This window comes from Arachis hypogaea, chromosome 15, assembly GCF_003086295.3.
Source record: "Arachis hypogaea cultivar Tifrunner chromosome 15, arahy.Tifrunner.gnm2.J5K5, whole genome shotgun sequence".
NCBI classification, from domain to species: Eukaryota; Viridiplantae; Streptophyta; class Magnoliopsida; order Fabales; family Fabaceae; genus Arachis; species Arachis hypogaea.
This window is the reverse complement of record NC_092050.1, coordinates 70,960,476-71,032,564: the sequence shown is the minus strand read 5'-3', so window position 1 is coordinate 71,032,564 and position 72,089 is coordinate 70,960,476. Positions and strand designations below refer to the sequence as shown.

The window sequence follows — 72,089 nt, the reverse complement described above, 5'->3', positions numbered from 1 at the left end:
TAGTCTTCTATAAATAGGACCTTTTGCTATTGTATTTTCATCTCTTAATCATGTTTTGATGATTGAACCCTCTTTGGGAGGCTGGCCATTTGGTCATGCCTGGACCTTTTGTTCTTATGTATTTTCAACGGTGGAGTTTCTACACACCATAGATTAAGGTGTGGAGCTCTGCTGTTCTTCATGAATTAATACAATTACCATTGTTCTTCTATTCAATTCACGCCTACTTCTTCTCTAAGATATTCATTCGTTCTTCAACTTGATGAATGTGATGATCCGTGACACTCATCATCATTCTCACCTATGAACATGTGCCTGACAACCACCTCTGTTCTACTAGCACTGGCTTGAATGCATATCTCTTGGGTTTCTAATCTAAGATTGGAACCTTCGTGGTATAGGCTAGAATTATTGGCGGTCATTCTTGAGATTTGGAAAGTCTAAACCTTGTCTGTAGTATTTTGAGTAGGTTCTGGGAAGGGATGACTATGATGAGCTTCAAACTCACGATTGTTGGGCGTGTGACAGACGCTATTCCAACATGATCGAGAACCGACAGATGATTAGCCGTGCGGTGACAGCGCATTTGGAACATTTTCACTGAGAGGACGGGAAGTAGCCATTGACAACGGTGATGCCCAACATAAAGCTTGCCATGGAAACGAGTATGAATAGTTGGAAGAAGGCAATAGGAAAGCAGATGTTCAGAAGGAACAAAGCATCTTCATACGCTTATCTGAAATTCCTACCAATGAATTACATAAGTATCTCTATCTTTATTATATATTTTATTTATCTTTTAATTATCAATTCTCCATAACCATTTGAATCCGCCTGACTGAGATTTACAAGATGACCATAGCTTGCTTCAAGCCGACAATCTCCATGGGATCGACCCTTACTCGCGTAAGGTTTATTACTTGGACGACCCAGTGCACTTGCTGGTTAGTTGTGCAGAGTTGTGATAAAGAGTTGAGTTTACAATTGTGCATACCAAGTTGTTGGCGCCATTGATGATCACAATTTCGTGCACCAGGGTACAACTACAAATCTTCTATGAAGGGCTGTTATATGAGTCACAGCAAGCAGTAGATCATTCTTCAGGAGGCTCACTCAACAAGAAGAAAACCATTGAAGAAGCCATAGATATCATAGAGACTGTGGCTGAGAATGAGTATTTCTATGCTTCAGATAAAACTCAAAAGAGAGGAGTAATGGAGCTCAATTCCATGGATGCCTTGTTAGCCCAAAACAAAGTAATCACTGCACAACTAGCAGCCTTGACCAAGAAGATGGAGAAGAATCAAGTCTCAGCCATTCAAGCACAAGCTCCTCAACAAGTAGGAGATTGATGACAAGTCATCTTATGCTAGTTTTGCAAGCATTTTTCATTTGTTTTATTAGGTTTTATGCACTTTCTTGCACAATAAGTAAGTAATTGGAGTGGATTTTCATGATTTTCTTGAGTCAATCAAACATCATCTATTTTACACAAAATTATAGGTTTTATGCTAGAATTATTTGATTTTATAAATGATGCAAAGATTTAGTGATTTTGGTGGGACTTTGATTAGTTGTTTGGTTGCTTGTAGGTGAAGAAATGATGAAAAGAAGAAAAGAAGGATTTTGGGGCATACTTTGAAGTTTGAGCACGCTTTGGAACCTTAGGCCATGCTTTTAAAAGCATGGCCCATGACCATGAAGCCTTGGCATATGCATCAATGCTTATGCATGCATTAATAATTAATAACCATGCTATTTCATTATCATAAATGATCATGCATTAATGCTTATGTATGCATGCATTTAATTATTTATGCAATGCATGAACGCATTGGCATTATTAACCAAGGCCAATGAAAGCATGCATGAACCCTTTATTAATAATGTCCAATCGGCAAATCAAGCTTTACGTAATTGGCATTATGAATCATTAAAGCCAATGAAGGAAATGAATGAACGCTAGCGTTCATTAAAGGGAACGCTACATTAAGCAAGGGAGCGTTCATTATGCCAAGGAGCAGCGTTCATTAAAGTGAACGTTACGCTAAAAAAATTGAGCATTTTTGTGACTTTGGCCCAGGAAAACAATTGGCGCAATACAAGGGCATCAAGGATAAACGATAAAAAAAGTGAACGCCACGTTCACTAAAGCGAAGTTTTCGTGATTTTGGCCAAGGAACCAAAGGCACACATCAAAGACACAAGGGGCAGCGTTGGGTAAGTGAACGTAGTGTTTACTAATGTAACGCTAATGAAGAAATGCCCACCAAGGAAGCACTTGAGGATGCATGCTTGGAGCGGTGAACATAGCGTTCACTTAGTGAACTGAGCGCTTCACTGGGAGCTAACCACATACACCCTGACCCATGCCACTTGAACCAAAGCCACCTGGATCCACCTTTCTTCAAACCCAAAAATTAAAAGGCCCATTCCAAGTTTTGAAGACCAAAATCAAAAGTGTATAAATAGGATCAAGTTCAATTTGTAAGGACCTTTAGCTCATTTTTAGTTTTCACTTTTAGATTTCATTTTGATTTTGGGAATTGGGATTAGATCTAGTTTTTGCTTTCTGTTTTCATTTTCTTTCTTCTACAACTTCTACTTTCTGTTTTGGGTTTCTGAATTCAGATTTAAGAACTTCATTGAATTTCTGGATCTAGGAATCATCTTTGCTTTTCTTTCATATAGTTCGGAGAATTGGAGAATTGGATCTAAATCTTCTTTGCTATTTTCATTTTCATTTCTTCTATAATCTCTTTTCTGATTGATCAAGGGAGTAATTGAGATCTAGATCTACTTTCTGATCTCATTGCTCTTCTTCGATCTTAAATTTCTTTTTTAGAATTTCATAATTGAGTTAAGTTTTCTTGCTGTTTGTTTCTTCAAGCAATTGTACAATTCTGTTTGGCTACTGAGATGAATTTTTTTCATCTCATAGCTCTCTGAATCACTTTAGTTTGCATTTTCTAGTTGAATTTAAATCCCAACACCCAAATTCCTTTACTCTTAATGCAATTTACCTTTCTCAGTAATTTAGATTCAACAATTTAAGTTTCTTACACTTTAAGCTTCAGTCATTTACCTTTCTTGATATTTAAGTTTCAGCTCTTTTACTTTCTTGCACTTTAAGTTTCTGCAATTTACCTCTTCTGCACAATTTACCTTCTGCACCTTTATTTACTTACAATTTAGCTTCTGTCAATCAAAATCACTCAAATCATCAAATATTCGCTTAACTAAATTCAACACCTAACTAAAATTGCTCAATCCATCAATCCCTGTGGGATCGACCTCACTTTTGTGAGTTGTTACTACTTGATGTGACCTGGTACACTTGCCGGTGAGTTTGTGTGGAATCATTTTTCCCTTATCAAGTTTTTGACGCCGTTGCCAGAGATTGATTTAGATTGACAATGATTAAGTAGGGTGGTAATTTAGATTAAGAAATTTTCTTTTGTTTTTCTTTTAAGCATCTTAACTGTTTGACATATTGTGTCAACTAACCCTCTAACCACATTCTAGCATGAGAATGTCCAATTTTCATTTGGATTGTTTGTGATTGTGCAAGTCATGGAGGATGAGGAAGAAGTAACCAACAATGCTCAACCTGCAAGGAGGGTATTGGCCTCTTATACCATTCCTAATCCAAGGCACTGTGGGAGTAGCATACTTACTCCAAATGTTGATACAAACAACTTTGAATTGAAGCTTCAACTCATCACCTTGGTGCAGAACAACTGTTCTTATGGAGAAGGTCCTTTGGAAGATCCAAACCAGCACCTATCCACCTTTCTGAGGATATGTGACACAGTGAAAACAATTGGTGTACATTCAGACATCTATAAGTTGCTACTATTCCCATTTTCATTAAGGGACAAAGCTGCCCAATGGTTGGAGGCATTTCCAAAAGAAAGCATCAACAATTGGGAGGATCTAGTGAGCAAGTTCTTAGCCAAGTTCTATCCTCTCCAAAGGATCATCAGACTGAAGACAGAGGTAAAAACATTTACTCAGATGGATGGAGAATCATTGTATGATGCCTGGGAGAGATACAAAGCTTTAATCAGGAAGTGCCCACCAGAAATTTTCAGTGAATGGGATAGACTCCAAAACTTCTATGAAGGATTGACACTGAGAGCTCAAGAAGCACTTGACTATTTTGCTGGAGGCTCAGTGCAACTCATGAAGACGGCTGAAGAAGCCCAACATCTCATAGACACTGTGACTAATAATTAATACTTTTTTGCTCATCAAAGGCAATGCCCACCAGCTCTCAAGAGAGGTGTCTTGGAGCTTGAAAGTGTTGACACTATCTTGGCACAAAACAAACAGATGCACCAACAACTTCAGCAACAAATGGAGATGATGGCCAAGAAGATTGATGGACTGCAAATTACTGCAGTAAATACACAAAGCCAATCTCAAACCTCACACGAGTGGAACTAATCTAAAGAAAGTTTTGGGATATTCAATTATGAGCAACAAAGCCCTGAGCAGGTGCAATACATGAACAACACCTCAAGTTCATTCCAACACAACTTCCATGGTGATGCACACAAGACACCCTGGAGGACTCATTCTAATTTGAGGTGGGGTGAGCATCAGAATCAAGGACAAAAGGACTTCTACTCTAACAGTCTCAGCAACATAAACAACCAAAGTCATTCATCCAATAATACTAACCAATTTAAAAACCCATAAAACACATATCACCAACCCCATAACAACTCACAAAACTACCAGAATAACTGTTCCACATCCACATTCTACCCACAAAATACCCCCACAAATAATTCAAATAACTTCCAGCAACAACCATCTCATTTCACACAACCACAACCAAATCCAGAATCTCAAATAATCTCTAGTCTAGAGATAATGATGGAGAAACTCATGAAAAATCAAGAAATGGCAAGATAAGATCAGGAAGCAATAAGAAAAGATCAAGCCCTAACAAGCAAAAACCAAGAAGCATCAATCAGAAATCTTGAGAGGCATATGGAGCAAATGACTAAACAAATTGCAGAGATGGGTGAGAAGCAACCAAATGCATCCCCTAGTGCCACTAAAGACCACCCAAGGGACAAAGGAAAAGCTACAAAGTGGGAGGAGTGCAAAGCGGTCATAGTGGGAAGTGAGAAGACTGAGGAGAAGGAAGCCATCAATCAGGAAGAACACAACAGAGAAGTTCTACAAGAAGAGACAGAGGAGAGAAGTGAAGAGGATAGAAAGACTAAGAATGCAAAAAGCTCAAAGAGAGATAAGAACATCCTTGAAACACAACTACAAGAAAAGAAGGAAGGGATGAAGCCATATATCCCCAAACTTCCATATCCTCAAAGATTCAAGAAAGAGAACGAGGATAAGCAATATTTAAAATTCCTAGACATATTCAAGACACTCAGCATCAATATTCCCTTCTTAGAAGCACTTGAACAGATGCCATTATATGCCAAATTTATTTAAGAAGTGCTAACAAAGAAAAGATCCTTGAAGGAAGGACAGATTGTTGAAATGACAATGGAGTGTAGTGCTATTCTCCAAAGAGGTCTACCAGAGAAGAAGGATGATCTTGGATGGTTTTATATACCTTGTACCATAGGAAACATAACTATTGAGAAATCATTCTGTGACCTTGGTGCAAGCATAAACTTGATGTCTCTATCTCTTATGAGGAAGCTTCAAATTTTTGAGCTGAAATCCACTCGAATAGCTCTCCAAATGGCTGACAAATTCATTAAGCAAGCACTGGGAATTGTGGAGAACGTGCTAATAAAAGTGAGAAAATTCTTTCTCCCTGCTGACTTTATTATCTTGGATATGAAAGAAGACCCCAACACTCCCATCATCCTGGGGAGGCCTTTTCTAGCTATGGGCAGAGCATTGATAGATGTTGAAAAAGGGGAATTGTTGCTAAGAGTGCATGATGAGCACCTAGCATTTCATGTCTTCAAGACCCTTCATGAGCCCACTCAAAAAGAAGAATGCAAGAAGGATAAGGCCAGAGATCAGAGCTTGAAGGAGGCATTCAATGAGTTAACTCTAAGACTTCTAAACCCATGTTTGAAAGAAGTAGAGATGATGAAACAGACCAAGGAAATCAAAGAGAAACTAGATCCAAAACACCCAGATAAAGAACCACCAAAGCATGATTTATCTCCTGAGAAAGAAGAGAAGAAGAAGAGGCCAAAAGGATGGAGAAACAAGAAGATCCCCACTGAAGGTTTCTCACTAGGGGATAAAGTGATGTTAAACACCCAACCAATGAAGGTGTCTCCACAATTGTCTGAGTACTATACTGTGAACCGGATACTTTCACTTGAACACCTAGAGATCATCAAAGAGGAGACCGGAAGGAAGTTCACAGTAAGAGGAGAAAAGCTAAGGCACTACGATTTTCAGCCTCCATGATCTAAAGGAAAAGATGTCAAGCTAATGACACTAAACGAGCGCTTGTTTGGGAGGCAACCCAACCAGAAGTAGTTTTCTTTTTCTTAACTATTTCAATAAAAGGGTTAAGTAGTTTTATCTGTATTGCAAGGAGCTAAGTTTGGTGTTGCACACCAAAACAATTTAAGGGTGAATGAAGGATGCTAAGTTTGGTGTTCCACCAAAAATCTCACTTAAAAACACATTTCAACCCTCTACATAACTGGTTACTAGCTCCAAGCAATCAGGAAAACCACTAAACCACTATCTGTTTTCTAGTTTTTAGCTTTATTACCTTCAGCAAAGGCACAAGGTTTCATATAACTGATGCATCATAGACTACAATAGTTCATGCATGCTAACCATTTGCTTAAGTGCTTAGAAAAACAAGCAACTTCTAATAATTATGCAGAAAAGACACTCAGCCTCTTAAAAGAATCATCACCAAAGGAAATGAAAAAGTAAAAGATGATGATGACAAAAGGAAGGCTGTAAGACACTCCTGAGAGGTTGTATTGTCACAAAATTCACTATGCTTTGAAATGATCTGAATGAGAAGTTACTGTTTACCTTGATGTTTAGTTCAAATAATGCAAATTTTGATGTCTGCACTAGTTTAAATGCTTTTCTTCATCTTCATCTGCCTTAAATTCATGTCTTGTTTCCCCTTTTGCATCAATAAAAGAAAATGTTTGAAATAGAAAGTGATTGTTCAATGTAGTAGGAATTAGAATCAAGACCTGTGGTGGTAATTGCTTGATTGGATGATAAGCTCAATAATAAAAGCTGCATAATAAAATATTCTATGTAGTGTGAACTTAGTTGCTGTCATAAAACCTTTTATTTATGAACATCCCTGGGAAACGAAGAAAAGTGAGAAAGAAAATGAAAAGAAAAGCCAAGAATTGGCAAAGAAACAAACAATAAGGCTAGACACCAATAGCTTGGACCTTAGGACATATGTCTGTGGTGCTTTTTGTACTAGGATATGCTTGGACAATTAGGTTCTGAGGAGTCTTTTAAAACTTGGTAACTTGGATTAACTAATCTGGAATTACCAACCGAAAGTCCACTATGAAGAGCAACCTAGTTACAAAGCATTTAGTGACCCAAAGAGGTGTTGGGCATCAATGTTCCTAAGAAGAATTGTGAGCCAAGTGTCTGTAGTGAAGAAGTGTTGAGCAAAATTGAGCCAAAAGGCTGCTGCAACACTTGACACTGAGTTATCAATGAGAAATAAGCTTTCTAAGCAAAAGAAAGAAGGAAAAACCAAGAAGGGATCAATCAAAAAAGCAAGGCATTATGACAACAAAGAATAAGTGAGCTGCATTTTTGTCTGCATAAAACCCCATGGTTCAAATTCTATTATCTGCTAAATAAGGACCTATATACTTCTCTGTTTCATTTCATTTCTTCTCATGTTTAGCGCTTGCTTGGGGACAAGCAAGATTTAAGTTTGGTGTTGTGATGACAAGTCATCTTATGCTAGTTTTGCAAGCATTTTTCATTTGTTTTATTAGGTTTTATGCACTTTCTTGCACAATAAGTAAGTAATTGGAGTGGATTTTCATGATTTTCTTGAATCAATCAAACATCATCTATTTTACACAAAATCATAGGTTTTATGCTAGAATTATTTGATTTTATAAATGATGCAAATATCTAGTGATTTTGGTGGGACTTTGATTAGTTGTTTGGTTACTTGTAGGTGAAGAAATGATGAAAAGAAGAAAAGAAGGATTTTGGGGCACACTTTGAAGTTTGAGCAGGCTTTTGAACCTTAGGCCACGCTTTTAAAAGCGTGGCCCATGACCATGAAGCCTTGGCATATGCATTAATGCTTATGCATGCATTAATAATTAATAACCATGCTATTTCATTATCATAAATGATCATGCATTAATGCTTATGTATGCATGCATTTAATTATTTATGCAATGCATGAACGTATTGGCATTATTAACTAAGGCCAATGAAAGCATACATGAACCCTTTATTAATATTGTCCAATTGGCAAATCAAGCTTTACGTAATTGGCATTATGAATCATTAAAGCCAATGAAGGAAATGAATGAACGCTAGCGTTCATTAAAGGGAATGCTACATTAAGCAAGGAAGCGTTCATTATGCCAAGGAGCAACGTTCATTAAAGTGAACGTTACGCTAAAAAAATTGAGCATTTTCGTGACTTTGGCCCAGGAAAACAATTGGCGCAACACAAGGGAATCAAGGATAAACGTTCAAAAAAGTGAACGCCACGTTCACTAAAGCGAAGTTTTCGTGATTTTGGCCAAGGAACCAAAGGCGCACATCAAAGACACAAGGGGCAGCATTGGGTAAGTGAACGTAGCGTTCACTAATGTAACGCTAATGAAGAAACGCCCACCAAGGAAGCACGTGAGGAAGCATGCTTGGAGCAGTGAATGTAGCGTTCACTTAGTGAACTGAGCGCTTCACTGGGAGCTAACCAAATACACCCTGACCCATGCCACTTGAACCAAAGCCACCTGGATCCACCTTTCTTCAAACCCAAAAATTAAAAGGTCCATTCCAAGTTTTGAAGACCAAAATCAAAAGTGTATAAATAGGATCAAGTTCAATTTGTAAGGACCTTTAGCTCATTTTTAGTTTTCACTTTTAGTTTTCGTTTTGATTTTTGGAATTGGGATTAGATCTAGTTTTTGCTTTCTGTTTTTATTTTCTTTCTTCTGCAACTTCTACTTTCTGTTTTGGGTTTCTGAATTCAGATTTAAGAACTTTATTGAATTTCTGGATCTGGGAATCATTTTTGCTTTTCTTTCATATAGTTCTGCGAATTGGAGAATTAGATCTAAATCTTCTTTGCTGTTTTCATTTTCATTTCTTCTGCAATCTCTTTTCTGATTGATCAAGGGGGTAATTGAGATCTAGATCTGCTTTCTGACCTCATTGCTCTTCTTCGATCTTAAATTTCTCTTTTAGAATTTCATAATTGAGTTAATTTTTCTTGCTGTTTGTTTCTTCAAGCAATTGTACAATTCTATTTGGCTACTGAGCTAAATTTTTTTCATCTTACAGCTCTCTGAATCATTTTAGTTTACATTTTCTACCTGAATTTAAATCCCAACACCCAAATCCCTTTACGCTTAATGCAATTTACCTTTCTCAGCTATTTAGATTCAGTAATTTAAGTTTCTTGCACTTTAAGCTTCAGTCATTTACCGTTCTTGCAATTTAAGATTCATCTCTTTTACTTTCTTGCACTTTAAGTTTCTGCGATTTACCTCTTCTGCACTTTACTTTAATGCACAATTTACCTTCTGCACCTTTATTTACTTGCAATTTAGCTTCTGTTAATCAAAATCACTCAAATCATCAAATATTCGCTTAACTAAATTCATCACCTAACTAAAATTGCTCAATCCATCAATCCTTATGGAATCGACCTCACTCTTGTGAGTTATTACTACTTGATGCGACCTGGTACACTTGCCGGTGAGTTTGTGTGGAATCGTTTTTCCCTCACCAGATGTAACAACTCTAATTTTCGAGTACGCGAGATCATTTCTGAATACACGGATTTCTCCGAAAGATCAGTAAAGGGAATACCTCTTCTGTATCATCAAGCATCTCAATCCTCATTGTCATTATATTATCTTTAACTCAGGACCTTAGTTGAGACAAGATCGATAATGCGGTCACGAAGAACCTAGTTTTTGAACCGTATCGGTTAGGGGTTTTGATTCGGTTTTTCGTAAATAGTCTCAGTTTGACAAACCAGACTCGATTTATGAGAGGAGAGAGATAATAGTATAATATTATCATTATATTAGTATTAGAAAATGCTTGAATGATATTATAAGGTTACCTGGTCTGTTTTAGTTAAAAACAGAAAATCAGTTTAACCGGGTTTACGGTTTACTGGTGCAGCTTAGCACCAGCACTCTCTGATGACTTTAGCAATGGTAAGGCCTCATTATACATGTTTTATTCTCATAATAAATATGTTACTAGTGTCATTTATGCTAGTAGCTCAGAAAATAATTTTTAGAGATGTTTTTACAAGTGTTCCGATACACCTAGTTTTAGTAGTTATACACCTGAGATATTTTAATATTATTTTAATCCACCTCCAAGCCAACCAATCACAACTCACCTTACACCCCCAAGACCTCCAAGGCTGTCTCATTTCATTATTTTGGCCGAAAATAACGAGAGAAAAGAGAGAAACTTTCATGAACACTTAATCTTCAAAGCTTGATTTCTTCTGAACTAAAACTCAAATCAAAACTCCGATTTCACCAAAATGATCCTCTCTTCTTCCTCTACATAACCATGTAACTTATCAAGGATGGAAATAAGGTGAGATGGCTGTCTCCCTCCCATTTCAATTCGGTTTTCAAGGAAAACCATGCAAAACATGTGTTTTCTTGATGTTCTTCCTTAGGAATCATGCTTAACTTGACTTGAGGGGCAAGAAACGTGAATTTCCAGCAAGTCTAAGGAGGAAAAATTGCTTAAGGACCACCTGAAAGTTTAACCGAATTAGGAGCAGCAAAACCAGGTAGGGATTGACGAATTTAATCTTGATTGATTGTGTTTGAGTTGTGTGATTATGATATGGTTTGGCTGTGTTTGAAATTGATTGTTTGTATGAGTAATTCTTGTTGAAATTTTGGGGAAAATTTGATGAAATTTGATAAAATTCAAGCTATGAATGTGTGTTCTTGTGGCTGCTGGAAAACGAAACCCTAGAGCTTAAATTGAGGTTCAATTTGTGTTAAAATCATATAGAAAAGATGGGGTTTTAGTGGCTGGAAATTTATTTTGAATTTTGGTAAAAATCGGTTGCTGAAAAGACTAAAAAACGGGTAAAAACAGAGAAAGAATCTGAAGAATTTACGAAGAACATGAAGAACACTTTGAGTGTGGTGAAGAACATTGAAGAACACCTTTTAGATCTTAAAAAGGGGAAGGAAGTAAAATTTTTGGTGTTTAAGGGGTTATTTTGTAATTTCCAAAAGTTAGGGTGGTAAAAGTAGAAATATTAAAAGTTATGGGTGGTAAAAAGTGAAATTTAAAGGTTAAAGGTTAAAGTAAAGTTAATTTTCGAAAACTTAATAATAAAATAATAAATAATAATAAAATATTAAATAATAATATTTAATTAAAAATAATATTTTAATAAAAATAATAAAATAATGCGGAAAAGGCAGTTTTCTGTAAAAGCTTTAGAAAGACAACTTTAAGCGCAGAATCTCATAATTACCTTCATAAAATACTTAGGGAGTGGTAAGAACATATTAGTGAGCCAAAGATAAAAGAAATATAAAAAGTTGAAGAAAAGATAAAAACTAAAGAAAAGTCTGTAAGGTTTTAATAACAGAAAAACAGACAAAAATCAGTGAACGAACTAGGGCAACATAGTTAGTCCTTGAGTTGCGACTAGGGTTAGGTATTATATGAAAAGTTTAACTATTTCAGTATAGACTTAATGAACCTATACTTGGGACAGGCGAACTATTCATTCCGAAATTTACATAAACTTTAAATACATACGTTAAGCAGAGAAATCAGAGCAGAGTAGAAAAACACAGAAAACAGAGTAACCAGAGTAAAGTAAAGAAATAAAGAGAAAAAGAGTAATATAGATACAGATGAAAAGAGTAATCAGAGAAGAGAAAAAAAGATACAGAGAACAGAGTAATTAAAACAGAGTAAAGAGATACAGAGAAAAGAGAAACCAGAACAGAGTAAAGAGATATAAAGAGAAGAGTAATATAATAAAGAGATATTTATATATATTAGTTGCTTGATGCAATCCAGAGCTATATTAATATATATCTTAGTTGCTTGATGCAACCCAGAGCTATCTACTACTTGTATAATTGCCGTGGCTCCTGAAGCCACGCGTCAGTTCCTCAATAACTTAGAATAAAAAAATTGAAACGGTGAGTAAGGTAAATACGTTACATTCTTCTCTCCCCTTATCTTTTCCCTCTTTATCTCTCTTTCGCTTCAACCTGTGCCGTCCTCTCTCTTTTTCTTTTGAAACCCTAAATCCAACCTTCCCCTTCTTTTTCTCATAGATAGCCAACTCACTTCTCCTGCTCCGGATAATCTCTGGCCATTAACGCTCTGTTTATCGCTCTCCCTGTCTCCCAAATCCTCATTTATGTAAGGCATATCTCACGCTCTCGAACGCCGTATCTTCAACATCATTTTTGTCAACCTCCATCTGAAAACCCTAATCGATTGAGCTAAGCAGAGAGATGCCGGCGATGCTGAGAGACTGAGATCTCTGTTGCGGGCTTCACACGCTCACGAAGAGCGTTAGCCCGGCGGCTTGCTTAAAGGCAATTGAGGAATCGCATCCCACTTCCTCGGCAACGGCAGTTGCAGCTACAAAGGTCCAATCATCATATTTTCAGGCGTTTTCGTTGTCGATTGGGTTTTTTGTTTTGATATAAGATGTTGCGTTCCAGTAACAGTAATTGTTTTTGGTCCTGTTTATCCATTCCCTTCTGATTTCCTTCTGAAAATTGGGTGGTTTTGTTCGTATTGCTGCTTGTGTGATAGATGAAACAAATCAACTATGCTTAGTATCAACTGATTCAGAAAAGCTCCTCTCTAATCTCACCCGCTGGAAGGAATGTTGGAAGAAAGGACTCAGAATCATCAGAATGTGGAGTTTAATTGATCATAGGGAGGAGAATGAAGAACATGCTTTTCTTCGGCTTCTGATAATGGATAAAGAAGTTAGTTATTATAGCTATTTTGATAGTTTTGTTGAATAAGTTTGTATAGCAAAATTTTAGTCACTTTAATTAGCCATTTGAATTGGATAATAACTGTTCAATGCACAGATTTAATCATGCTGGTTCAGATGCTTTTTGAACTTTTCTTTAACTAAAAATTTTATATGATGTTGACTAGAAACATAAATTGAGTTTACTACTACACATGTGTGGAGTGTGAGTGTTGATATTTCCTTATCTTACTGTGTTCTTTGGGGCTTTTATTTGTATGTGAAAATTCCAAAATATCTTCAATTTCCTAACTGATTTAAGGTGCTGGAAATGACACGCTTTAAAGTTTCTCAAATAAATTTTTACTCATAAGAAGGTCTCAAATTTTTGTATAATTTGTTCTTACTTTTGGTTAATGATTTGGACCCTTTCTTCCGGGTGTGAAAATTCTGAAATTGTGTTTGACTCTGTGTTCTCGGTTTTCCTTTGTTGTTTGTAGATTTTATTCCGGGCTAAAAATGCTAGAATAATTGCAATAACATAAATGTGTAGTATTTGTGTGTTCAAATCAGTGTAACAAAAACTTAGTGGCTTCAATTAGTCACTTGAATTGGATACTGCCTAATTAGTGAAATGACATCCTTTCAAATTTCAGTTTTTGATATTTTCTCATTTAAAGATTTCAAGGTTCTTTTTGTTCTTTGTTATAAGTTTGGGTGTATTCTTTGGATTTTTAATCTTGAGTTTGAATATGCTAAAAGCTTTTCAAAATAAGTAAACAAGTGCAGTTTTGATTTGATCAATTTATGCATTCAAGTTTGAAAAACTATTGTGTCAAAACTGTGAAAAATTCTTTAAAAATCTGTATGGTGTAATTTCAAGCACTGGGTTCCTTTATTTTATTCATGAATTCCACGATCCGATTGCTTTTTGTTTGATTTTCTCTGATTTAAACAAACCAAATGAACCAAATTCAGTTATCATTCCATTCATATTTGATGTGCACACAGAAATAAAAAGCATAGCTTGGATCTACTAAGTCATCAAGAACAGATGAAAAGATTCGGACATCACCTTAAACTATTGTTCAGTGATAAGAAACCATCACAATCTCAGACAAAACAACTCTGCAGAGGTTTCTGTCAGGTAAACACTGATAAGATTTGTTCATTCTTAATGGTTTCAATATTATATATGTTATTGGGTTTTTGTTTCAGGGGACTAAGGTTGTTTCTCGAAACCAAGATGATTTTGCTATGATTTCACCAAGAATTAAACTCAGAGATGGGAGGCACCTGGCTTATCTTGAGAGAGGGGTTTCTAAGGATGTGGAAAAGTACAAGATCATCATTGTCCATGGTTTTGGAAGCTCCAAAGAGATGAACTTTCTCGCATCCCAAGTACAATTACTCATTCCCTGTCAACTTAAACAGAATAGTAGTACTATACAATTAAGATATTCATATGCTGAATAAGGTTACTCAACGTGTATATATACATATATACAGGAACTAATAGATGAACTAGGCATATATCTGCTGCAATATGACCGAGCTGGGTATGGAGAAAGTGATCCAAATCCCAAACGCTCGCTCAAAAGTGAAGCACTTGACATTCAAGAACTTGCTGATCAGTTAGAGTTAGGGCCACAGTTCTATGTCATTGGAGTCTCAATGGGTTCATATGCTACATGGAGTTGCCTTCAGTACTTACCCCACAGGTACAGAATTACAACCTTCCATATGGATATATAGATTGCAAGACAAAATAGTCTATTTGGATTTTTTTGATAAGAGGGAAATTGATAAGAGATTAATTGAGTATCCAGCTGGATTTTGATCTGAGATTGCATCGCAGTTAGGGAAGCGATCCCTGGTTCGAACCTCTTTATTCTCCCTCTCTCTGACCCAATATCACCTTTACTTAATTTCACTGCTCATAACTATACATAATATGGATCTTGATTAATTAGTGAAATTTTAATTTCTGTGTGGAAATTACTTAATTCAGAATGCCAACGATTATGTGTTTTCATCTGTTTCACATTAAGAGTACTGTCTACATGCAGTAGTAGGAGTATATATGCTTTTACATTTCCTATTTCCTCTTATATATATGCTTTCTGTGTGTAACAAACTCTGCTTTATGCTTAATTAAATTTGATTAGCTTTCATATTCCTAATTAAGATAGTATTTTGTTGAACCAGATTGGGGTTGGGTGCTTATTAGAGAAGCTAATAAGGCTAATAATTTGAATTTCCTCATATAGAGCTGAAGCTTGCCGGACTTATTTTTTCTCTTGCTTATATTTATATAAATTATATTTAATTTTTCTTTTTTTTGTGGTTTAGTAATGTTTTTTTTTTGAGATAATGCATATTTTAGAACGAGCGAAATGAGAAGAACCGGTTGATTGTAGAAAGAGAAAAAGCTTTTAGCTTTTTTTGAAGTTATAGATTGGTTTTTGATATATATATATTTAGTGGTTCTAATATTTTATATGCTAAAGTTTTTGCTTCTTTTATGGGTTGTTATGTTAATATAATACATTAGAATGAGGAGTTGTGTTGAGACAATTTTGCTTCTTTTGGTTTTAATTTCTATTTATCTCTTACTTCTATTTAGCAGCAGAGAAAGAAGAAGAACAACTCGAGCATGGCACAAACGCTAGCGATGCCTATAGCTCCCTCTCTCGCCCTAATCTCAAACCCTAGACCTCTTTCCAGAGCCGTCTATTTCCCTGTTCTCAACCCTCCCAAGGTAACATAAAACAAACTCTACCTTACATTTTTGAAATTTGTTTGTTTACTTTCGAATTTGTGTGCTCAGGTGAGAGAGTTAAGCATAGAGTGCGCTCGAGTTGGCGGAGTGGAGATTCCGAACAAGAGAATTGAGTTCTCGCTATAGTACATCCATGGAATCGGAAGGAGCAGAGCTCGCAAGATTCTCTACGATATAAGCATGGACAACAAGATCACTAAGGATCTCAGCGAAGAGGATCTCATCACTCTTAGAGATGAAGTCCCCAAATATGTCATTGAAGGCGATTTGGTTAGTTTCCTTTCGCTTAAACCATTCAGTTAATTAAGAAGAAAGTTTAATTTATTGATGTGTTTATTGATTTTCTTAGAGGAGGTTTAATGCGCTGAATATAAGGAGATTGAAGGAGATTCAATGTTATAGAGGATAGGTAGATAGGTACGTTTGCTGAAGAAGGCAAACAAAATATCAGTGCTATGCGATGCCGAAGTCGCACTCATCATCTTCTCTACCAAAGGCAAGCTCTTCGAATATTCCAGTGATCCCTGGTTCGTACTTCTTCATTCTCCCTCTCTCTGACCCAATATCACCTTTACTTAATTTCACTGCTCATAACTATACATAATATGGATCTTGATTAATTAGTGAAATTTTAATTTCTGTGTGGAAATTACTTAATTCAGAATGCCACCGATTATGTGTTTTCATCTGTTTCACATTAAGAGTACTGTCCACATGCAGTAGTAGTAGAAGAAAAAATTGAACTATGAATGATTTCAAATTTTAAAGGTAGAAGAAAAACAGAAAAGTTATTGCTTATTAATGTGATGATTTTGTGGGTTGGAAGTGTTCAAGTAGCTGCTTCTCAAAGAGTATTTTTATGGAATACGGATTGAATCAAAATGAAGAAGCAAGAACAGAGTTGAGAGCAGTAGATGCGTGGATACTGACTGACAAGCCTTACTCTCATCAATCCATTCATTCGGTAAGCTTCAATCTCCATTCCCAGTTCTTCCCCTTCTTGGATCGGTTTTTGGCTATGATATCTTGGTGTTTCAGGTTTCTTTCTTTTCCTAACCCTTATTGATATAGCTACTTGTGCGATTAGGGTTCATGGAAAAGGATCCTGGGAACAAATTTTTTTGGTCTGATTTGTCAGATTCATTTAAAGATCGGTGGTAGTTCTCAAGAGGAAATCAGCCTAGGGTTCATGTCACTCTGCCTCTCTCTTATCTTGAGAAACAACAAGTTAGGTGGGAATTTTTACGGTGGCCCTGTCCTTTCTCTGTCCCCTTCCATCATGTGGCGTGTTTCACTGTTCAGTCTGAATTTCCTGTGATGTAGGTATGTAGTGGTTATGACTTATTTCAGATTCTTTGATATTTGTTTACTTTGATACTCAAGTTTCCTTTCAATTAACAGGATTTGTTTTTGTCCCTGTTTGGGCATTCTTTTCTGATTCTGTTTTGAAAATTGTATTTTTTGTTTTGATATAAGATATTTTGTTCCAGTAACAGTAATTATTTTTGGTTCTGTTCATCCATTCCCTTCTGATTTCCTTCTGAAAATTGGGTGGTTTTGTTTGTATTGCTGCTTGTGTGATAGATGAAACAAATGAACTATGCTTAGTGTCAACTGATTCAAAAAAGCTCCTCTCTAATCTCACCCCCTGGAAGGAATGTTGGAAGATAACACTCAGAATCATCAGAATGAGGAGTTTAATTGATCATAGGGAGGAGAATGAAGAACATGCTTTTCTTCGGCTTCTAATAATGGATAAAGAAGTTAGTTATTATAGCTATTTTGATAGTTTTGTTGAATAAGTTTGTATAGAAAAATTTTAGTCGCTTTAATTAGTCATTTGAATTGGATAATAACTGTTCAATGCACAGATTTAATCATGCTGCTTCAGATGCTTTTTGAACATTTTTTTAACTAAAAGTTTTATATGATGTTGACTAGAAACATAAATTGAGTTTACTACTACATATGTGTGGAGTGTGAGTGTTGATATTTCCTTATCTTATTCGATTTCAGTTTTATTGTGTTCTTTGGGGATTTTATTTGTATGTGAAAATTCCAAAATATCTTTAATTTCCTAACTGATTTAAGGTGCTAGAAATGACACGCTTTAAAGTTTCTCAAATAAATTTTTACTCATAAGAAGGTCTCAAATTTCTGTATAATTTGTTCTTACTTTTGGTTAATGATTTGTACCCTTTCTTCCGGTTGTGAAAATTCTGAAATTGTGTTTGACTCTGTGTTCTCGGTTTTCCTTTGTTGTTTGTAGATTTTATTTCGGGTTGAAAATTCTAGAATAATTGCAATAACATAAAAGTGTCAGTTTAACAAAAACTTAGTGGCTTTGATTAGTCACTTGAATTTGATACTGCCTAATTAGTGAAATGACATGCTTTCAAATTTCAGTTTTTGATATTTTCTCATTCAAAGATTTCAAGGTTCTTTTTGTTCTTTATTATAAGTTTGGGTGTATTCTTCGGATTTTTAATCTTGAGTTTGAATATGCTAAAAGCTTTTCAAAATAAGTGAACAAGTGCGGTTTTAATTTGACCAATTTATGCATTCAAGTTCGAAAAACTAATTGTGTTAAAACAGTGGAAAATTCTTTAAAAATCTGTATGGTGTAATTTCAACCGCTGGGTTCCTTTATTTTATTCTTTATTGTTTCTTTGATCTTTTGGTCTTTATTTTCTTGGGTACTTATTGTATCAATGCATATTTTGTTTTCCTCTTTTATGAGAGATGGGCGTGATGGATGATGATTTGCTTTTGATGGTCCGCTCTGGTGTTTGCAGTGGCGGCGGTGGCACTACTAGGTATGACTCTTCATTCATATTATTCTGTTTTTTTTTTCATTTTATTTTTCACCTTTGTGGCTTGATATGGTTCAATTTCAATTGCTGCCTTCCTCATTTTGTATGTCGAGAAGTCATTACCTGTTTTCTTACTACTGGTTATTTTCTTTTTTTTTTTTCTGATGTTTTTTGTCACAACCAAATTGAGTGTTAAATTCCCCTTTGTGCCCTTTTTTTGTCTTCGGAGTCAAAATTACCTTTGTGCCTTATTTATATACAAGTGTACACCACTCTGGTCATTGGTGTAGGTTGTATTGTGTCGCGTCTTTGCCTTGATTCTTTCCCATTATCTCAGTGGGATTCAAAGTGGGTAAGGGTTTTGTTTCTGAAATTAATTTTGTTTATCATCATTGTCTTTTCTAGATATTATTGTGTTTCACATAATTATGAATTCGCTGTATTTAATTCTAAGGTTTCTTTGAATGTCTTTCAAAATTTACAGGCTTTTGTGGGATTAAGTTTTTCTTGCAAGCTGTTAAAATTTGATGTAAATAGATTTTCGTGATTTTTGTGTTGAAGTTGTGTGTGATTATGATACTGTTATCCTTCAGTGTGGTTGACATCTGGCCAATGCTCGATTCGGATTTGTTTTTGGATTGTGCTCTCTTTTTTCTTATTGATTTGGTTGTTATATTTTCATATTAAAATCTATGCTGATAAGAATCAAACTAGGATATGAAGATTTCTGCGATTGAAATATCTTCAAAGCCTGTGGTTATTAGGAGCTCTACTACCTTTAAAAGCGAGAAATTTGAAAAAGGTATACCATTTTTTATATTCATTTCTATGAGAATTGGCACAATAGAAAAGCAAACAAGAGTTTAGATTTTGAATTTTGAAAGCAAGGAAAAATTGATTTTGAGCACAATCTTTCCGTTTTTGGATCAGATTAAACTCATATTTAAAAATCAGATCATTACTTGATTTCTTCTCTCTCTCTCTGTGTGCATGTGTGCGTGTGCGCGTGCGCGCGTGCGTGTGTGTGGTTCAAAATACCTAGATATATTTCTCATAATTGTCACAACAGCTGCAAATTGTATCATTTTATTTTAATTGCAAAATATAGTTCACTGAATTAATCTTCAATTTTTTTTTCTTATTCAAAGGAGTGAAAAAAGATAAGTTAATATGTTTACAATGTGCAATTTAGGCCGCTGATTTTTTTTTGTTTGTCTGTTTCACAGATCTTTGGGTTATTTATTTATTTATTTATTTTATGCAAAATAAAAGATCTAAGAAAGTGGCGTTTGGATTTTTGTCCGGGTGGAACTCATAATTTCGGATAACTTTGTTTATTTATTTGTTTTATTAAAATTAAATTTGTTTTGTATCATCATGTTTTCTATGCATTATTGTGTTTACCATTATTATGAATTCGCAGTTATTTATTCTTAGGATTTTTGAATGTCTTTCAAAATTTACATGCTTTTGTGAGATTAATTGTTTTGTTTTAAACTGCTATATTTTTTATGTAAATAAATTTTCATGATTTTTGTTGTTAAGTTGTATGTGATTATGTCAATGTTATCCTCTACTTATATTGATATTTGGATGCCAATTAACTTTTTTTATAATGTGATTTCTTCGTTGCTAAAGATGTATAAGAGAGCGATTGAGGTTGTTGTTGGTTTCGGTTCTCAAATTGCAATACAGTTTTACTGCATATGGAAATGAGGTCAGAAAATTTTCAAGAAAGTTAAGGTAAGAAATTTTTCCCTTTGACCTCTGTGTATAAACTGTGATAAATTGTGATCTCTGTGTATGGAGTTTATATTTCATTTCCAAATAATCCATCGAGTTTGTTGGATGTCTGAACTTCTTTGATTAATATTTTTGGATGAAATTTACTTTTATTGTCACATTGGACCTGTAAAACGTGTATTTTTAAGATGGTATCTGACAGATAAAATTTTTAACTTTAATAAAAAACCAGATATTTATTTTTTTCAGTGATGATACTAAATCATTTTTTAATCTTTGGATTACTAATCCCATATTCCTTAATTTTGACTCTATTTCTCAATCTTAAAAGATATAATTTATGCACATGAATGATAAAGTTCTTTTGTTTTAAAAAGTGGAAAAATCTATAAAAATTCGATATGGTTCAATTTCAAGGGTTGGCTTCCTCATTTGCTTCATATTGGAGCTATTTATCTCTTATATTTCTCATTTTTCCACCATTTGGTTCGCACTGAAACTCTTAACTTTTATTTTTTTAACTCTTAAATGATTAATTTTTATACATTTATATTTAAAAAACTTCTGTACTAAAAAGTAGAAAATTCTATACAAATCAATCCAATGCACTTTCTTTCTATTGAATTTGTAACCACCAAATATCTCTTGTTTGCCTTTTCATATTCTCCTTTTATATTAGTTACTTTTTTTATTATTTCATTCGTTATTATTATTACTAAATGCCGTTTAACAAGTTCTGATCTTCTTTTGCCATAGTCATTGACAAATCCTTGGCATGTTTGTGCATTTACTAAATGCCATTTTTTTAATGTTCTCTTTTTAGGGATAAAAAAAATGAAAAATAAAAAATAAGCATTATCTTATGGCATATGTAAATTTTTACTCTAATATAACTTTATTAAGATATTATTATAGTTTTGTTGCACTTTATCCACTTGGATATGTTTATAAATAGATTCAGTTTCCCTTGGTTTAATCACAGCTGTCTAAGTTCTTTCTACTTCCTTGGTGTTGTTAATTTAAAAAGTTTGTTAGTGTTTTAGAAATTGTTAGTTTACCAATTCTCTTTGTCCCTTAACTTAGACGAGAACATACATACCAAAAATGAAAACATATTATTCTTTCAAATAAAAAAATTATTACCTTGAATTTCAGTTGCCTAATAATTTTTTTTATAAGCAATGACATGATCTTTTATTATTTCATTCACTATTATCATTATAAACCTTTTTTTTGTTTGGTTTATTTTTTCGTATGTTAATTGGTAGGTGAAAAAAGTTTTTGATTATTTTTACCTCAATATATATTGCTGCTAGCTTAGGATCTATAGAAAAGATTATTGATAGGGGCGGCTGTTTACTACATATTTCTAGATTTATATCTATTGTTCTTAGTTTAGTATCTATAGAGAGGATTACTTATTGGGGGTCGTGAATATCTTTCCCTAGATATCTAGATATCTGAGGTCACTAATTATCTTTCAAATTTTCATGTTACTTACTTCATCCCCTCCCCCCCCCCCAAGTAAAGGTTCTATGTATTTTAAAATTCAAATTTCTTAATTGATATATGTCTTAATTGATTGTATGGTAATTAGCTAATTTTAGGTACTTAATTACTTTGGTTAGATAAAGATAACTCTTTATTTACTTCACTTCCTAATTGATTAATTTTTCTTTGGAGATCAAAAAAACACACCTGTGTTGTACATAGATGCATACTTCTTTTAGGTTTGTTAGTTAAAACGTGGCTAATTTTTTGGTTCTAGCAGCAATTGAAACAAAAGCATGTGAAAAAAAAAAACACGATGAAAGTGAGACACATAATAAGATCTATATACAATCCATATGAAAACACTTCAAATGCTCTCCGAATATCCTAGAAATTGTAGGCATCAGATTGGATTTAGTTTTCTAATATGTAATTCATAGTAGTTTTGAATAATTTTGATTCTTTTTCTGAACTCTGTCTTCATGAAGAGAGATTCTTTTTCGATTTTCTGTTAGGTTCTTCGTTTTCAGTATGCAGTGATTTTATTAGGGTTTGCAATTGTGCTCCTGATTTCCCACTGGGGTTTGTGTGTTTTAAATCTGAGTTTTGTAATTTTTCGTTGATTTTAGTACTCAATTTTCTATAACGTACACTGAACTATTGAGCTATTAATACTCATACACACTTGATTTAGGGTAGGTTTAGGGAGGGGGATGATTTGTGGGAGTGATTTCTGATTGGAATATGGGTCAAATTGAAAAGCTAGATTTGTGGTCATGGAGCTGTCTTTTCGCTTTCATGATGGAAATTGTGAGGTGATCCAATGGCTTCGACAGGTTAGTAGGCATTAGATTGATTTAAGTTTTCTTATGATGTATTCATTCATTGGCACCCTTGCTCTATTAGGTCTTTCTTTATTTCTTTCAATTTTTTGTTGGAAAAAGCTACAGCAATAATAGAAGTATAATGTCTAAAATTAGTTTGAGTATTTAAAATATATAACTATAAGTTCTGGAATAAATTTGGAAATAAGGAAGTTTATTACAATGCACAAAATGAGTTAAATAAACATTATTTTTAGAAAACTGTCTCATGGGATTGCTGATAATTTAGATGACCCAAAATACAAGCATTACAAATATTGGTCTAACCCCTTAGAAACAAGGTGAGATCCTATACTTAATTACTTTAGTAAACATTTTGTAGAAGTTGCACACAAGAAGACTGCCAATCTAGAATCTGACTATTGTTGGCACTTAGCTACTACGTAATTAATCATTTTATTACCTTGGTTTGGGGTATTGATAGATTCTTGCTTTTGCTATCTTCTATAATGTTGTATCCTGCTGTCTTTTAAAATCCGTTGTTTATTCATACTACTTCTCTTTATGGTTTGTGTTATATTTTTGTCCTGCTGCTGCAGATTACCACATGCTCCAAATATGGAGATTTACTCTATGTATGGGGTCGGAATTCTAATGTAAAGAGCCTATGTTTATAAGTCAACCTCTCAATCGAAATGCTACATTCCGTTTCAGATTGACACATCAGCAATTGGTGGAGATGAGGACCCTTTTTTAAAGGATGGAGTTTATAGTGCCAACGGGGATGAAACCGATCCTCTTTTAAGCGCTGGTTTCATTTGTGCAAGAGGTTGGCGGGAAAAAATCCGCTTTAATCCTTCAGGCATCTAAACGTTCATAAGGGAGTATGAAGATGCTGCTCCGGCTAATCTTCTCGAAGGAAGGGGAACCCAGAGTGGTGCTCATGTTGATATATTGGGGAAATTTACACTTATTTAAGATATTATACGAGTAACAGCAGGAGCCTCTGGTGAGGACTTAGGAGGACATAGAGTTCACTCAGATTTTCAAAGGGTCTCAATGTTAACTCTCAGTGCAATAAATGTTCCGGCTGGCAGCTGTTCCTTTGTTAAATTATTTTTTACTTTTTGGATTATAAATACTCATTGTTACCTTAGTTTAACATGAGTATTACCCATGAGGTTATAAAGAACTGTTGTTAGGAATTAAATGAAAATGTGCACTAATCTTTGATCATTTTAGCATTGGCATTGTGACACCAAACCAATCATTTTTGTGTTGTGAGTTTTCTGAAATGTTACCTATTCTATATGTTTGTGTTTTGGATTAATTTTAAGACACTTCTCAGTTGTATCATATCATTAATAATTTTCTCTTTTGGTGCATGCGTTTATCTTCTTTCGATAGTGCTCCTACTAACACATATACTTAAAATGTTGACAAGGATATGTGTACACTATAAAATCAGTCATGATTTTTTATTCCACTTATTATTTTTTTTATTGGATAAAGTAATTTTAAAAATATTTGGATCTTTTTAGCTCTCTCTCGTGTCAATTTGAGAGTCAAATACGCAATTTTCTGAATACACAATTTTGATATTAATGGCACAAAATTATAAATAAAAATTTTTCACAAGAAAAAAATTAGAACATCATGTATTATTAACGTATATTAGAATAGCATCAATTTATAGATATTTGTTTGAATCAACATAAAAATATAATTTTATTATTTTAAAACACAATGAGTTGTATTAACATTACGCATAACCAAATTATTAGTTAATAAGTTGTCTTTAAGTGGGTTAATAACTTCGTTCACTTACCATATTTTTCAGGCTCTTGTGACTCAACTCGAATAGTTTACTTATGATTAGTTGATTTACTGTATAGTAAGTTTAACTATATATTTTATAATAATAACTCTGTTCTTATTGTGTGAGGAGAATTACTTGCATTTGAGATCTTAGGTCAATAAATTTGCGACTTGCGTATGTGTGAAATTTTTTTTTAAACTTGATATTATTTGTTTAGCTCATAACTAATAACTAATATGAATTTTTTGTGTGTTATTATTATGTTTTACTGATAACATTTTTAATTTATTAGGAAACCAGATATTTCTTTTAGGTTCAAGTATCAAACTAAAGCAATTTTTACTCTTTTGATTACTGATGATTTTTCTCAATTTTGACTCTTATTTATCTCAATGTTAGAAGATTTAATTTTATGCATTTGAATAATAATATATTTTTGTTGTAATACGTGAAAAACCTATAAAATCTTATACGGTTCAATTTCAATTTCTCCCTTCCTTAAATTTTAATGCGACGAAAGAATTCTTTTTATATACATAAATTATATTGATTTTGGTTCTTATTTATGTTTATCTTTTTAATTGTATTGTTTATATTTTTAAGTTGTATTTGTTGTTGCATAATTTATGAAGTTGAACAAGATACAATGTTCTATGAGATAGGATTTCTATAGCCAATTCTAAGACGTGCTCATCAAAATTAATGTTTTGAAAAGCAACGATACTTATGCAAACTATGAAGAGTTAGGAAAAAATACTTATATATTGAGTAGTGATAGAGTAAATAAATCTGTTACATTTTGTTAAGAATTGAACAATAAAAGTACTTTTTATCAACGTAAAAAGTGACAATCCAAAAACACTGAAAAAACAAATCCAAAAGAAGGAACCGAAATTTTCAACCCGTGCGTTGCACGGGTCACCTGCTAGTATTTATATATATATTAGTTGCTTGATGCAACCCAGAGCTATATCTAATATATATTAGTTGCTTAATGCAACCCAGAGCTTCTGTAGGGAAACTAAGTTACCTACAGCTATTTTCCGCTTCCCTAGAGCAGAGCAGAGTATATATATATTTTCCTGCAGTAAGCAGAGGCTGTCTCAAATGAGCGGCTATTATTATATGCGCATTTATTTAGGAACGGAAAATCGTATTCGGGAAATCGGGATTACTCGTGACCGGATAAATGTCGGGATTGCGGGCAGCCAACCGACACATGAGCTCATGGCCTGCGCTAGGGCTAGACATGCATCATTCTTGTCTGCGCATCATTCTCTGTTGCATTCTTTCTTGTGTGTGATCTATTTCTTTATGTTTGTCTGCTTGTATGCTATTTCTGTGTTTTATTTTCTTGTATTCTTTTGTTTGTGTTCTGCTTTTTGTTGTATCTACTTTCTCTTTCTATCTTTATCTTCTGTTTACTGTTTCGCTATATTATGTTATTCGTCTACTAATCGACCCCAAATAAATGAACATAACTAATAACCCCGACCCTACTAAGAACTCCCCAGTTCTTACCCCTTCTCTCTCCCTTCCCCCTTCAGATGGAAGCATGAGTACCCTTCCGTAGTTCGCTGACGATCGTTCACAAAAAGGATTCCACTCTAAATAGTTTTCTGAGTCTAGAGTGAACTCCGTTACCTATTTATATGTATATACTATGAGGCCAGCCAACGTCTGCACCCCGCTTTTCTACAAACTTTAGCCTAAGTCCTCCGTACGATGTTGCTGTTATGTGGCCACTCGATGAAGTACTTGAGAGACGCTCTTTGATGACATATGATCGTGCAGAGGAGTAGCAGATGATGTTCTACCTTTTGGTGACGTTCCACTTGACTTGAGTTTTGAAGACCTAGAACGTACTTTCCCCCGCTTTAGTAGTTTAGAGGGACTAGGTGAGTATAGAGTCTAGGCTAGCCTAGGTGCCAGATTAGGGATCTCTTGAACAGGTCAGGACCTGGGATGTTGTATGTATATATATGTATATAGTTATTATCTAGCTATATCTAGGGGTGTTCTAACTAAAAGTCTATACTTTAATAAAGGCTGGATCACTAAATGTTGTTAGCTGCTTGTGATGTATTTATGTGTGGTTGCTTATAACTGTTTTATCTGTTATTATTAGTGAATTGATTATAAATGATTCTGTTTATTAATTCAAACATTTTCAAAAAAAAAGTACCTCACTAACTAACTACGCTTTTAACAACGAATCAGGCTCATATGATAAATAATAGATAATAATTAGGAAGACAAATTGGTAACGCTCAGTTTCCGGTATGATCTAGACATATTGAAAATTGGGTCGTTACAATTTGGTATCAGAGCAGTTCGTTCCCGGTAGAGCCTAGGGAGTGGACTGACTATGCTTCATTTCATACTCTGTTGTGTGTTGATGAGCGGATAATTTATATGCTTTTTGGCATTGTTTTTAGTATGTTTTTAGTAGGATCTAGTTACTTTTAGGGAGGTTTTCATTAGTTTTTATGTTAAATTCACATTTCTGGACTTTACTATGAGTTTGTGTGTTTTTCTGTGATTTCAGGTATTTTCTGACTGAAATTGAGGGACTTGAGCAAAAATCAGATTCAGAGGTTGAAGAAGGACTGCTGATGCTGTTGGATTCTGACCTCCCTGCACTCAAAATGGATTTTCTGGAGCTACAGAACTCAAAATGGTGCGCTTCCAATTGCGTTGGAAAGTAGACATCCAGGGATTTCAAGAAATATATAATAGTCCATACTTTGCTCAAGTTTAGACGACACAAACTGGCGTTCAACGCTAGCTCTCTGCCCAATTCTGGCGTCCAGCGCCAGAAACAAGCTGCAAAGTGGAGTTCAACGCCCAAACTGGCACAAAGGCTGGTGTTCAACTCCAAGAAGGACCTCTACACGTGCAACACTCAAGCTCAGCCCAAGCACACACCAAGTGGGCCCCGGAAGTGGATTTATACATCAATTACTTACTTCTGTAAACCCTAGTAACTAGTCTAGTATAAATAGGACCTATTACTATTGTATTAGATATCTTTGGATCTTTGGAATCTTTGGATTATCTTTTGATCTATTGATCACGTTTGGGGGCTGGCCCTTCGGCCATGCCTGGACCTTCATTACTTATGTATTTTCAACGGTAGAGTTTCTGCACTCCATAGATTAAGGTGTGGAGCTCTGCTGTTCCTCAAAGATTAATGCAAAGTACTACTGTTTTCTATTCAATTCAACTTATTCCGCTTCTAAGATATTCATTCGCACTTCAACCTGAATGTGATGAACGTGACAATCATCATCATTCCCTATGAACACGTGCCTGACAACCACCTCCGTTCTACCTTAGATTGAATGAGTGTCTCTTAGATCTCTTAATCGGAATCTTCGTGGTGTAAGCTAGAATGATGGCGGCATTTAAGAGAATTCGAAAAGTCTAAACCTTGTCTGTGGTATTTCGAGTAGGGATCAATGATTGAATGACTGTGACGAGCTTCAAACTCACGAGTGCTGGGCGTAGTGACAGACGCAAAAGGAGGGTGAATCCTATTCCAGCATGATCGGGAACCTCAGATGATTAGCCGTGCCGTGACAGGGCATCTTGGACCATTTTCACAAGAGGAGGGGATGTAGCCACTGACAACGGTGATGCCCTTGCATAAAGCCAGCCATGGAAAGGAGTAAGACTGATTGGATGAAGACAGCAGAAAAGCGGAGGTTCAGAGGAACGAATGCATCTCCATACGCTTATCTGAAATTCTCACCAATGATTTACATAAGTATTTCTATCCTTCTTTTAGTATTAATTTCGAAAACTCCATAACTATTTTATATCCGCCTGACTGAGATTTACAAGGTGACCATAGCTTGCTTCATACCAACAATCTCCGTGGGATCGACCCTTACTCACGTAAGGTTTATTACTTGGACGACCCAGTGCACATGCTGGTTAGTTATGCGAAGTTGTGAAGATATGTTTAGACCATGGTTCTGTGCATCCGTTTTTGGTGCCATCACCAGGGAATCAATTTCGAACAACAATTCACAACCTAAGTAACAATTTCGCATACCATATGTCTCATGCTTATAGGATATCTTAATGATATGTATTGCATGATCGTTTCTGTGCTTTCATTTTAGGAAATGTTCACACTTAACTTGAAATATTGAGACTGATCACCTTAATAATGATTGTTTGGTGTGAATAGGGCTATAATGAGACCACGGAGACAGAGTGCGCGGAAAAAAACCCTAGTGATAACCGAGAGAGAGATCAGGAAACGTTTATGGCTACGATGAACACTGTAGCTGATGCAGTGCGTGAGGCTGCAATGGCTGCTGCTAGGGCTGTTGAGCGTCTTGGAGTGAGAAATGGAAATGAAAATGAAAATGGAGAGGATAATGGGAACAATGAGGCTGATCCAGCGCATCCTGATAAACCCATGACCCTTGCTACTTTTCTGAAAGTGAATCCACCTAAGTTCAAAGGTACACTCATTGCGACTGATGCCGACAACTGGTTCCGAGGTATCGAGCGATCACTGCGAGCACAACATGTTCCGGAAGGCCAACATGTAGAGTTTTCTACCTATATGCTCGAAGGAGAGGCTGAGTATTGGTGGCAGGGGATACAGCGACTGCTGCAACAAAATGAAGGTGACATTCCTTGGGATACCTTTAGGGACAAATTCTATAAGAAGTATTTTCCGAGAGCGGCACGTGACGCTAAGGAGATAGAGCTTATGCAACTGAAGCAAGAGGATATGACTATTGCTGAGTACGCCCGTAAGTTCGATGACTTGTGCCGTTTCTCCAAGATTTGTCAAGGGAACCCGGCCGACTTTGAGGAATGGAAGTGTCTGAAGTTTGAAGGAGGACTCCGAGAAGAACTGATGAATTCTGTTGTTCCGCTAGAGATACGAAATTTTGCTGAACTGGTGAATAAAAGTAAACTAGTGGAAGAATGTTCGAAGAAGGCGGCGATAGCTCGAGCAGATCGTAGGGAGGCCTCACGAAGAGACCTTATTCAGAATTTAGCCCCTCAAGGTCGCAACTTTAAAGCCAATGATCAATATCGGCGCCAAAATAGGAATCAACGGAATGGTGATTTTCTTGCTCGCAACAACAACAACAACCATAACTATAATCTAGGACAGGAACGAGGAGGTCAATCTCAGGGTATTTCGATATGCTCAAGGTGTGGGAAAGATCATGGTAATAGACCTTGTCAGTATGGAACAAACAATTGTTATACTTGCGGAGAACCTGGACATATGGCCAGGGCTTGCCCAAATAGGTTTGTTCAAGATCCAGTCAGAACCCAAATATTAGGACGAATATCTACCATGACTGTTGATGATGCTCTGTACTCAGACTCCGTGATCCAAGGTTAATGTTATGTTAAGACTTGCTCTTTAAATGTACTATATAATAAGGGTATAATATATTCCTTCCCTTCATTAACTATTGCGCATAATTTTGGAATTCGAAGATAAGGTAAGGGACGATTATCCGAGCCTGTTTACAGGTAAAGGAAATTTTGAGGGAAAAATTTTCTTTTAGGAGGGTAGAATGTAACAACCCTAATTTTTGAGTACGCGAGATCATTTCTGAATACACGGATTTCTCCGAAAGATCAGTAAAGGGAATACCTCTTCTGTATCATCAAGCATCTCAATCCTCATTGTCATTATATTATCTTTAACTCAGGACCTTAGTTGAGACAAGCTCGATAACGCGGTCACGAAGAACCTAGTTTTTGAACCGTATCGGTTAGGGGTTTTGATTCGATTTTTCGTAAATAGTCTCAGTTTGACAAACCGAACTCGATTTATGAGAGGAGAGAGATAATAGTATAATATTATCATTATATTAGTATTAGAAAATGCTTGAATGATATTATAAGGTTACCTAGTCTGTTTTAGTTAAAAACAGAAAATTGGTTTAACCGGGTTTACGGTTTACTGGTGCAGCTTAGCACCAGCACTCTCTGATGACTTTAGCAATGCTAAGGCCTCATTATACATGTTTTATTCTCATAATAAATATGTTACTAGTGTCATTTATGCTAGTAGCTCAGAAAATAATTTTTAGAGATGTTTTTACAAGTGTTCCGATACACCTAGTTTTAGTAGTTATACACCTGAGATATTTTAATATTATTTTAATCCACCTCCAAGCCAACCAATCACAACTCACCTTACACCCCCAAGACCTCCAAGGCTGTCTCATTTCATCATTTTGGCCGAAAATAACAAGAGAGAAAAGAGAGAAACTTTCATGAACACTTAATCTTCAAAGCTTGATTTCTTCTGAACTAAAACTCAAATCAAAACTCCAATTTCACCAAAATGATCCTCTCTTCTTCCTCTAAATAACCATGTAACTTATCAAGGATGGAAAAAAGGTGAGATGGCTGTCTCCCTCCCATTTCAATTCGGTTTTCAAGGAAAACCATGCAAAACATGTGTTTTCTTGATGTTCTTCCTTAGGAATCATGCTTAACTTGACTTGAGGGCCAAGAAACGTGAATTTCCAGCAAGTCTAAGGAGGAAAAAGTGCTTAAGGACCACCTGAAAGTTTAACCAAATTAGGAGCAGCAAAACCAGGTAGGGATTGACGAATTTAATCTTGATTGATTGTGTTTGAGTTGTGTGATTATGATATGGTTTGGCTGTGCTTGAAATTGATTGTTTGTATGAGTAATTCTTATTGAAATTTTGGGAAAAAATTGATGAAATTTGATGAAATTCAAGCTATGAATGTGTGTTCTTGTGGCTGCCGGAAAATGAAACCCTAGAGCTTAAATTGAGGTTCAATTTGTGTTAAAATCATATAGAAAAGATGGGGTTTTAGTGGCTGGAAATTTATTTTGAATTTTGGTAAAAATCGGTTGCTGAAAAGACTGAAAAACGGGTAAAAACAGAGAAAGAATCTGAAGAATTTACGAAAAACACGAAGAACACTTTGAGTGTGGTGAAGAACATTGAAGAACACCTTTTAGATCTTAGAAAGGGCAAGGAAGTTAAATTTTTGGTGTTTAAGGGGTTATTTTGTAATTTCCAAAAGTTAGGGTGATAAAAGTAGAAATATTAAAAGTTACGGGTGGTAAAAAGTGAATTTTAAAGGTTAAAGGTTAAAGTAAAGTTAATTTTCGAAAATTTAATAATAAAATAATAAATAATAATAAAATATTAAATAATAATATTTAATTAAAAATAATATTTTAATAAAAATAATAAAATAATGCGGAAAAGGCAGTTTTTTGTAAAAGCTTTAGAAAGACAACTTTAAGCGCAGAATCTCATAATTACCTTCATAAAACACTTAGGGAGTGGTAAGAACATATTAGTGAGGCAAAGATAAAAGAAAGATAAAAAGTTGAAGAAAAGATAAAAACTAAAGAAAAGTCTGTAAGGTTTTAATAACAGAAAAACAGACAAAAATTAGTGAACGAACTAGGGCAACATAGTTAGTCCTTGAGTTGCGACTAGGGTTAGGTATTATATGAAAAGTTAAACTGTTTCAGTATTGACTTAATGAACCTATACTTGGGACAAGCGAACTATTCATACCGAAATTTACATAAACTTTAAATACATACGTTAAGCAGAGAAATCAGAGCAGAGTAGAAAAATACAGAAAACAGAGTAACCAGAGTAAAGTAAAGAAATAAAGAGAAAAAGAGTAATATAGATACAAATGAAAAGAGTAATCAGAGAAGAGAAAAAAAGATACAGAGAACAGAGTAATTAAAACAGAGTAAAGAGATACAGAGAAAAGAGAAACCAGAACAGAGTAAAGAGATATAAAGAGAAGAGTAATATAATAAAGAGATATTTATATATATTAGTTGCTTGATGCAACCCAGAGCTATATTTATATATATATTAGTTGCTTGATGCAACCCAGAGCTATATTTATATATATATTAGTTGCTTGATGCAACCCAGAGCTATATTTAATATATATTAGTTGCTTTATGCAACCCAGAGCTTCTGTAGGGAAACTAAGTTACCTACATCTATTTTCCGCTTCCCTAGAGCAGAGCAGAGTATATATATATTTTCCTGCAGTAAGCAGAGGCTGTCTCAAATGAGCGGCTATTATTATATGCGCATTTATTTAGGAACGGAAAATCGTATTCGGAAAATCGGGATTACTCGTGACCGGATAAATGTCGGGATTGCGGGCAGCTAACCGACACATGAGCTCATGGCCTACGCTAGGGCTAGACATGCATCATTCTTGTCTGCGCATCATTCTTTGTGGCATTCTTTCTTGTGTGTGATCTATTTCTTTATGTTTGTCTGCTTGTATGCTATTTCTGTGTTTTATTTTCTTGTATTCTTTTGTTTGTGTTCTGCTTTCTGTTGTCTCTACTTTCTCTTTCTGTCTTTATCTTCTGTTTACTGCTTCGCTATATTATGTTATTCGTCTACTAATCGACCCCAAATAAATGAACATAACTAATAACCCCGACCCTACTAAGAACTCCCCAGTTCTTACCCCTTCTCTCTCCCTTCCCCCTTCAGATTGAAGCATAAGTACCCTTCCGTAGTTCGCTGACGATCGTTCACAAAAAGGATTCCACTCTAAATAGTTTTCTGAGTCTAGAGTGAACTCCGTTACCTGTTTATATGTATATACTATGAGGCCAGCCAACGTCTACACCCCGCTTTTCTACAAACTTTAGCCTAAGTCCTCCGTACGATGTTGCTGTTATGTGGCCACTCGATGAAGTACTTGAGAGACGCTCTTTGATGACATATGATCGTGCAGAGGAGTAGCAGATGATGTTCTACCTTTTGGTGACGTTCCACTTGACTTGAGTTTTGAAGACCTAGAACGTACTTTCCCTCGCTTTAGTAGTTTAGAGGGACTAGGTGAGTATAGAGTCTAGGCTAGCCTAGGTGCCAGCTTAGGGATCTCTTGAACAGGTCAGGACCTGGGATGTTGTATGTATATATATGTATATAGTTATTATCTGGCTATATCTAGGGGTGTTCTAACTAAAAGTCTATACTCTAATAAAGGCTGGATCACTAAATGTTGTTAGCTGCTTGTGATGTATTTATGTGTGGTTGCTTATAACTGTTTTATCTGTTATTATTAGTGAATTGATTATAAATGATTCTGTTTATTAATTCAAACGTTTTTAAAAAAAAGTACCTCACTAACTAACTACGCTTTTAACAACGAATCAGGCTCATATGATAAATAATAGATAATAATTAGGAAGACAAATTGGTAGCGCTCAGTTTCCAGTATGATCTGGACATATTAAAAATTGGGTCGTTACACCAGAGATGCACCAGAAGTTGAATGTGAATGGGGACAAGCTAACTATGTGAACAATCCTTCTAGACCACCATATAATCCCAACTCCAAGACATACAAATCAGGATGGAGGAACCACCCAAATTTTGGGTGGGGGAACCAACAAAGCCACAACCAAGACCATAACAAGCCATACCAATCTAATCAATACAACAACCACAACCCCAAACATCAATCAGGCAACAATAGACCCTACCACAATTCACAAAACACATCATACCACTCCACCCAACAAACACACTACAGCCACCATACTTAGAAGTGGAAAAGTTGTAGAAGAAGCAACCCCAAGCTAGGGCAACCAAGAAAAAGAAGTTGCAGAAAAGCCTGAAAACAAGAATGAAGAAGAAACCCCTACACCATCCTCACCAAAGCCAGTCTTGAAGCCTTATGTGCCAAAGGCACCATATCCACAAAGGCTAAGAAAGGATGGGAAAGATAGTCAGTCATCTAGATTCTTAGAGATCTTCAAGAAGTTCCAAATCAACATACCATTTGCTGAGGCACTGGAGCAAATGCCACTCTATGCCAAATTCTTAAAAGAGCTCATGACAAGAAAGAGGAATTGGGGAGAAAAAGAGACCATAGTGTTAACTGAGGAGTGCCGTGCCATCTTACAAAAGAAGCTATCTCAGAAGATGAAAGACCCTGAGAGTTTCCAAATTCCCTGCATCATAGGGGATATCAACATTGAAAAAGCATTGTGTGACCTGGGAGCTAGGATCAATCTCATGTCCTTGACTATGATGAGAATGATGAAAATTGAAGAAGCCAAACCAACAAGAATGACACTCCAATTGGCCGACAGAACATTCAAGTTTTCACATGGGGTGGTGGAAGATTTGTTGGTAAACATGGGAGAGTTCATCTTCCTAGCTAACTTTATTGTGCTGGATATAGAAGAAGAGGCTAACACATCAATCATCCTAGGAAGGCCATTCCTAGCTACTGCTGGAGCCATCATTGATGTGCAAAAAGGGGAACTAGTCTTGAGGTTACATGAAGAGAAGATGGTCTTTAATTTCTTCAAAGCAATGAGTTACCCAAAGGAATCCATAGGAGAATGCATGATGGTAGATACCATGGAACAGATAGTTCAAGAGGTCTTGGAAGAAGAACAATGTGAAGGGACTATGGAGCTAGAGCAACAAGCACCAGGAGGAGAACCACCACACGGATAACAAGGAAGTAGAGGCACCAAAACTAGAGTTGAAGACCTTACCTCCAATTTTGAAATATGCTTATTTGGGTGACAACAACACTTACCCAGTAATCATTAACTCAAGCTTGAGTAAGGAGCAAGAAGAGGAGCTTATCCAAGTGCTGAAACAACACAAGGATGCTATAGGATGGACACTTGCAGACTTAAAAGGAATTAGTACTTCAAAGTGTATGCACAAATCCTACTTGAAGAAGGTGCTAAACCCTTAAGACAGCAGCAAAGAAGGCTGAACCCAACCATGAATGAAATAGTCCAAAAAGAAGTACTGAAGTTGTCGCAAGTAGGGGTGATTTACCCTATCTCAGACAGCCCTTGGGTAAGCCCTGAGCAAGTAGTTCCTAAGAAAGAAGGGGTCACTATTGTACCAAATGAGAAGAATGAGCTGATACCAACAACAACAGTGACTGGCTGGCGCATGTGCATCGACTATAGGAAGCTTAATGAAGCCACCAGAAAGGATCACTTTCCTCTGCCTTTCATGGATCAGATGCTTGAGAGATTGGCCGGACATGAATATTATTGCTTTTTGGATGGTTATTTTGGTTGCAACCAAATTGTTGTAGACCCCAAGGATCAGGAGAAAACCTTATTTACTTGTCCATATGGTGTCTTTGCTTATAGGAAAATGCCCTTTGGATTGTGCAATGCACCTGCAACATTCCAAAGGTGCATGCTCTCCATATTTTCAGACATGATTGAAAGATTCATTGAGGTGTTTATGGATGACTTCTCTATATTTGGTGATTCATATTCTAAATGCTTGCATCACTTGGCCTTGGTGCTAAAGAGATGACAAGAAACCAACCTTGTTTTGAATTGGGAGAAATGCCATTTTATGGTTACAGAGGGGGTGGTTCTTGGTCATAAGATTTCAAAAAGAGGCATAGAGGTAGACAAGGCTAAGCTGGAGGTGATTGAAAAGCTACCCCCACCTTGTAATGTCAAAGCAATTAGAAGTTTTCTAGGACATGCTGGTTTTTATAGAAGGTTCATTAGAAATTTTTCAAAAATTGCCAAACCTTTGAGTAACTTGCTTGTCTCTAATGTATCTTTTATCTTTGATAAAGAATGCATGCTAGCCTTTAAGGAGCTCAAAAATAGACTTTTCTCTGCACCTATCATAGCACCACCATGCTGGTAATTACCTTTTGAGTTGATGTGTGATGCATCAGATTTTGCTGTGGGTGTTGTTTTAGGACTGAGGAAGGACAAGTTGGTGCATGTTATCTACTATGCTAGTAAAGTCCTTAATGAGAATCAAAGGAACTACACCACTACAGAGAAGGAATTACTTGCCATTGTCTTTGCTTTTGACAAATTTAGATCATATCTTATTGGCTCTAAAGTAATTTTATTCACTTATCATGCAGCACTCAAATACTTGCTTACCAAACAAGAGTCCAAGCCCAGAGTAATAAGGTGGATCCTGCTACTCCAAGAGTTTGACATTGAAATTACAGATAGGAGTGGAGCAGAGAACAAAGTGGCTGACCACCTATCAAGGATCCCACAAGAAGAAGATAAGGCACACCAATTTGTAGTGAATGAGAGCTTCCCTGATGAGTAGTTGATGATGATTCAAGAAGCCCCTTGGTTTGCAGATGTAGCAAATTTCAAGACTATTGAGGAACTACTAGCTAACATCAACAAAACATGAGGAGAAAGCTAATCAAGGATGCTAAACACTACATCTGGGATAAGCCTTATTTGTTCAAAAAGTGTGCTGATGGGATCTTGAGAAGGTGTATTTCCCATAAGAAAGGACAAGAAGTGCTTTGGCAATGACATGGATCTGCATATGGAGGCCATTTTAGTGGGGAAAGAACTGCAGCCAAGGTGCTACAATGTGGGTTCTATTGGCCAACCATGTTCAAGGATGCAAAGGAATTGGTTTCAAGGTGTGATGAATACTAAAGAGCTGGCAATCTACCTGATGAGCGGATAATTTATACGCTTTTTGGCATTATTTTTACATAGTTTTTAGTATGATTTGATTAGTTTTTAATATATTTTTATTAGTTTTTAAATAAAAATCACATTTCTAGACTTTACTATGAATTTGTGTGTTTTTCTATGATTTCAGGTATTTTCTGGCTGAAATTGAGGGACTTGAGCAAAAAACAGATTCAGAAGTTGAAGAAGGACTGCAGATGATGTTGGATTCTGACCTCCCTGCACTCAAAGTGGATTTTCTAGAGCTACAGAAGTCCAAATGGCGCGCTTTCAATTTTGTTGGAAATTAGACAGTCAGGGCTTTCCAGCAATATATAATAGTCCATACTTTGCTCGAGTTTAGATGACGCAAACTGGCATTCAACGCCAGCTCTATGCCCTATTCTGGAGTTAAACGCCAGAAACAGGTTGCAAAGCAGAGTTAAACGCCAGAAACAGGTTACAAACTTGCGTTTAACTCCAAGGAAGACCTCTACACATGAAAGCTTCAATGCTCAGCCCAAGCACACACCAAGTGGGCCCGAAAGTGAATTTCTGCATCATTTACTCATTTATGTAACCCTAGTAACTAGTTTAGTATAAATAGAACTTTTTTTACTATCATGTTAAAAGGGGGATCTTTGATTAGTCTTAGGAAATCTTAGACCTTTATGGGGGCTGGCCTCTCGGCCATGCCTGGACCATGTTCTTATGTATTTTCAACGGTAGAGTTTCTACACACCATAGATTAAGGTGTGGAGCTCTGCTGTTCCTCATGAATTAATGCAAAGTACTACTATTTTTCTATTCAATTCAAGCCTATTTCTTCTCTAAGATATTCATTCGCACGCAAGAACATGATGAATGTGATGATTATGTGACGTTCATCATCATTCTCACTTATGAACACGTGCCTGACAAACACTTCCGTTCTACATGCAAACAAGCTTGAATGTGTATCTCTTAGCCTTCTGATCGTGAGATTAGAGTCTTCGTGGTATAGGCTAGAACTATTGGCGGCCATTCTTGCGATCTGGAAAGTCTAAACCTTGTTTGTGGTATTCCAAGTAGGTTCTGGGAAGGGATGGCTGTGACGAGCTTCAAACTCGCGAGTGCTGGGCGTAGTGACAGACGCAAAAGGATTACTGAATCCTATTCCAGTATGATCGAGAACCGACAGATGATTAGCCGTGCGGTGACAGCGCATCTTGGACCATTTTCACTGAGAGGACGGGAAGTAGCCATTGACAACGGTGATGCCCTACATAAAGCTTGTCATGAAAAGGAGTAGGAATGATTGGATGAAGACAACAAGAAAGCAGAGATTCAGAAGGAACAAAAGCATCTCTATACGCTTATCTGAAATTCTCCCCAATGAATTACATAAGTATCTCTATCCTGTTTTATGTTTTAATTATATTTTAATTATCAAATATCCATAACCATATGAATCTGCCTGACTGAGATTTGCAAGATGACTATAGCTTGCTTCAAGCCGACAATCTCCATGGGATCGACCCTTACTCACGTAAGGTTTATTACTTGGATGACCCAGTGCACTTGCTGGTTAGTTGTGCGAAGTTGTGACAAAGAACTAAAATTATGAACATGCGTATTAAGTTTTTGACGCCGTTACCAAGGAATGAACGATCACGATTTCTGCGTACCAAGTTTTTGGCACCGTTGCCGGGGAATGAAGGATCACGATTTCTGCGCACCAAGTTTTTGGCACCGTTGCCGGGGATTGTTCGAGTTTGGACAACTGACGATTCATCTTGTTGCTCAGATTAGGTAATTTTATTTTATTTTAATTTTAAGCTTTTTGTTTTTATTATTTTATTTTCGAAAAATTTTCAAAAAAAAAAATAAATTATTCTATGGCTTCAAAATTTTTAAGAATGAATTCTATAGTTTCACGATGATCTGTTGAATTCTGGCTGGCTGTGAAGCCATGTCTAATCCTTTGGACCGAGATTTCAACTTATCATCACAAGAGCCCTTGGACTCTCATCTAATCAGCTGTTATATGCCTGATTTGTATCTGCTAAAGCTTGGCTGGCCATTGGCCATGTCTAGTATTTTGGACCGGAGCTTTCATTGAAAGCTTGGCTGGCTGGTGAGCCATGTCTAATTCCTGGACCGAAGTTTTAGACTAACATTGCAAGATTCCTGGAATTCCTATTAAAAATTTTGAAATCCTTATTTTCCTTTTCAAAATAATTTTCGAAAAAAGTCCAAAATTTTTTTTTCTAAAATCATAAAATCAAAAATAATTTGATGTTTCTTGTTTGAGTTTTGTGTCTTTTTCTTGTTTTTCATATGCATTTTCAATTTGTTAGTGCCTAAACATTGTCAATTTCTAAGTTTGGTGTCTTGCATGTTTCTCTTTTCTTAAAAGTTTTAAAAACTAAAGTTCTTGGTGTTCATCTTGACATTCAAAGTGTTCTTGGTGTTCATCTTGACATTCAAAGTGTTCTTGCATGCATTGTGTGTTTTGATTCATAATTTTTATGTCTTGTGTCTTTTTTGTGTTTTTCTCTTTCTTCACTAAAAATTCAAAAATCAAAAAAATATCTTTCCCTTTTTCATCTCATAAAATTCGAAAATATGAGTTGACTTTTTCAAAAATTTTTAAAATCTAGTTGTTTCTTATGAGTCAAATCAAATTTTCAATTTAAAAATCCTATCTTTTTCAAATCTTTTTCAAAAATCAAATATTTTTCATTTTTTCTTTCATATTTTTGAAAATTTCAAATTGATTTTCAAAAATCTTTTTCTCATTTTGTCTCATAATTTCAAAATCTTTACTAACAATTAATGTGATTGATTCAAAGATTTTAATGTTTGTTACTTGCCTCTTAAGAAAGATTCAATCTTTAAATTTTAAATCATATCTTTTTGTTTCTTGTTAGTCAAGTAATCAACCTTAATTTTCAAAATCAAATATCTTAAAATTTCTTTTTCAAATCTTTTTCAAAATAAGTTTCAATCACATCTTTTTCAAAATCAATTTCAAAATCTTTTCTAACCTCTTATCTTTTCAAATTGATTTTCAAATCTTTTTCAAAATTAATCCTATCTTTTTGTTTGATTCTTATCTTTTTCAAAACTACCTAACTAATTCTCTCTCTCTAATTTTTGAAAATCACCTTCCTCTTTTTCAAAATTCCTTTTTAATTAACTAATTGTTTTGAATTTTAATTTAATTTAATTTTTCTTTTTTTTATTTTATTTTCGAATTTCAACTTTAAATTTAAATTAAAAACAAAAATATTCTTCTTTTCTTTTGAATTATTTTTGAAAATCTTTTTCTCTCTCATCTCCTTCTAATTATTTATTTATTTACTAACACTTCTCTTCATCTCAAAATTCGAACCCTCTCTTCCTCTTGGTGTTCGAATTTCTCTTCTTCTACTCACATAAAGGAATCTCTATACTGTGACATAGAGGATTCCATATTTTCTTTTCTGTTTTCTTCTTTTTCATATGAGCAGGAATAAGGATAAGAATATTCTTGTTGAAGCTAATCCTGAACCTAAAAGGACTCTGAAGAGGAAGCTAAGGGAAGCTAAAGCACAACTCTCTGGAGAAAATCTGACAGAAATTTTTGAAAAAGAAGGAGACATGGCCGAAAATAATAATAATGCAAGGAAGATGCTTGGTGACTTTACTGCACCAAATTCCAATTTACATGGAAGGAGCATCTCAATCCCTACCATTGGAGTAAACAATTTTGAGCTAAAGCCTCAATTAGTTTCTCTGATGCAACAGAACTGCAAGTTTCATGGACTTCCATCAGAAGATCCTTTTCAGTTCTTAACTGAATTCTTGCAGATTTGTGATACTGTTAAGACCAATGGGGTTGACTCCGAGGTCTACAGGCTTATGCTTTTCCCGTTTGCTGTAAGAGACAGAGCTAGAATATGGTTGGACTCTCAACCTAAAGATAGCCTGAACTCTTGGGATAAGCTGGTCACGACTTTTTTAGCCAAGTTCTTTCCTTCTCAAAAGCTTAGCAAGCTTAGAGTGGATTTTCAAACCTTCAAACAGAAGGAAGGTGAATCCCTCTATGAAGCTTGGGAGAGATATAAGCAACTGACCAAAAAGTGTCCTTCTGACATGCTTTCAGAATGGACCATCCTGGATATATTCTATGATGGTCTGTCTGAATTATCAAAGATGTCATTGGACCATTCTGCAGGTGGATCCATTCACCTAAAGAAAATGCCTGCAGAAGCTCAGGAACTCATTGACATGGTTGCAAATAACCAGTTTATGTACACTTTTGAAAGGAATCCTGTGAGTAATGGGACGCCTCAGAAGAAGGGAGTTCTTGAAATTGATACTCTGAATGCCATATTGGCTCAGAATAAAATATTGACTCAGCAAGTCAATATGATTTCTCAAAGTCTGAATGGATTGCAAGCTGCATCCAACAGTACTCAAGAGGCATCTTCTGAAGAAGAAGCTTATGATCCTGAGAACCCTGCAATAGCAGAGGTGAATTACATGGGGGAACCCTATGGGAATACCTATAATCTCTCATGGAGAAATCATCCAAATTTCTCATGGAAGGATCAACAAAAGCCTCAACAAAGCTTTAATAATGATAAGAGAATTCTGAGCAAAATCTATCTAGCTTAGAAAATATAGTCTCTGATCTATTAATGCCACTTTAAGTTTCATGAATGAAACAAGGTCCTCCATTAGAAATTTAAAGGCACAAGTGGGCCAGCTGAGTAAAAGAGTCACTGAAACCCCTCCTAGTACTCTCCCAAGCAATACAGAAGTGAATCCAAAAAGAGAGTGCAAGGCCATTACCTTACTTGGTGTGGCTGAACCAAGAGAGGAGGAGGAGGACGTGAATCCTAGTGAGGAAGACCTCCTGGGACGCTCAGTGACCAATAAGGAGTTTTTCTTTGAGGAACCAAAGGAATCTGAGGCTCATCTAGAGACCATAAAGATTCCATTGAACCTCCTTCTGCCCTTCATGAGCTCTGATGAGTATTCATCCTCTGAAGAGGATGAAGACATTACTGAAGAGCAAGTTGCTAAGTACCTTGGTGCAATCATGAAGCTGAATACCAAATTATTTGGTAATGAGACTTGGGAAGATGAACCTCCCTTGCTCACCAATGAACTGAATGCATTGGATAGGCAGAAATTACCTCAAAAGAAATAAGATCCTGGTAAATTCCTAATTCCCTGTAATATAGGCACCATGACCTTTGAGAAGGCTCTGTGTGATCTGGGGTCAGGAATAAACTTAATGCCACTCTCTGTAATGGAGAAACTTGGGATCTTTGAGGTGCAAGCTACCAGAATCTCTTTAGAGATGGCAGACAACTCAAGAAAACAGGCTTATGGACAAGTAGAGGACGTATTAGTAAAGGTTGAAGGCCTTTACATCCCTGCTGATTTCATAATCCTAGACACTAGGAAGGATGAGGATGAATCCATCATCCTTGGAAGACCCTTCCTAGCCACAGCAAGAGCTGTGATTGATGTGGACAGAAGAGAAATGGTCCTTCAACTGAATGAGGACAACATTGTGTTTAAAACTCAAGGATCTCCTTCTGTAACCATGAAAAGCTTCTCTCATTGTAGAGTTAACCAAAGCCCCCACAGTCAAACTCTAAGTTTGGTGTTGGGAGGCCACAACCAAACTCTAAGTTTGGTGTTGAACCCCCACATTCAAACTCTAAGTTTGGTGTTGGGAGGTCCCAACAATGCTTTGAACATCTGTGAGGCTCCATGAGAGCTCACTGTCAAGCTATTGACATTAAAGAAGCGCTTGTTGGGAGGCAATCCAATGTTATTTAATTATATTTATTTATTTTCTATTGTTATTTTATGTTTTTTTAGGTTGATGATCATGTGGAGTCACAAAAACTACTGAAAAATCAAAAACAGAATGAAAAACAACAATAAAAATAGCTCACCCTGGAGGAAGAACTTACTGGCGTTTAAACGCCAGAAACAAGCACCAAACTGGCGTTTAACACCAGAACAGAGCATGGAAGTGGCGTTAAACGCCAGAAACAAGAAGCAAGCTGGCGTTTAATGCCAGACATGCATACTAAAGGCGTTTTACACGCCTAATAGGAGCAGGAATGTTAAGTCCTTGACCCCACTGGATCTGTGGACCCACAGGATCCCCACATTTTCTTCTCTCCTCTTCACACCTTTTCATAACTCTCTTCCATAAATTCACTCTTCCCCATCACCTCTTCACCACTCACATCCATCCTCTCTTCCCCAAAAACCCCCACCTACCTCCAAAATTCAAACTCTTTTACCTCCCAAACCCAACCCTAATGGCCGAACCCTAAACCTCTCCCCACTCCTATATAAACCCCTCATCCCCTCTTCATTTTCACACAACACAACCCTTTCTTCTCCCCCTTGGCCGAATACACCTTCTACCTCCATCTCCTCTATTTTCTTCCTCTTATCCTTCTTTCTTTCTTCTTTTGCTTGGGGACGAGCAAACATTTTAAGTTTGGTGTGGTAAAAGCATTGCTTTTTGTTTTTCCATAACCATTAATGGCACCTAAGGCCAGAGAAACCTCAAGAAAGAGGAAAGGAAAGGCAATTGCTTCCACCTCTGAGTCATGGGAGATGGAGAGATTAATCTCAAAGGTCCATCAAGACCACTTCTATAAAGTTGTGGCCAAGAAGAAAGTGATCCCTGAGGTTCCTTTCAAGATAAAAAAGAATGAGTATCCGGAGATCCGACATGAGATCCGAAGAAGAGGTTGGGAAGTTCTCACTAACACCATTCAACAAGTCGGGATCTTAATGGTTCAAGAGTTCAATGCAAACGCATGGATCACTAGGAACCATGATCAAACTGTGAACCCGAATCCAAAGCATTGGCTTACCATGGTTCAGGGGAAATACTTAGATTTCAGTCCGGAAAATGTAAAGCTGGCGTTCAACTTGCCAATGATGGAAGAAAATGCACGCCCCTACACTAGAAGGGTCAACTTTGATCAAAGGTTGGACCAAGTCCTCATGGACATATGTGTGGAAGGAGCTCAATGGAATGTTGACTCAAGAGACAAACCGGTTCAATTGAGAAGACTGGACCTTAAGCCTGTAGCTAGAGGATGGTTGGAGTTTATTCAACGCTCAATCATTCCTACTAGCAACCGGTTTGAAGTTACTGTAGACCGGGCCATCATGATCCATAGTATCATGATTGGGGAAGAAGTAGAAGTTCATGAGATTATACCTCAAGAACTCTACAAGGTGGCTGACAAGTCCTCCACTTTGGCAAGGTTAGCCATTCCTTACCTCATTTGTCACCTCTGCAATTCGGCTGGAATTGACATAGTGGGAGACATACTCATTAAAGAGGACAAGCCTATCACTAAGAAAAAGATGGAGCAAACAAGAGATCATAGACCTCAACAAGAGCATGAGGAAATTCCTCACCATGAAATCCTTGAGATGCCTCAAGGGATGCACTTTCCTCCACAAAACTATTGGGAGCAAATCAACACTTCCCTAGGAGAATTAAGCTCTAACATAGGACAACTAAGGATGGAGCACCAAGAGCACTCCATCATCCTCCATGAGATTAGAGAAGATCAAAGAGCTATGAGGGAGGAGCAACAAAGACAAGGAAGAGACATAGAGGAGCTCAAGAGCACCATTGGTTCTTCAAGAAGAGGAAGACGTCACCCTCACTAAGGTGGACCCATTCCTTAATCTCCTTGTTCTTATTTTCCTGTTTTTCGTTTACTATGCTTTATGTTTATGTTTGTGTCTTATTACATGATCATTAGTATTTAAGTGTCTATGCCTTAAAGTTATGAATGTCCTATGAATCCATCACCTCTCTTAAATGAAAAATGTTTTAATTACAAAAGAACAAGAAGTACATGATTTCGAATTCATCCTTGAAACTAGTTTAATTATTTTGATGTGGTGACAATACTTTTTGTTTTCTGAATGAATGCTTGAACAGTGCATATGTCTTTTGAAATTGTTGTTTATGAATGTTAAATGTGTTGGCTCCTGAAAGAATGATGAAAAAGTAGACATGTAATTTGATAATCTGAAAAATCATAAAAATGATTCTTGAAGCAAGAAAAAGCAGTGAATACAAAAGCTTGCGAAAAAAAAAGAGAAAGAAAAAGAAAAAGCAAGCAGAAAAAGCCAAAAGCTTTTTAAACCAAAAGGCAAGAGCAAAAAGCCAATAGCCCTTAAAACCAAAAGGCAAGGGTAATAAAAAGGATCCAAGGCTTTGAGCATCAGTGGATAGGAGGGCCTAAAGGAATAAAATCCTGGCCTAAGCGGCTAAACCAAGCTGTCCCTAACCATGTGCTTGTGGCGTGAAGGTGTCAAGTAAAAACTTGAGACTGAGCGGTTAAATTCAAGGTCCAAAGCAAAAAAAGAGTGTGCTTAAGAACCCTGGACACCTCTAATTGGGGACTTTAGCAAAGCTGAGTCACAATCTGAAAAGGTTCACCCAGTCATGTGTTTGTGGCATGTATGTATCCGGTGGTAATACTGGAAAACAGAGTGCTTAGGGCCACGGCCAAGACTCATAAAGTAACTGTGTTCAAGAATCAACATACTGAACTAGGAGAATCAATAACACTATCTGAATTCTAAGTTCCTATAGATGCAAATCATTCTGAACTTCAAGGGATAAAGTGAGATGCCAAAACTATTCAAGGAGCAAAAAGTTACTAGTCTCGCTTATCTGATTGGAGCTAAGTTTCATTGATATTTTGGAATTTATAGTATATTCTCTTCTTTTTATCCTATTTGATTTTCAGTTGCTTGGGGAATAGCAACAGTTTAAGTTTGGTGTTGTGATGAATGGATAATTTATACGCTTTTTGGCATTCTTTTTACATAGTTTTTAGTATGATTTGATTAGTTTTTAATATATTTTTTATTAGTTTTTAAATAAAAATCACATTTCTGGACTTTACTATGAGTTTGTGTGTTTTTCTGTGATTTGAGGTATTTTCTGGCTGAAATTGAGGAACTTGAGCAAAAATCAGATTCAGAGGTTTAAGAAGGACTGCAGATGCTGTTGGATTCTGACCTCCCTGCACTCAAAGTGGATTTTCTGGAGCTACAAAAGTCCAAATAGTGTGCTCTTAATTGCGTTGGAAAGTAGACATCCAGGGCTTTTCCGCAATATATAATAGTCTATACTTTTCACGAGTTTAGATGACGCAAACTGGCGTTCAACGCCAGCTCTCTGCCCTATTCTGGAGTTAAACGCCAGAAACAGGTTGCAAAGCAGAGTTAAACGCCAGAAACAGGTTACAAGCTGGCATTTATGCTCAGCCCAAGCACACACCAAGTGGGCCTGGAAGTGAATTTCTGTATCATTTACTCATTTCTGTAACCCTAGTAACTAGTTTAGTATAAATAGAACTTTTTTTACTATCATGTTAAAAGGGGGATCTTTGATTAGTTTTAGGCGATCTTAGATCTTTATGGGGGCTGGCCTCTCTGCCATGCCTGGACCTTGTTCTTATGTATTTTCAATGGTAGAGTTTCTACACACCATAGATTAAGGTGTGGAGCTCTGCTGTTCCTCATGAATTAATGCAAAGTACTACTGTTTTTCTATTCAATTCAAGCCTATTTCTTCTCTAAGATATTCATTCGCACACAAGAACATGATGAATGTGATGATTATGTGATGCTCATCATCATTCTCACTTATGAACACGTGCCTGACAAACACTTCCGTTCTACATGCAAACAAGCTTGAATGTGTATCTCTTAGCCTTCTGATCGTGAGATTAGAGTCTTCGTGGTATAGGCTAGAACTATTGGCGGCCATTCTTGAGATCTAGAAAGTCTAAACCTTGTCTGTGGTATTCTGAGTAGGATCTGGGAAGGGATGGCTGTGACGAGCTTCAAACTCGCGAGTGCTGGGCGTAGTGACAGACGCAAAAGGATTACTGAATCCTATTCTAGTATGATCGAGAATCGACAGATGATTAGCCGTATGGTGACAGCGCATCTTGGACCATTTTCACTGAGAGGACGGGAAGTAGCCATTGACAATGGTGATGCCCTACATAAAGCTTGCCATGGAAAGGAGTAGGAATGATTGGATAAAGACAACAGGAAAGTAGAGATTCAGAAGGAATAAAAGCATCTCTATACGCTTATCTGAAATTCTCACCAATGAATTACATAAGTATCTCTATCCTGTTTTATGTTTTAATTATATTTTAATTATCAAATATCCAAAACCATATGAATCTGCCTGACTGAGATTTGCAAGATGACCATAGCTTGCTTCAAGCCGACAATCTCCGTGGGATCGACTCTTACTCACGTAAGGTTTTTTACTTGGACGACCCAGTGCACTTGCTGGTTAGTTGTGCGAAGTTGTGACAAAGAACTAAAATTATGAACGTGTGTATTAAGTTTTTGACGTCGTTACCAAGGAATGAATGATCACGATTTTTGCGTACCAAGTAAAGAAGCATCAAACTGGTGTTAAACGCTAGAAACAAGCACCAGACTGGCGTTTAACGCCAGAACAGAGCATGAAAGTGGCGTTAAACGCCAGAAACAAGCAGCAAGCTGGCGTTTAACGCCAGACATGCATAGTAAAGGAGTTTTACATGCCTAATTGGGGCAGGGATGTTAAGTCCTTGACCCTACTGGATCTGTGGATCTCACAGGATCCCCTCAGGATCTGTGGACCCCACAGGATCCCCATATTTTCTTCTCTCATTTTCACACCTTTTCATAACTCTCTTCCATAAATACCCCTCACCAATCACCTCAATCACTCTTCCACATCACCTCTTTACTATTCACATCCATCCTCTCTTCCCCAAAAACCCCACCTACCTCCAAAATTCAAACTCTTTTACCTCCCAAACCCAAACCTAATGGCCGAACCCTAAACCTCTCCCCACTCCTATATAAACCCCTCATGCCTTGTTCATTTTCATACAATACAACCTTTTCTTCTCCCCCTTGGCCGAATACACCTTCTACCTCCATCTCCTCCATTTTCTTCCTCTTCTCCTTCTTTCTTTCTTCTTTTGCTCGGAGACGAGCAAACATTTTAAGTTTGGTGTGGTAAAAGCATTGCTTTTTGTTTTTTCATAACCATTAATGGCACCTAAGGCCAGAGAAACCTCAAGAAAGAGGAAAGGAAAAGGCAATTGCTTCCACCTCTGAGTCATGGGAGATGGAGAGATTCATCTCAAAGGTCCATCAAGACCACTTCTATGAAGTTGTGGCCAAGAAAAAAGTGATCCCTGAGGTTCCTTTCAAGCTCAAAAAGAATGAGTATCCGGAGATCCGACATGAGATCCGAAGAAGAGGTTGGAAGTTCTCACCAACCCCATTCAACAAGTCGGGATCTTAATGGTTCAAGAGTTCTATGCAAATGCTGAATCACTAGGAACCATGATCAAAGTGTGAACCCGAATCCAAAGCATTGGCTTACCATGGTTCGGGGGAAATACTTAGATTTCAGTCCGGAAAATGTAAGGCTAGCGTTCAACTTGCCAATGATGGAAGAAAATGCATGCCCCTACACTAGAAGGGTCAACTTTGATCAAAGGTTGGACCAAGTCCTCATGGACATTTGTGTGGAAGGAGCTCAATGGAAATTTGACTCAAGAGGCAAGCCGGTTCAATTGAGAAGACTGGACCTTAAGCCTGTAGCTAGAGGATGGTTGGAGTTTATTCAATGCTCAATCATTCCTACTAGCAACCGGTCTGAAGTTACTATAGACCGGGCCATCATGATCCATAGTATCATGATTGGGGAGGAAGTGGAAGTTCATGAGATTATACCTCAAGAACTCTACAAGGTGGCTAACAAGTCCTCTACTTTGGCAAGGTTAGCCTTTCCTCACCTCATTTGTCACCTCTGCAATTCAGCTGGAATTGACATAGAGGGAGACATACTCATTGAAGAGGACAAGCCCATCACTAAGAAAAGGATGGAGCAAACAAGAGATCATGGACCTCAACAAGAGCATGAGAAAATTCCTCACCATGAAATCCCTGAGATGCCTCAAGGGATGCACTTCCCTCCACAAAACTATTGGGAGCAAATCAACACTTCCCTAGGAGAATTAAGCTCCAACATGGGACAACTAAGGATGGAGCACCAAGAGCACTCCATCATCCTCCATGAGATTAGAGAAGATCAAAGAGCTATGAGGGAGGAGCAACAAAGACAAGGAAGAGACATAGAGGAGCTCAAGAGCACCATTGGTTCTTCAAGAAGAGGAAGACGTCACCCTCACTAAGGTGGACCCATTCCTTAATCTCCTTGTTCTTATTTTCCTATTTTTCGTTTATTATGCTTTATGTTTATGTTTGTGTCTTATTACATGATCATTAGTATTTAAGTGTCTATTCCTTAAAGTTATGAATGTCCTATGAATTCATCACCTCTCTTAAATAAAAAATGTTTTAATTACAAAAGAACCAGAAGTACATGATTTCGAATTCATCCTTGAAAAAAGTTTAATTATTTTGATGTGGTGTGATGACAAGTCATCTTAGCCTAGTTTTACTAGTCTTTGTCTTTGTTTTTATTAGGTTTTATGCACTTTCTTGCATTGTAAGCAAGTAATTTGGAGTGGAATTGCATGTTTTGTTAAATCAACCAACCACCTTTTAATTGATACAAAATCATGAGATTTAAACAAAAATTAATTTAATTATGAATGAATTTTAAACCTTGGGAATTTGGTGATACTTTGATTGGTTGTTTTTATTACTTGTAGGTGAAGAAAGAAGAAATTAAGAAAAGCGTGGCCTAAGGAGCATGCCCAAAGGAAGCAAGAAGCGTGCCCAAGAGAAAAAAAGCGTAGCAACATTGAAGAAGAAGGAGAGCTAAGTTGAGAGAGTGAACCGAGCTCCACAAAGAAAGAAAGGAGAAAGCAAGGCACAAAGCTCAGTTCACTTAGTTAACTGACCACCAAAGAAAGCAATGCAAGGACATAAAGCTCAGTTCACTAAGTGATCTTTATCGGAGGTTCTCCAAAATTAATTCAAAGCAAAATTCCAAGGAGTGAAGTCACAAGGTTTCGAACTCATGACCCAAGGAAAGCAAGGAACGCTCCTTGCAAGGAAAATAAGAAGAAAATGGCCAAAAAGCCTCCTACAAGGTTCGAACAAGGAAACTAACACTACCAAGCTTGCAAGGAAAATAAGCCAAGGTGGGTAGGCTAGGATTCGAACCTGGGAGCTCATGCAAGACAAAGAAGGAGCGCTACTCTTGGTGAAAGGAAAATGAGCCAGGATGGCTCTCCCAAGGTTCGAACCAAGGAGCTTCATGGAAGGCAAGGAAGGACTGCTCCACTCTTCCAAGGAAATTAACATCAGTTTGCTTCCACCAGGATTCGAACCTGGGAGCTTGAAGCCCAAAGCAAGGCGCCACAATGGGAAGCTCAGTTGGTTTTCCCAATTGAGCGCTACTCTCCCCCATCCCCCACACTTTGGCACGCCAAGGAAGCAACCTTGCGCACAAATTGACACGGACAAAGGGGCTGTGACATGCACAATGGGATGCACCAAGGCAAGACATAGAGCTCAGTTCAATTTTCCAATTGAGCTCTATTGAAGATCAACTTGAACGAGGCTGGCGCACCAAATTGGGCAACAGAAGGCAACATTGGGCGCTCAGTTTGGTATTTGAACTGAGCCAGCCCCTGGGAGGTGTACTTTGGGCCAAAAATCAATCAAAAATGCAAATTAATTCATTTCTTCACCAAATTTTAGAGCCCTCCCAAATTCTTAGATCTAAATTAGGAAGTGTATAAATAAGTGTTAGTTTGATTTAGAAAAGACCTTTTGCTTCTTTGAGAATTCTCATTTTTTTGTAATTTTGAGCTTTTTACTTTGAATTTGGATCTTAGAGAATTTGGAAGGAGAATTGATCTTTCTTCTTCCTTGTTCTTGCTTGAGCACTCTTTACTTCTTGTTTTGGATCTTGGGTGAAGAATTGAAGAAATTCTATTTCAATCCCACCTTGAGATCTCTTGTTTTATCTTTCTGCATAATTCTAAGAAACTTTGATTTACAATTCAAATTTTGTTTACTGCTTTCACTTTCTGCTTCTTCTGCAATTTACTTTTCCATTTTCTTTTGCAATTGTTCTTGTTGGATCAAGGAAGGATTTGAGATCTAGACTTGTTTTCTAGTCTCTTCCACTCCTGAGATCTTCAATCTCTCTTTTAATTTCTACAATTGAGCTCCATTTACTTTCTGTTTTTAATTCTTCAAACATTTTTACTCTTCTGTTTGAGATCTACTTAAATTCAATTCATCTTTTACTCTTCTGTTTATTGCAATTTGCTTCTGCTTGTTTAATTTACTGCAATCCCAGCTCCCAATTCCTTTTACAATTCAAGCAATTTACCTTTCTTGCACTTTAAGATTCAGTCATTTACATTTCTTGCAATCTAAGCTTCTGCAATTTAATTTACTTGTTCTTTAAGATTCAGCACTTTTACTTTATGTTTTCTTTGATTTACTGCAATTCTTCTCTCTTCCTTTACATTTCATGCAATTTAGCTTCTGTCAATCATAAAACACTCAAACCAATACTTGATTCGCTTGACTAAATCAACCATTAAACTAAAATTGCTCAATCCTTCAATCCCTGTGGGATCGACCTCACTCATGTGAGTTATTATTACTTGATGCGACCCGGTACACTTACCGGTGAGTTTTGGATGTTGGAATTCGTTTTCCAAAATATCCATCAAGTTTTTGGCACCGTTGCCGGGGATTGATTAGATTGACAATGATTAAGTAAAGTGGAAATCTAGATCAAGCACTTTTTCTCTTCTGTTTCTCTAATTTTTGACTAACACACTAACTGTTTGAATATTTGCTTAAGATAACTAAAACCCCACTTTAGCAATAGAGTGGGAGTTTCATGGCTTTTCTGATTCTATGCATTTCTTGTATTTCTGCTTACTGAGTAAAGGACAAAAGTAATCTTCTTCTATTGATCTTTCAAGCCTGTTAACTATTTGATACATTGTGTCAACTAATCCTCTAACCACATTTTGGCATGGGTAGATTCAATCTTCATTTGGATTGTTTGTGATTGTGCAGATCATGGAGGGGAACTCAACGAGTCCCAGTAATTGTAGGAGTAGTGTCCTCACTTTAGATGACAATACAACCCATGACTTGAAGCATCCGCTCATCACCATAAACGATATTGCTCAATGGCTTGAAGCCTTCCCACAAGGAAGCATCATCGGATGGGAAGATCTAATGAGTGAATTCCTGGCCAAGTTAAAACTACCCAAGGACATTGGTAAGGTAGAAGCAGAAAGATAACCATCCACACAAGAGAAAGGAGTGATGGAAACTGAAGGTGTAAATGCAGTCGTGAACCAAAACAAGCAGATGCATCAACAAACTCTGCAACAACTGGATTTGATGGTCAGAAAAATCAATGAGCTGCAAATTGCTGTAGTAAATGCATACAACCTACCTCAAAAATTACATGGATGGAATCAACCTGAAAAAGTTTTTGGAGCAATTAACTATGAGCAACAAAGTCATGAGTGATTACACTCTCTAAACAGTACCTCAAGCCTGTTTCAACACAAGTCTCTGGGTGATGTATACAACCCACCCTGGAGGACTCATTTTAACAGGAAGAGGATCGAGCACCAAAATCAAGGACCAAGGGACTTCAATTACAACAACCCCAACTCCACAAACTACCAAAAACACCACCATACCAATAACAACCACTACACACCACCACAATACCCACCCTTCCAACCCCCAACACCCCACAACCAACTAATCTCACAAGAATCTCATAGGATCACCAACTTGGAGATCTTAATAGAGAGAATGATGAAGTACTAAGAGGTGACAACAAAGAACCAGGAAGCCTCAATCAGAAGAATTGAGAGGCAAATGGAACAACTAGCTAAGCACTTTGCAGAAACGGGTGAGAAGAGGGCAAATACTTTCCCCAAAGCCACTGAAGACAACCTGAAAGACAATGAGAAAGTTTCTAGGTGGGAGAAATGGAAGGCAATCATAGAGGGAAGTGAGAGGGCTACGGAAAAAGAAACAATCATCAAAGAGAAGCACCACAGAGAAGTTCCTCAAGAAGAAATAGAGGAAAGAAAGCCCACAGTAAGATGAGAAAATCAAAGGCAACAGAATTCTCAACTTCCATGATCAGAGGATGGAGGATGTCAAGCTAGTGACAATAAAGAAGCGCTTGTTGGGAGGCAACCCAACCTGAGGTAGTTTTCTTTTCATAGCTATTTTAATAAAAAGGTCAATTAGTTTTATCTGTACTGCAAGAAGCTAAGTTTGGTGTTGCACACCAAAATAATCTAAGGGAGAATGAAGGATTTTAAGTTTGGTGTTCCACCAAAAACTTCATCATAAAACACATTCTCACCTTCTGCATAATTCTAGCTTCAAGCAGTTAGATAAACTAGTTAACTATTTTGTTGTTTTCTAGTTATTAGTTTTATTGCTTTTGAAAAAGAAAAAGAGTTTCACACACGGTTAATCTGATGCATGAGAACCATTGGCAAGGTGCTAAGTTTGGTGTTCCCACACCAAAGTAAGTTCAAAAGCCCATAAATAATTCATGCATGCTAACCATTCTTCAAGTGCTTGGGGAACAAGCAACTTCAAATATCACTGCAGAGCATCATACAAGTTTTTGGAAAAGATTAAGCATCATCAACCAAAGAGATGAAAGAAGAATGTGAGGAACAGCAATGATGATGATGAGGAGTAAAGCAAGTAAACTCCAAAAGGTTGTATTGTTAAGTGATTATTTTGCATCACTGCTATGATTGACAGTGATATTATACCCCTATCTGTCTTTCTGTCTAGTACAGTTTCTCTGTAATTCAATAATTAAGATATTTGATCATTCACAACCCTATACTCTCTAAACTTGTTTGCACTCAATGTCTCAAAAAAAAAGCATCACATGACAGTTCTTTGAAAAGAAAGATTAAAGAATTAAACAGTTTTGAGGCAAGCAAAAGATTAGGAGAAGTGGTGGTTCTAGTTGTATGATTATGCATTGAGGTTACATGCTTGTGAAAACTTGCATGGGAGCTCATAGACAGGACATAGAGTTCAAAGAAGTATTGTGGAGATTCTTAAACATTTATTGATTCAAGAAGCAGCAAACAAAAGAAAATAAAGAAAATACAAAAAACAAAAGAACATGGCCCAAGGCTCTGAGCATCAATTACTAGGCAGAAAAGAAAAAAACAAACAAGAACTCAAAGAGTTGTTATCCTAGTGAATGCTTGTGGTTGAATTGTGTCAAAGATAGAGGCTTGATCAAGTAAATCTTTAGGGATGCTTCAACACCTAATACCTTAAAACCAACTGGTTTAGGAGTATTGATTGAAAGCTTATTTAAAGAGCCGCTTTGAGACATGACACTTAGAGTCAAAGCCAAAACACAAAAACCATAAGCTGCTTCAAGGTGATTACCTATAGAGAGATCTCCATGGTATCATTTGGATGAAAGTCCTAGGACCTAAGACTTCCAAGATGTAGGGACTAGTAAGCACTGAAGCCCTTGCATGAGCATATAACTTAGAGTTCACCCCACTGTCACTTAATCACTTCACTCACAGGATATGAAAAATTATTCTTCAATCCACTTCTGATTGAAAGAACTTTCGAGCATAATTCTTTTCTTGCTTGGGGACAAGCAAGTTTTAAGTTTGGTGTTGTGATGACAAGTCATCTTAGCCTAGTTTTACTAGTCTTTTTCTTTGTTTTTATTAGGTTTTATGCACTTTCTTGCATTGTGAGTAAGTAATTTGGAGTGGAATTGCATGTTTTGTTAAATCAACTAATCACCCTTTAATTGATACAAAATCATGAGGTTTAAGCAAAAATTAATTGAATTATGAATGAATTTTAAACCTTGTGAATTTGGTGATACTTTGATTAGTTGTTTTGATTACTTGTAAGTGAAGAAAGAAGAAATTAAGAAAAGCGTGGCCTAAGGAGCGTGCCCAAAGGAAGCAAGAAGCGTGCCCAAGAGAAGAAAAGCGTAGCAACATTGAGGAAGAAGGAGAGCTAAGTTGAGAGAGTGAACCGAGCTCCACAAGGAAAGAAAGGAGAAAGCAAGGCACAAAGCTCAGTTCACTTAGTTAACTGAGCACCAAAGAAAGCAATGCAAGGACATAAAGCTCAGTTCACTAAGTGAGCTTTATCGGGGGTTCTCCAAAATTAATTCAAAGCAAAATTCCAAGGAATGAAGCCACAAGGTCTTGAACTCATGACCCAAGGAAAGCAAGGAATGCTCCTTGCAAGGAAAATAAGAAGAAAATGGCCAAAAAGCCTCCTCCAAGGTTCGAACAAGGAACCTCACACTACCAAGCTTGCAAGGAAAATAAGCCAAGGTGGGTAGGCTAGGATTCGAACCTGGGAGCTCATGCAAAACAAAGGAGGAGCGCTACTCTTGGTGAAAGGAAAATGAGCCAGGATGGCTCTCCCAAGGTTCGAACCAAGGAGCTTTATGGAAGGCAAGGAAGGACTGCTCCACTCTTCCAAGGAAATTAGCATCAGTTTGCTTCCACTAGGATTCGAACCTGGGAGCTTGAAGCCCAAAGCAAGGCGCCACAATGGGAGCTCAGTTGTTTTTCCCAACTGAGCGCTACTCTCCCCATCCCGCACACTTTGGCACACCAAGGAAGGAACCTTGCGCACAAATTGACACGGACAAAGGGGCTGTGACATGCAGAATGGGATGCACCAAGGCAAGACATAGAGCTCAGTTCAATTTTCCAACTGAGCTCTATTGAAGATCAACTTGAACAAGGCTGGGCGCACCAAATTGGGCAACACAAGGCAACATTGGGCACTCAGTTTGGTATTTGAACTGAGCCAGCCCCTGGGAGGTGCACCTTGGGCCAAAAATCAATTAAAAATCCAAATTAATTCATTTCTTCACCAAATTTTAGAGCCCACCCAAATTCTTAGATCTAAATTAGGAAGTGTATATATAAGTGTTATTTTGATTTAGAAAAGACCTTTTTGCTTCTTTGAGAATTCTCATTTTTTGTAATTTTGAGCTTTTTACTTTGAATTTGGATCTTAGAGAATTTGGAAGGAGAATTGATCTTTCTTCTTCCTTATTCTTGCTTGAGCACTCTTTACTTCTTGTTTTGGATCTTGGGTGAAGAATTGAAGAAATTTTGTTTCAATCTCACCTTTAGATCTCTTATTTTATCGTTCTGCATAATTCTAAGAAACTTTTATTTACATTTCAAATTCTGTTTACTGCTTTCACTTTCTACTTCTTCTACAATTTACTTTTCCATTTTCTTTTGCAATTGTTCCTGTTGGATCAAGGAAGGATTTGAGATCTAGACTTGTTTTCTAGTCTCTTCCACTCCTGAGATCTTCAATCTCTCTTTTAATTTCTGCAATTGAGCTCCATTTACTTTCTGTTTTTAATTCTTCAAGCATTTTTACTCTTCTGTTTGAGATCTACTTAAATTCAATTCATCTTTTACTCTTCTGTTTATTGCAATTTACTTCTGCTTGTTTAATTTGCTGCAATTCCAGCTCTCAATTCCTTTTACAATTCAAGCAATTTACCTTTCTTACACTTTAAGATTCAGTCATTTACATTTCTTGTAATCTAAGCTTCTGCAATTTAATTTACTTGTTCTTTAAGATTCAGCACTTTTACTTTCTGTTCTCTTTGATTTACTGCAATTCTTCTCTCTTCCTTTACATTTCATGCAATTTGGCTTCTGTTAATCACAAACCACTCAAACCAATACTTGATTCGCTTGACTAAATCAACCACTAAAAACTAAAATTGCTCAATCCTTCAATCCCTGTGGGATCCACCTCACTCATGTGAGTTATTATTACTTGATGCGACCCGGTACACTTGCCGGTGAGTTTGGATGTTGGAATTAATTTTCCAAAATATCCATCATGGTGACAATACTTTTTGTTTTCTGAATGAATGCTTGAACAGTGCATATGTCTTTTGAAATTGTTGTTCATGAATGTTAAATATGTTGGCTCTTGAAAGAATGATGAAAAAGGAGACATGTTATTTGATAATCTGAAAAATCATAAAAATGATTCTTGAAGCAAGAAAAAGCAGTGAATACAAAAGCTTGCGAAAAAAAAAAGAGAAAGAAAAAGAAAAAGCAAGCAGAAAAAGCCAAAAGCTCTTTAAACCAAAAGGCAAGAGCAAAAAGCCAATAGCCCTTAACACCAAAAGGCAAGGGTAATAAAAAGGATCCAAGGCTTTGAGCATCAGTGGATAGGAGGGCCTAAAGGAATAAAATCCTGGCCTAAGCGGCTAAACCAAGCTATCCCTAACCATGTGTTTGTGGCGTGAAGGTGTACTTGAGACTGAGCGGTTAAAGTCAAGGTCCAAAGCAAAAAAAGAGTGTGCTTAAGAACCATGGACACCTCTAATTGGGGACTTTAACAAAGCTGAGTCACAATCTGAAAAGGTTCACTCAGTCATGTGTCTGTGGCATGTATGTATCCGGTGGTAATACTGGAAAACAGAGTGCTTAGGGCCACGGCCAAGACTCATAAAGTAGCTGTGTTCAAGAATCAACATACTGAACTAGGAGAATCAATAACACTATCTGAATTCTAAGTTCCTATAGATGCCAATCATTCTGAACTTCAAGGGATAAAGTGAGATGCCAAAACTATTCAAGAGGCAAAAAGCTACTAGTCCCGCTCATCACTACCCAAGAAAAATGAGATGCCACAAAGGTTCATAATGGAGTTAGAGTTGTTTGATGTGTGGGGAATTGATTTTATGGGACCTTTCCCATCCTCCTACTCAAACAATTATATATTGGTGGCTGTAGATTATGTGTCAAAGTGGGTAGAAGCCATAGCCACTGCAACAAATGACAACAAAGTTGTGCTAAGCTTCTTGAGAAGGAATATTTTCAGCTGATTTGGAGTTCCTAGTGCCCTTATTAGTGATGGAGGGACACACTTCTACAACAAGCAACTTGAGACACTCCTTCTCAGATATGGAGTCAAACACAAAGTGGCAACTCCATATCATCCACAGACCAACGGACAAGCTGAGATCTCAAACAGGGAGCTCAAAAGAATTATGGAAAAAACTGTTGGAAGCTCAAGAAAGGATTGGTCTAAGAAGTTGGATGATACATTATGGGCCTACAGGATAGTGATGAGTGGATAATTTATACGCTTTTTGGCATTGTTTCCTAGTAGTTTTTAGTATAATTTAGTTAGTTTTTACTATGTTTTTATTAGTTTTTATGCAAAAATCACATTTCTAGACTTTACTATGAGTTTGTGTGTTTTTTTGTGATTTCAGGTATTTTCTGGCTGAAATTGAGGGACCTGAGCAAAAATCTGATTCAGAGGCTGAAAAAGGACAGAAAATGCTGTTGGATTCTGACCTTCCTGCACTCGAAATGGATTTTCTGGAGCTACAGAAGCGCCATTGGTGCGCTCTCAATTTTGTTGGAAAGTAGACATACAGGGCTTTCCAGCAATATATAATAGTCCATACTTTGCCCAATTTTTGACGACGCAAACTGGCATTCAAAGGCCAACTTCCTGCCCTATTATGAAGTTAAACGCCAGAAACAGGTTACAAACCAGAGTTAAACGCCAGAAATAGGCTGCAACCTGGCATTTAACTCCAAGAGAAGTCTCTACACGTGAAGGCTTCATTACTCAGTCCAAGCACACACCAAGTGGGCCCCGGAAGTGGATTTCTGCACTATCTGCACTTATTTACTTATTTTCTGTAACCCTAGATACTAGTTTAGTATAAAAACAACTTTTAGAGACTTACTATGAATCTCATGACATTTTTACACGTTTCATATTGTATTTATGACGGAATGAGTCTCTAAACCCCATGGTTGGGGGTGAGGAGCTCTGCTGTGTCTCGATGAATTAATGCAATTACTTCTGTTTTCTATTCAATCACGCTTGTTTCTGTTCTAAGATACTCGCTTGTTCTTAACCGTGATGAATGTGATGATCCGTGACACTCATCGTCATTCTCAACCTATGAATGCGTGCCTGACAACCACTTCCGTTCTACCTTAGATTGAGTGTGTATCTCTTAGCCTCTTGGTTCATGATCAGAGTCTTCGTGGTATAGGCTAGGATTATTGGCGACCATTCCTGAGATCCGGAAAGTCTAAACCTTGTCTGTGGTATTCCGAGTAGGGTCTGGGATGGGATGACTGTGACGAGCTTCAAACTCACGAGTGCTGGGCGTAGTGATAGACGCAAAAGGATCAATGGATCCTATTCCAACATGAGTGAGAACCGACAGATGATTAGCCATGCGGTGACAGCACATTTGGACCATTTTCACTGAGAGGACGGATGGTAGCCATTGACAACGGTGATCCACCAACATACAGCTTGCCATGGAAGGAGACCTGCGTGCATGAAGAAGAAGACAGTAGAAAAGCAGAGATTCAGAAGACAGAGCATCTCCAAAACCTCAATCTATTCTCCATTACTGCATAACAAGTACTATTTAATTTATGCTTTTTACTCTTCATAAACCCAATAACTTTTATTACTAATTTCCTGACTAAGAATTACAAAATAACCATAGCTTGCTTCAAACCAACAATCTCTATGGGATCGACCCTTACTCACGTAAGGTATTACTTGAACGACCCAGTGCACTTGCTGGTTAGTGGTACGAGTTGTAAAAAGTGTGATTTACAATTCTTGCACCAGACAGCCTTTAAAACACCTATTGGGATGTCTCCATACCAATTGGTGTTTAGCAAGGCTTGTCACTTACCAGTTGAGCTTGAGCATAGAGCATTATGGGCTCTAAAAATGTTGAACTTTGATGATCAAGCTGCTGGGAAAAGAAGGCTAATACAGCTCAATGAGCTGGAGGAATTTGGGAATCAAGCATATGAGAATGCAAAGATCTACAAGGAGAATACAAAAAGGTGGCATGATCAGAAGATAGCAAGGAGGGAGTTCACTGAAGGACAGAAGGTGCTGCGGTACAATTCAAGACTCAAGTTCTTCCCTAGGAAGCTTAAGTCTGGATGGTCAGCACCCTTCACCATCCTCAAGGTATTTTTCTATGGTCATGTAGAGCTCATGGAGGACAAAACACAAAGAACCTTCACTGTGAATGGCCATAGACTCAAGCATTACTTGGGAGACTCACTGGATGAGAAGAGAGTGAGCTACAACATCAATAAGAATGGAAGAACGTCAAGCTAGTGACGATAAAGAAGTGCTAGTTGGGAGATACCCCATCACCTTATATCTTTTGATTTACTACTTTCTTAGAAGTAGCTTAAATTTGTTGACTTAGATAGTTTGAGTCTTAGTTTAACGTTTTGTTTCATTACCTCCTATAGGTAGATTGTAGGTGGTAGATTAAGAAATTTTAAATTTCAGTTTTTGGTAGTTAGAAAATCTTCAATTTGTTTTCTCTTTATTCTGAAAGTGTAACTTCATGAACATATTTTCTGAGGATAAGTAATTGGGCTGGCAACTAGCTAAAAAGCTAAGTTTGGTGTGGCCACCAACCCACTTAATCTAGGCTTACAATCCTTTGAAGGAAGTAACTTTTGATAAGTAAGCCCAGAGATTAAGTTTGGTGTGGCCACCACCACATGAAGATCACCTAGCAAGCCCAATGCCATCCAAGTTAAAATCATTTAATAAATTGGTGAACACATGAAAGTTGGTTTTAAATGTGTTCTGAAGGGGTTAGAGGTGAAAGAATGCAAAAGGATGAAAATTAATTCACCATCATGAACACATTAAAACCTAATGATGAACCAAATTTATTAAGATGCAATGGGATTAAGTTTGGTGTCCCAAGGGACACTCATTAGTTGCAATTTCATTGGTTCATACTATGAGGAATGTAAAGGGGTCTTTTGTCATTACTGATGGGGTTTTTTATTTTAATTTTAGGAGAGAGAATGGGACCCACATGATTGATGGGTCATCAAGAAGGAAGTCAAAGTGTACTTGCACTTTGGAACTCAACACATGCAGGAAGCAAAGAAGGATAAGGATTGGCACCTCTTCCCATGCTAGGCGCCACTTCCCAAGTGGGAAAACATTGAAGTGTTTTCACTTCCCACCATTCAGACCACACTTTCCACCCCCTATAAAACCCCCTACTTTTTCGACCTCTCCTCCCACTTCAAACCCCAACCTCACACACAAAAAAAAACCCATACATTTCATTCTTTCTTCTCGTCTCTTCCTCTTTTCCTTACTTTCTTTCCCTTTTCTTGATTGGGACAATCAAGTCCTAAGTTTGGTGTTGGAGCAAAACTGTGTTTTGCTTGCTCTTTTGCAAATTTCCCCAATTTTCTTTAACACTTCAAACACCCTCTCTCAACCCAATGGCACCACAAAAAGCCTCAGCATCAAAGAAAAGAAAGACTAAGGAACCAATTTCTGGATCCTCAAGTTCAAGCTTCAATGAGTACAAGTTCCTCTCATCATTCAACCAAAACCAATTTTATGGTTGGGTGAGTGAGAGGCAAATCATCCCAGAGGTTGGTTTCTAGTTAGGGAGAAACGAGCACCCTGAGATCAACAGGGAGATAAACAATAGAGGCTGGGCGCTCTTTTGCAACCCACCAAGGAAGGTGGTGGAAAGCTTGGTGAGAGAGTTCTATGCCAATGCTTTGCCTCAGCCAGGATAACCCTATGGCTATCTTAGCTAAGTGAGGGGGAAGGCCATTGATTATAGCCCCACCAACATAGATAGAATGCTAATGGTGAAGAAAACAAACTCCACCCGGAGCTATGAAGAGAGGGTTAAGAAACAAGACTCAGGATTTGGTGAAATCCTCAATGAGATCTGTGTGCTGAATGTGCAATGGATAAATGACAAGGATAGGAGGCCCAACCAGCTGAGAAGAAGAGATTTGAGCCCCCAAGCTAGAGAGTGGCTGGACTTGGTGAGAAGGTCTCTAATTCCCACATCCAACACTTCAGATGTAACTAAAGAGAGAGCTGTGCTCATATACAGCATAATAAGAGGAGAAAATGTCAATGTTGGGGAGTTGATTACCAACAACATCAACAAAGTGCTGAAAAGCACCAAAGATAGCTCAAGGTTGGCATTCTCCAGCATCATCCAAAGGCTGTGTGATGAAGCAGGGGTGGAGAAAATTATTGATGAAGTGCTAGTGGAACAAGACAAGCCCATAACTTTCAAGAAGATGGCCAAAGTAGTAGCTATCCACCCACTTGAGAGAAGAAGGGGGCCTAGAGTTCATGGCCATGTGCCACAAGAGCAACAACAATAAGAGGAAGAAGCTGAAGAGAAACCACATTTCCTAGCACTCCAACCACCACCATACCAACAATACCAACAATTTCATGAAGGTTTTAACTGGGAACAACTGTAAGGAGACGTACACCAAATGAAGGGAGACCTACATCATCTGAGAGAAGATGTCAACCAACTCAAGGATAATCAACAAAAGCAATGAGACCAAGTGAATGAGAACATACAACAACTCCAAGGGAGTTTGGAGGACATGAGGAAGGAACAGCAAGAACAGTTCGACTAGGGAGAGATGCAAAGTGCACTCAACAAAATAGTGGAGCAGAACAAATGGCAACAGAGGAACCTTGCTGAGTTCAAAAATCTTTATGATGCCAGAACCATTTCAAGGAGGCAATATGATATCAACACACAAGCGAAGCTAAATCACTTGTGTAATGCTCTGGCTTCTTTAAACCCTGGATACCTAACATTCATGCAAGGAATGGAGGAGTTGAGTGCAAGACAAGAAGAAATTTTGGCCAAGTACAAGGAGGATGAAAGAAACTACATGAGGAGGCTAGGATTTTGGAAGCCCAAAGACACAAAGGCACAAGAGGGATCCTCTAAGAAGGATGATGAAGACTCCCACCCTCCAAGAAGAAAGACAAAGGAAAAGGGCCAATGAACTGAAGCTGCTCAAGGTTGTTAAGTCCCATGGTTGACACTCTCTAAATTCTGAATTCTGTTTAGGTTTGTCTTTATGTTTTGATTTTTATTTAAGAATAAATAGCAATGCTAAGATAGTTTCTATTTAATGCTTAGTTTTTTTTATGTACTGAAGTCTTTTATGAGTCTTTTGAATTACAAGAGAATGCAATGTTATTTTAAGTCTTTTCAACATCAATAAAATAATAGTTTGCTTTCATAAGAGTCACTGTGAGCTGTTACAAAAACAAGAGTAAAAGAGACTATGACCAAGAAAGGCTGACGAGAGTAAAAGAGACTATGACCAAGAAAGGCTGACGATCGAATTTCTGCCAGTAAAGAAATTCACAAATATAATCGCGTTGTAAGTATAGTTTCTAAACCAACAGAGAATCCTTTCGTACAAAAGTTTGGTTGTCACAAGTAACAAAACCCAAAAAATTTATAACCGAAGTATTTAAACCTCGGGTAGTCTCTCAAGGAATTGCAGGAAAGTATGATTTATTATTGGTTATGGAAAAGTATATTTTGGGTTTTGAATAATGAACAAGTAATTTAAATGACAAGAAAAATAAATTAATAATTAGAAAATCTCTTGGCAAGGTATGAGAACTGGAAATCCCATCTTAGTTATCCTTATCAGGTGTGATGAGAATTGTTTATTGCTCTCACTTAGTTAACCATTACTAAATAAAGGAAAGTCAAGTGGACTAATCAATTTGATTCCTCAAGTTCTAGTCAACTCCTGTGGAAAGACTAGCTTTAGAGGGATCCAAATCAATCAGCAAATTCCAATTTTCAATCAACAGTTGAGTTTGACAACTTAAGTGTCACCAATTACTCAACCAAAGTGATACGCGGAAAACTTATCTCGCAACAAATTCCTTCGGCAAGTGTACCGAATTCGTCGTCAAGTAAAAACTCACAATAGAGTGAGGTCGAATCCCACAGAGATTGATTGATCAAGCAACTTTAATTAAAGAATGTTCTAGTTGAGCGAATCAGAATTTGAGTTGAGAATTGCAGAAAATTAAATGGCGGGAAAGTAAATGGCAGAAACAGTAAATGCTGGAAATAAAGAGCTGAATGTAAATGGCAGAAAGTAAATTGCAGAATCTTAAATAGGAATGGGGCAATTTCTCATAAAAGTAAATGGCAGAAATTAAAGAGAATGGGTAAGATCAGAAATGGGGAGTTCATTGGGCTCAGGAGATGTTGCATTCTCCGAATCAAGTTCATTTTCATCTCTTCCTCAATCAATGCATTCATTGATCTCCTTGGCAATCTAAAGTAATTGAATTACAATTCCTTATAATTCAAACTCTCAAATCTTGATCAATAGCCAATTCCTTGGTCAATTGCTCATGAGAAGAGATGAAGTATGGTCACTGATTACACCACATGCATTTCCCAAATCAAGTGTTGGAAGGATTATAGTCACATATCCATCCACACCCAATTTGGTCCAGCATGAGAAAGCATTTCTAGCATGATCCCTTCATTCCTCTTTCAAGGTTCAGAAGAGATCCAAGTATGAATAGCTTCTTTTCTAAGATAACTACCCAATTGGATGAAGATTGAAAGCTTTCTATTAAAATCAAGAGAAAAGATAGAAGAAGGAGAATGAAAACTAAAATTGATCCATCAAATTACAACAGAGCTCCCTAACCCAATGAAAGGGGTTTAGTTGTTCATAGCTTTGGAAAATGAAAACAAAGATGGAGAATACATGCTGAAAGTAAACTAGAAGTGCAGAGAAAGTAAAATACAGAGAGTAGTTCTATGCCCAAAGGCTCCCCAAAGTTTTCCGCTCCCCACTAATTCAAAGCTACACCTATATATACTACTCTTCTGATCTTCTAGTTGGCTCTTCAAGTCTTGGGTATGGGCCTTTGGATCCTGAGTTTGAAGCAATTATCTTCATCATTGGGCTTAGCTTTTCTTGCAGAGAGAAAGTGTGAAGTAGGCAGGGACTTTTAGCTCAGGATGTTAGTGGTGTTAACGTTAAGTGAAAGTGTGGGTTCGAGAACGTTAGTGACAATCACCTTTTTCACTAACGTTGCTCACCCAAGTATGAGCCACGTTAACCTCAACGTTAGTGGCACAAACGTTGCCACTAACGTTGCCTCTTGGTCCTTCGCACACGTTATTGGGACTTACCTTTCCCAATAACGTTGATAAGCCTCCCTCTTCCCTACGTTAGAGTCCACGTTAACTTAGTTAACGTGGCTCTTAACGTAAGCTTGCCAATCCTTCGAGAACGTTAGTGACACTTACCTTTGTCACTAACGTTCCAATGTGCCCCTCTTTCTCACGTTAGAGTCCACGTTAACTAAGTTAACGTGGCTTCTAACATAGTCATGCTAGCCATCTCCAACGTTAGTGACAAAGGTGAGTGTCACTAACGTTGGCTCATTACCTCTTTATCCACGTTAGCTTCCACGTTAACTAAGTTAACGTGGGAGTTAACGTTGCTCATGGTGGCTCTTGGTGGTTCACCCCAACGTTAGTGACAAAGGAAAGTGTCACTAACGTTGGCGACCAATTGCTCTCTCCACGTTAGCTTCCACGTTAACTAAGTTAACGTGGGAGTTAACGTGGCTTATGGAAGCTTGGCCAACGTTAGTGACAAAGGTGAATGTCACGAACATTGGCTTCCCTTTTGCTTCTTAACATTAGAAGCCACGTTAACTAAGTTAACGTGGCAACTAACGTGGCCAATTATGAGCTTGGTCCAACGTTAGTGACAAAGGGGAGTGTCACTAACGTTGGCCTTATTGTCTTCTTCCACGTTAGAGTTCACGTTAACTAAGTTAACATGACTCTTAACGTGGGCTATGATGGCTTCAAGGGCGTTATTGGCGATTACTTTTCTCATTAACTTTGCAAGTTAACTCCCATTCCACGTTAGAGGTCACGTTAGTTCGATTAACGTGGCTGCTAACGTGGTTCTTCCTTGCTTCTTTTGTCCTGAAATCAAGCAATAAAGTGCATCAAAGTTCTAATCCAAGTCATGGGAAATGCAACATCCAATTTGTCATTAAATTCATGCAAAATCCTCATGAAATCATGTAAAGTGCACAATGTATGCTTGAATCAAGATGTAAGTGAATATCTACACAAAAAGAGCTTATTTTCTAAGAAAATGCATTAAACTACCCTAAAAACAGAAAAGAAAAGGTCAGTAAAACTGGCCAAAATGCCCTGGCATCACAACACCAAACTTAAAGCTTGTTTGTCCCTAAGCAAGTACTGGAACAAGAGAATGATGAATGGAATGCCAAGAGAAATGAGTCATTCTTGTGGAAGTCATGTTTCTGGTTTTATGGTGGTTTCATGCATAGCAACTTAGGTTCATTCCTTCACTGGCTTTTAGACCTTTATCATGTCTTAGAATACTCACTGTGATTGCATCCCATGAGACTTTTATTCATTGATCCTTTTGTTGTCATTTCAGGGCTTATTTGTGTTCTTAGGCTAAGTGCTCTGTAAGGGGGCAACTCTTTAAAATAAGCTTTCAGCCAACACTCCCGAACCAGTTGGTTCAAGGTGCTAGGTGTTGAAGCACCCCTAAGGACTTACTTCCTCAAGTCTCTCCCTTATACATACACACCACAGGCACATGGTTTGTTTATTTTCTTTCCTTGAGGTCTTGGTGTCCAGCACCTCTTTGGGTTACTAAATGTTCTGTAGCAAAGATTGCTCTTGATAGTGGACTTTCAGCTGATAATCCCGGGTTAGTTAACCCAAGTTACCAAGTGATAAAGCACCCCTGAGAGCTTAGTAATCCAAGCAGATCCTTGGTACAGGAACACCACAGACACATCCCTCAAGACTCAAACCCTTGGTGCCTAGCCTCTTTTCTTGCTATTTTTCTTTTATTCTTCAACTTTGATTGTTCTTTCCCTTTTTCTTATTAGGATCTTGTTATTTAGCTAGTCTCATGGGTATGTTCAAAGCATAGTATTCATGACAGATAGTTGTCTTCCCACCTTGTGGTTGAACCAACTTAGCTAACTTATGACCACACCACAAACTCAGGAACTTACTCCATAGTATGAACTCCACTCTGGTCTTTTATAAAACACTCATTCTCTTTTCATTTGATTCAAAAGGGGACAAGCATACAAATAAGCACGGTGAAGATGTAGCAATGACATTCAGACTAGCCAACACAGCCCTAATCAACAAAAAGTTTAAGAGACAGAATTGAAAAAGGTTCAAACTATCATGGAAGGATGTTCTATCTCATACAAGATCTTCTTTATTTAAAGCATAAAAAAAATAGATGGACCAAAGAAGGAACTCCACCACCTTTTACTCATGTGGATGCCCATGCTCTCCTCCTTGCTTGTCCTCTTTGTGTCCTTTTGCATTTCCTCGCACCCGTGCCAATCTTGCTTGCTTCCAATCCTCAAGTGCCTTCCTCACTGATTCATGACTCTCTTCCACCCTTTGTCTTTCTTCTCGTGCTAATTCATCCCTTATTTCTTCATACCTTGCGATTCCTAGATGCAATATAGGCAGCTATCCTACTAAGTATCCGAGCCTGGCTTGAGTGTTTATATAATGCCCAGTCTCACTCATGTAAACTCCTTCTGCGAATGCCCTTTGCTCGTCCAATAGTTCTGCCTGTTCTATTTGTCTTCGATGCATCTCATGTATGTGTGCACCTTGATGTGCTTGGATGTTGATTAGCTTCTGGATAAATCCTTGTTGTTCATTTTGCCTTTGTTCTATCCTTTGGAATGTTTCACTCCATTGTTGTCCTTGACTCAGTTGCTGCTCCATCATTTGCTTTTGCCACTCCCCTTGTTGAGTCATCCATCTTAAGAGTGATTCCTCTTGCTGCCCCATCATCTGTAGTTGAAGCTCTTTCTGTGCTCCTTGGCTTTCCAAATATTGTCTGGGACAGGCCATCAATGGCTTCCTGTAGTTGGTGCATATCCAAAGTGGTTGCTTAATGGACGGTTGGGGTTGTGTATGGAGAAAGGACAAGGATCATCACTTTATGATGGAGATTGTTCGGTCTTCAAGGGTCCCATTCTTTTCAATATTGCATGGCAATATTTTCCAATGCGTTCCCTTTTGAGAACAAGTGTGTAATCCCTCTTCATGAAGTGGCCGAACCTTCTTCATTTAATTGTCCAATCAATTCTCTCCAATGCTCCTTTCCTTTTCCTTATAAAAATAAAATAAAATAATCAATATCATAAAAAAAAGATTTAAACTTTACGGCTAGAATAATAAGGAAAAAGAATTAGATTATTTATTCATGAATACCAACTAACTAACTAACTGTGCATCCTTATATGCATATTCGTGGCACCTTGGGTGACACCAAACTTAGTTTGGAGCATTGTGATGAAAAAGTCTTTGTTCAAAGCTCCAAGACTAGCATGCTCTGAGTTGCATTCATGCTTTCTTGGCATGCTTTGAACACCAAACTTGTTCTTCACTATATACTGCATAACAAGGATTTCACCAAGTTTTAGTCAAGTTTGGGTTGGAATTCATAAAAATTGACTTATTAACTATTTTCTAAAAGCATATAAAACATGGGTTGCCTCCCATGAAGCGCTTCTTTAGAGTCACTAGCTTGACATTTCGCCTTCATCAGGGAGGTCGATAGTGCTTCAAGTCTTCTCCTCTGGCAGTAGACCTATATCCAGTAGTAGTATCAATGATCTCTACATGTTCCAAGGAGAGAACTCTGTTGATAGCGAAGACCTTAGGTTGCTGAGATGGCACAGTGGGGAGATTAGGGGGGATATCTGGGAAGTAAGCTGAGATTACTTTATCCCTTGGAGAGAAGTCCTCTGTAGGGATCTTTTTGTTCCTCCACCTCCTTGGTACCTTCTTCTTTATTCCTTGTGATGTTGTCTTACTCTTTGTGGCCTCTTCTTCTAAAGGAATTTTGATGTTGTCTTCACATGCCTCTGGTGGTTTAGGTTCCTCCAGCTTTTCCTTGAGCTGTGACAGCTGCTTGTTTCCTTGTCCATCAACCAAGGGAATCTCCGGATGAGCTTGTTGTTCTTCAGTACTCATCTCTTCCTTCAGTATCTCACTGTGATCCTTCCTTGGTTCCTTGTTCTCTTGATCTGCTTCTTGTGAGTGTTTGAAAATAGTGAAGGCGAGCTGTTCATCATGGATCCTCAAAATTAGCTCCCCTCGCTCCACATCTATGAGTGCTCTGGCTGTAGCTAGGAATGGTCTTCCCAATATGATTGGGTGAGTGTGACTCTCTTCCATGTCCAATATGACAAAGTCTGTTGGGCGGAAGTATTTCCCAACCTTTACCAACACATTTTCCACCACTCCTATTGCTTGTTTTTGAGTGTTGTCAGCCAGCCTGATGACTACATCTGTGGGCATTATCTCATTGATCTGCAGCCTCTTCACAAGGGCCAAGGGCATTAAGTTGATGCTTGCTCCCAAATCGCAGAATGCTCTATCAAACATTGTTTCTCCTATGGCACAGGGTATGTGAAAACTCCCTGGGTCCTTTCTTTTTGTAGGCAACTCTGGTTGAATAAGGGCGCTGCACTCCTTGTTCATCACTATAGTTTGGCCTCCCTTGAGTGAGCTTTTCCTGGGAAGCAGTTCCTTCATATACTTTATGTATGCAGGCATTTGTTGGATGGTCTTGATGAATGGTATGTTTACATGCAGAGATGCAAACAAGTCAAGAAATCTTGAGTATATTCTCTTCTCCACAGCACCATTGAGTAGTTGGGGAAAGGGTGCATAGAGTCTCAGCAGCTCTTGTTGTGAGATTTTTGGTTCTTGGTGATCTTTTTCCTTCTCCTCTGCTGAGGTATCTCCAGGTTGTTCTGATGGCTTGTTTGGCTTGTCCTCAGTCTCCTTATCACTTATAGTGACCATCTTGCAATCTTCCCATCTTACTATCTTTGTTTCTCCTCTCGGATTTTTCTCTGTGTCACTTGGGAATCCATCTGTAGGTTTGGGAATCTGCTCAGAGAGATACCCTACTTGAGATTCCAACCTCTTGATGGTGTCTCCCTGGTTTTTAAAATTTGCTCGCACTTCCTCCTTGAACGCCTTGTTGTCTTGAATCTCTTTGCCTATGCCTTCAAGTAGATTCTCAATCCTTGAGAGTCTGTCATCAAATGATGGGTGATTGGGATTAGAAGTGGAAGGATGAGGAATGTTATTTTGGTTTTGATATGGATGTGGAGAGGTGTTGTTATGGTGGTGTTGATATGTTCTCTGTGTGAATTGTTGGTGAGCTGCATTGTTGTTGGGGTTGTGACGTCTCTGATCTTGGCCTTGATCTTGTTGATTCCCCCACCCAAAGTTTGGGTGATTCCTCCATCCAGGGTTGTAGGTCTTGGAGTATGGATCATGGTTTTGCCTAGGTGAATTCCCAATGTAGTTGGCTTGCTCCTGACTACCCTCTGCTTCTTCATTCGTTCCTTCTTGGGTTGCTGATGAAGTGGTGATTGCTGCTACTTGGTTCCTCTCCATCTTCTTGGTAAGGTCAGCCAGCTGCTTGGTAATGAGCTTATTTTGGGCCAGCAGAGCATCTACATTGTTTAGCTCCATCACTCCTCTAGTGTTCCCTCTTTCAGAAGCATAGAAATAGTCATTTTCTGCTACAGTTTCAATGACGTCTATGGCCTCCTCAATGGTCTTCTTCTTGTTCAGAGATCCCCCGGATGAGTGGTCTACTACTTTCTTTGATTCATAAGAAAGGCCTTCATAGAAAATGTGTAGCTGCACCCATTCATTGAACATATCTGATGGACACCTCCTTGTCAGGTCCTTAAACCTCTCCCATGCTTCATATAGAGTCTCACCATCTTGTTGCCTGAAAGTTTGGACCTCAGCTCTCAGCCTGTTGATTCTTTGGGAAGGATAGAATCTGGCTAAAAATTTGTTCACCACATCTTCCCAACTTGTCAAACTCTCCTTTGGAAAAGACTCCAGCCACTTGGCTGCCTTATCCTTGAATGAGAATGGAAATAAGAGCAGTCTATAGGCGTCAGGATGAACACCATTAGACTTCACCGTGTCACATATCCTCAGGAAGGTGATTAGATGTTGATTGGGGTCTTCTTGGATTCCTCCTCCGAATGAACAGTTGTTCTGAACAAGGGTGATGAGCTGCGGTTTTAGTTCAAAATTATTGGCATGGATGGTCGGCTTTTGAATGCTACTTCCACAGTTTCCTGGGTTTGGATTGATGTAAGAGCCTAAAACTCTTCTCTCCTCCCCAGCATGATTTGCTCGACCTTCTCTGCCATGGTTGTGAGCCTCTTCTTCATGATGGTTTTCCATGTTTTCTTCCATGTTTGGTTCAAAGTATTCCTCCTCTTCCTCGGCACCCACTACTCATTTTTCTCTTGTTTCCCTCCTTAATCTAAGGAAGGTCCTCCCAGGTTCTGAATCAAAGGAAGTTGAAGCCCCGCTTCTTCTCCCTGTCACACAACCAACAAAGCACAAGCAAGGAAAATAAATGCAGGAAGTATTTCTGTCAGAATTACTGGTAGTGTGAGTGATGCAATATGTCAAACAGTTAGTGGGTCAGTGAACTGAAATGTAAATAACTAAAAAAAATGAAAAAGTAGGGGGAGGGGAAGAAATTAACTAAAACTGAAAGTAAATTACTCAAACAGAAAATTAAATCAAACAAACTAAAAATTCTCAATCTAGTTATCCTCCAATTTAATCATTGTTGATTCAAAATCAATCCCCGGCAATGGCGCCATAAACTTGATACACGGAAAACTTGTCTCGCAATAAATTCCTTCGGCAAGTGTACCGAATTTGTCGTCAAGTAAAAACTCACAATAGAGTGAGGTCGAATCCCATAGAGATTGATTGATCAAGCAACTTTAATTAAAGAAATATTCTAGTTGAGCAAATCAGAATTTGAGTTGAGAATTACAGAAAATTAAATGGCGGGAAAGTAAATGGCAGAAACAGTAAATGCTGGAAATAAAGAGCTGAATGTAAATGGCAGAAAGTAAATTGCAG

The 72,089-nt window shown here is 37.4% G+C and overlaps 1 protein-coding gene, 1 non-coding gene and 1 pseudogene across 6 annotated transcripts; 2 read left to right on the top strand and 1 right to left on the bottom strand.

The window, feature by feature from the left end:
- Positions 1-12,318: 12,318 nt before the first annotated feature.
- Positions 12,319-24,079, top strand: LOC112750333 (uncharacterized). Of its 5 annotated transcripts, none has more exons than XM_072216334.1 (13): positions 12,319-12,821; positions 12,991-13,169; positions 14,171-14,306; positions 14,378-14,560; positions 14,669-14,880; positions 15,786-15,920; positions 15,990-16,211; positions 16,291-16,468; positions 16,768-16,905; positions 17,080-17,264; positions 17,526-17,704; positions 18,684-18,757; positions 23,412-24,079. In XM_072216334.1, the coding sequence occupies exons 3-6, from the start codon at positions 14,214-14,216 to the stop codon at positions 15,829-15,831; spliced, it is 534 nt and encodes a 177-aa protein (XP_072072435.1). In that variant the 5' UTR covers positions 12,319-12,821; positions 12,991-13,169; positions 14,171-14,213; the 3' UTR covers positions 15,832-15,920; positions 15,990-16,211; positions 16,291-16,468; positions 16,768-16,905; positions 17,080-17,264; positions 17,526-17,704; positions 18,684-18,757; positions 23,412-24,079. The 5 variants fall into 5 exon arrangements, with proteins under 5 accessions (XP_072072435.1, XP_025654811.1, XP_072072437.1 ...); XM_025799026.3 differs by having other exon boundaries at positions 17,029-17,264; XM_072216336.1 differs by lacking the exon at positions 23,412-24,079 and adding an exon at positions 20,393-20,492 and having other exon boundaries at positions 17,029-17,264.
- A 17,052-nt stretch (positions 24,080-41,131) lies between these two features.
- LOC112752208 (small nucleolar RNA R71) lies at positions 41,132-41,239 on the bottom strand. Its single transcript, XR_003176653.1, has one exon. It is a non-coding gene; the product is annotated as a small nucleolar RNA R71 (small nucleolar RNA).
- A 29,608-nt stretch (positions 41,240-70,847) lies between these two features.
- On the top strand, positions 70,848-70,949 carry LOC112752734 (small nucleolar RNA R71; annotated as a pseudogene).
- The last annotated feature ends 1,140 nt before the right edge of the window (positions 70,950-72,089 follow it).

Excerpts from the sequence above, each read along its gene's own strand:
- LOC112750333 (XM_072216334.1), top strand. The coding sequence starts at position 14,214 with ATGAAAAGATTCGGACATCACCTTAAACTATTGTTCAGTGATAAGAAA. Across the intron at positions 14,561-14,668 it reads TGAACTTTCTCGCATCCCAA|GAACTAATAGATGAACTAGG; the intron begins GTACAATTACTC and ends ACATATATACAG. Across the intron at positions 14,881-15,785 it reads CTTCAGTACTTACCCCACAG|CAGCAGAGAAAGAAGAAGAA; the intron begins GTACAGAATTAC and ends ACTTCTATTTAG.